At 42.4% G+C, this 71,354-nt stretch overlaps 4 protein-coding genes, 1 long non-coding RNA gene and 1 other non-coding gene across 13 annotated transcripts; 2 read left to right on the forward strand and 4 right to left on the reverse strand.

Moving 5' to 3' along the window:
* Positions 1-14,827: 14,827 nt before the first annotated feature.
* LOC9270049 (protein DETOXIFICATION 48) lies at positions 14,828-17,769 on the reverse strand. The gene is made up of 2 exons (XM_015773121.3): positions 17,283-17,769; positions 14,828-16,950 (listed from the first exon to the last, which is right to left on the reverse strand). Exons 1-2 carry the CDS (start codon positions 17,421-17,423, stop codon positions 15,157-15,159), a joined length of 1,935 nt encoding a protein of 644 aa, XP_015628607.1. The 5' UTR covers positions 17,424-17,769; the 3' UTR covers positions 14,828-15,156.
* Positions 17,770-18,994: 1,225 nt separating this feature from the next.
* Positions 18,995-32,234, reverse strand: LOC136355770 (uncharacterized). Of its 4 annotated transcripts, XR_010740129.1 has the most exons (6): positions 32,099-32,234; positions 26,424-26,524; positions 26,004-26,135; positions 24,803-25,058; positions 24,266-24,339; positions 18,995-19,578 (listed from the first exon to the last, which is right to left on the reverse strand). It is a non-coding gene; the product is annotated as an uncharacterized lncRNA (long non-coding RNA). The 4 variants fall into 4 exon arrangements; XR_010740130.1 differs by lacking the exon at positions 18,995-19,578 and having other exon boundaries at positions 24,052-24,339; positions 26,004-26,090; XR_010740127.1 differs by lacking the exon at positions 18,995-19,578 and having other exon boundaries at positions 24,052-24,339.
* Positions 32,235-32,860: 626 nt separating this feature from the next.
* On the reverse strand, positions 32,861-36,437 carry LOC9270576 (uncharacterized). The gene is made up of 9 exons (XM_015772424.2): positions 36,322-36,437; positions 36,163-36,234; positions 35,967-36,041; positions 35,190-35,282; positions 34,334-34,403; positions 34,149-34,240; positions 33,480-33,521; positions 33,270-33,350; positions 32,861-33,168 (listed from the first exon to the last, which is right to left on the reverse strand). Exons 1-9 carry the CDS (start codon positions 36,343-36,345, stop codon positions 33,088-33,090), a joined length of 630 nt encoding a protein of 209 aa, XP_015627910.1. The 5' UTR covers positions 36,346-36,437; the 3' UTR covers positions 32,861-33,087.
* Positions 36,438-46,286: 9,849 nt separating this feature from the next.
* On the reverse strand, positions 46,287-46,360 carry TRNAT-AGU (transfer RNA threonine (anticodon AGU)). The gene has a single exon. It is a non-coding gene; the product is annotated as a tRNA-Thr (tRNA).
* A 9,854-nt stretch (positions 46,361-56,214) lies between these two features.
* LOC4332145 (probable inactive poly [ADP-ribose] polymerase SRO2) lies at positions 56,215-59,400 on the forward strand. Its single transcript, XM_015772591.3, has 4 exons — positions 56,215-57,208; positions 57,539-57,786; positions 57,868-58,010; positions 58,948-59,400. The coding sequence occupies exons 1-4, from the start codon at positions 56,307-56,309 to the stop codon at positions 59,044-59,046; spliced, it is 1,392 nt and encodes a 463-aa protein (XP_015628077.1). The 5' UTR covers positions 56,215-56,306; the 3' UTR covers positions 59,047-59,400.
* Positions 59,401-63,146: 3,746 nt separating this feature from the next.
* LOC4332146 (inositol-tetrakisphosphate 1-kinase 2-like) lies at positions 63,147-68,446 on the forward strand. Of its 5 annotated transcripts, XR_001544795.3 has the most exons (11): positions 63,147-63,584; positions 64,999-65,080; positions 65,267-65,299; positions 65,599-65,719; positions 66,490-66,582; positions 66,869-66,988; positions 67,088-67,264; positions 67,549-67,604; positions 67,677-67,761; positions 67,844-67,946; positions 68,058-68,433. XR_001544795.3 is itself a non-coding variant. In XM_015777279.3 (10 exons), the coding sequence occupies exons 4-10, from the start codon at positions 65,677-65,679 to the stop codon at positions 68,150-68,152; spliced, it is 669 nt and encodes a 222-aa protein (XP_015632765.1). In that variant the 5' UTR covers positions 63,147-63,584; positions 64,999-65,080; positions 65,267-65,310; positions 65,599-65,676; the 3' UTR covers positions 68,153-68,433. The 5 variants fall into 5 exon arrangements, 3 of the variants coding, with proteins under 3 accessions (XP_015632765.1, XP_015632764.1, NP_001404366.1); XR_010739767.1 differs by having other exon boundaries at positions 67,677-67,946; XM_015777279.3 differs by lacking the exon at positions 67,844-67,946 and having other exon boundaries at positions 65,267-65,310.
* The last annotated feature ends 2,908 nt before the right edge of the window (positions 68,447-71,354 follow it).

A 71,354-nucleotide genomic window follows, 5' to 3' on the forward strand; every position in this document is an offset into this window, starting at 1 on the left:
TATATTTTTGTTTGATATATCTAAAAAACTCAATTACTTTTTTATATTGATTCTATTTGAATATATGTACGCACAATATTTAGCACAATGTAAACCGTACGTACAAACGTGCTTGGGCCGGTAATTTATCTGCTGAAGAAATGTATTCCTGACACACTTACCATGTGCGTTGAAATATGAAAGGAAATTAATGTGTAGAAGCATTCAAGAGTTTTAGCAGAAGTTAAGGTTGAGTTAAAAAAAATATTGTGATGGGTCAAGATGAGTGATTAGGTGGAGAAATTGAATATGACTATGATTGATTGAGATGAGAAATTAGATAAAAAATGTTAATATTATCATATAGATTTTTGAATATGCTAATATTTTAAATGGATTAATATATATTATCGTATCCGCTGCAATAATGAAAAAAAAATCAACTGCAATAATGCGAAATGGAGCCCAAAGTGTGTTCTATTTGATAGTGCCCCTTGCAATTTACCTTTTGTAAATTCCCAGTCTTTGTTAAGCCCCTTGCTCTACTTAACCTTAGAACCAGCTTTGACAAAAATCCAACTGTCAACATGACACGAAAAGTACAATCCATCATCATTATAGAGATAATGGCAGTTGTGCGTTAATTAAACTACGTCCATAACTACTCATTAATTAGTCCTTCATGCTAAGCTAAGAGCAAGTTTAATACTAGTATAGCCAACTATTAGCTTCAAATACTATATAGCTATTTTAATAGTTCATCCATACAATAGTTACTTATAAATATATACTACATAATTAATATATGATCCTACCTCTTATAAACACGCAATGTTTTGGAGTCCATGCTACAGCTAACTACAAATCTATAGCCCTCTGTTATTCTCTCTTCTTTTATCTTCTCCACATGTGCATATATATATAGCTGACTTATAACGTGCTATTGTATTCGCTCTATACAGCAACCATATGTATAGTGGGGGATAGCCTGCTGAATTGGATGGCAGTACTACCACTAGTGGTGCATGCACATGCCACCCTAACTAACGATGCCATTAAGTGCAAATACATTATATATGCAATATTAATGGTACTTAGTATAAGATCCAGCTGCTGCTGCTAGCTAGTGCCCCGTACGTCCTATATATTTCCATTATTCCACATCCATAAAGTCGGTGCTATAAGATAAAACTTAATGCCAAACTACAAATTAATTAAAGGAGTATATTTCTGTATGGTTAGTTTTGCCTTATCTCTCTGGTTTATCCTCCCAAGCTTGACTTGTCAGTCTCATGCTTTTCTGCACGTACGATCGTCTTTTTTCTAGGCTACATCTACCTAGTCTCTTGAGTCTTGATGCTACACACACAGAGATGAGAGATCACACACATATATACCCCCCCCTCTCTCTCTCTCTCTCTCTCTCTCTCTCTCTCTATATATATATATATATATATATATATATATATATATATATATATATATATATATATATATATATATATATATATATATATATATATATATATATATATATATATATATATATATATATATATATATATATATAACACATTTACAACGAGTCAACCGAACGACTATTTACTTTTCAATGAGAATGTGCATCTGACGCCAAACTCACTATCTCAACTTTATTACTACCGTAACATTCTCTTGATGGCTTCAGATGCACGACAGCTTTAGTTTGTGCATATGTTTCAGCAAGTGTAAATTCTACATTACGATAAGCTCTTAATTACCTTGTGCACGGAATCGGATCCATGCAAAAGTGGAGAGCTATCTAGCTACTGTTACGTGAACTAAGAGCCTGCGAGAGATTCAGTGAATTCAGCAGTTATAAATTACTCCTCCGTTTCAAAATATTTGACACCATTGACTTTTAGCACATATTTGACCGTTCGTCTTATTCAAAAAAATTTGTGAAATATGTAAAACTATACGTGTACATGAAAGTATATTTAACAATGAATCAAATGATATGAAAAGAATAAATAATTACTTAAACTTTTTAAATAAGACGAATAGTCAAATACGCACTAAAAAGTCAACGCTGTCAAATATTTTTGAAACGGAGGGAGTAGTAATTACTAGCCAGTCTGCTGTGGCAGTAGTAGCATGCTTAATTCTTCTTCTCCATTTTCCTTTTTTCCCTTTGTCTCGTCGTCATCGTCGTGATCAGTGATCGATTTCAACTTGCCGTATACCGAACATTTTATTCTTGATTAGCACCAACTTGCTGATGGTGAATTCTTGCATGATCAGAATTCGGGTGCTGCTCCTATATATATTATTCTTTCTGGATTGAGAGAACAGATTGACGGGCCGATCGAGGTGACGGCGAGGAGGAGACATGTCGACGTAGTACAATTAATTAGGCTTTTGGTCAATCCATTTTGTAAATTCTGGCACACCTGCAATTCATTCTCAGGTATAGCATCTGGATTGAAAATTATTTTTTAAAAAAATTTAAAGAGAGATGGAGAGAGATGTTTCAGGCAGCGGATGCTCCTTGTTTTTGTGATGGGAGAATCTCTGGCGCAGGCATAATTCCAACGGCATAAACAAGTTGGCAGGAGGGAAATATATATCAGGAGAATATATATTTTTTTTCTTCCTCCTTTGCATTTGGATGGTGCACATTGTGTCAACTTGAGAGGAAAAGTGATGGCCTGACAAAAAGATACTATATGCTCTTCATTTGCTTCCTTTTCTCAGACAGAAAGCTTTTGCAAATTTGCATGGTGGGAGGTCAAGACATATTCCCTATTTTATTTTATTTTTGTGGCGGAATTCCTCGGTACATGCTTGAAAATGAAAGGGCATGCAAAAAGGAATAAATTAAAGGGTACGCATGCATCCCCTGGCCGGCCAGATAAGCATTTAGAGCTTTTTCAAATGAAAATCATTTTCATTAGATTTTTATTTCATGGCTTCTAGATGTACTCTTTGCATCTGATACTTACTTAGGTCTACGGTTCAAAATTTACCTTCTTGTTCCGTATGTGTTTTCCCAAGCTTTAATTTCGTTTTGGCCTAACACGTAAAGTGGTGGAAACGTAAAGGACCGTTTTAACATCTTAATCACAAGGTTTGGCCGTGATTATGATAATAACCCAGCTATATCTATCTACGCAGTCTAACACTAGTATATTAGCTTTGTAGCCTGTGATGGCTCATGCGACAATGAACGGTAGTCTAACCACTACAGTATGTATAGTTTTTATATACGATCCATGCATGTGACGTACATACCTTTAGTATATCATTTGACCTTCAGTTCATCTCAAGCCATCCGTTCGATAACAAAAGCTTTTACTCCATGATGCGCCTCTATCTTTTTCCCCTCGAGTAGTGAAAGAGAGAGATTTTTCTATTGAGTTTTTCTTTATCTCGTTATCCTGCTAAAAAGATCAAGCTAGCTTGTGATGTGATGACAAGTCAGTTCACAACAACTTGTTAATAATGCTTTATCTTGAGGGAAAAAAATATGGGGGCATAGTATCAAACATAAGAGTAACCATTTTTTTTCTATTACATGAAAGATCAGCTCACACTCGATTGCTTGCACGCGCTTCCTTAATATCAGGGAATTACTAAGATTTTATTTTCACGAAACCCTAAAAGTATCTCACGTCAAATAAAAAAATACTGGAGTAATAGGTTACACACCGTAAAAGTGGGAGCCATCGCATCGACGAATATTATAGAGCAATACATAAACCAACTCTTACATAGAAGTGAACGTCCATGGAAGAAACAAAGGAGAAATAACACAAACCTTAAATTCTAGCTGCTATCCTCCCAGAAAAGTCCATTGGGACCAGGGTTTTTCAAAGTGTACCACCAAACCGTTATAATTAATATGATTATTTTTAGAAAATATAGTTAAATTTTTTTTCTAATATTTTTCCCACATGCTTGGCCCAAGTTGTCTAACATATGGGCAACATGGCAATATAACATTGACTAAACCATTCCGTGCCAAAATCCAGATGTCAACAGTTTTCTCAGTTTTCGTGGAAACCACTTGAAAACCATTTACTCCCAATAAAATATTGTCAAATGTTATAAAAAATTTAAAATCTAGTTTCTTTAGAACTTGACCAAAAAGCCTGGCAATTTGTATTCTTGAGCTTGTCCAAATAGTCCAGCTTTCATGAAAACCAACCAGTTTTTATCGGTTTTGTTAACCCTAGCTAGTATGTACTCGATCTTAACAAACGAAGCATGGATAAATTTAATAAATCTCACAACTTTTCTTTATTGAAGTAGACCGATTTGTACGTGTGAATGCCAGGTTTAAATCATAGAGCGTCAAATTGTTACCGGAGCTAGCCTAACTTGTCAACAAATAGAAATTTTACGGTACTGAAAAAAGTACATGTAGATATCAAAATTTTACATTGCTGATGCCTCAAGATACCTAGTAGCTAAAGACACAAGTTTTACACTACAAATTAAAATATGATACCTGGTACCTCTTAGTATATTTTCTAGAATGGTAAAACTACCTGTCAACCAAATATCTCTGTTGTGCATCCTCCTAGCTCACATCTTGCGACAAATTGATAAGCAATTTGCATTGAGGGGACTTCCTCTCGAAGGAAAAAAAAAACACCTCTCTCTGCTTCGAGAACTCCTGATCATCGATTGCACATTTACGCTAGAACACGTCTTTTGCCGGTTCTGTAATCCTTACCCTGCAGCGAAGCATGTACACACGTTTAATTCTACTTATCAGCATATCACGAATCAATCTGATCACACAAGAGCAAGTGTACAAGACAATGTCGACATTAAGCTAAACGTGCAGGGGCAACAAGTAACAGCCGGTTAGTCAAGTACTACACTTACTTTATTAGCTAGGTTTCTGCTTTAATTTGCCGAAGATAACACGTCAGTAAAACTGGCTCTCCGCGCATGGATCCGAGCCGATTTGCCAATCAATTTCGGTTCGGTCCAAATCAATTTTACAGGTCCGATACGTCGTGTGCTAGTTTGGGGATTTTCTTGATTTCTCATCGACTGGTTCGACATTGATCGATCAGCAAGCAGCGTAGTCTCGATCACGAGAGATCGATCGAGCGTTGGATCATGCACGTAACTACACCACGTATCGACCGACCGGCTGGCCGATCGATATAAGCCCTGCAATATTGGTTTCGTAGCTATCCGAATTATATTTCAACTATTCAACTAGCGTAATGCACGTGCCTTGCAACGGGTTCTAAATAACATTCACCGACGATATACATTAAAATCTTAAACCATATGTTACAACGGGACATAAATGACGAAGGAAATATAATCATAGAAATAAGCATGAAACTATAAATAACTTTGGCCGGAAGGATAATTCAATATAGTGCTAAAGTCCTCATTTTTTCATTTAGCTATAAATAATTCAATATGAAGGAAAATTGTAAGTTTCAACAATTTTTTAGTGGATCAAATAGTAAAACTAATAGTGTAAATGAAAAAACAATTGAAAATTAGCTAGATATTTTTTAAAAAAAAGAAAACTTATTTTAGCCCATAAATAAAATTAGATCCATTAGTTCTGGACGGGTACCCATTTCTTCAACATATATTAAAATTTTTCAATTCACCAAACGACGACAAGGCTGGTGGCTAGATGTGCCATATGATGTGACTCATCCATAGATGACGACGGTTGGCAACGAAGAAAACCAGAACAACGAAAATGTGGCCAACAACGATGTGGACCCAATAGAGAGAGAAACGGCAAAAGCTAGCTCTAGTGGTGAACACGACCGGGTGAGTGCGTCCAAACACGTTCCCGGATGAGGGGGTTCCGTTTTACTTGAACACGCTACGGTTGGCAATGATGAAAACCAAAACAACAGGAACGCGGACGACAACGACGTGGTCTCGGCAGAGAAATGGTAACGACGAGCTCTGGTGGTGAACACGGACCGGTGAGTGTGTCAAAACCCGTTCCCTGATGAGGGGGGTCCATTTTCCTTGAACATGCTGCGTTTGGCAACAAAGAAAACTAGAACAACAAGAGCACCGAGCACGGATGGCAATGACATGGCTCTGACTGAGAGACAAACAACAACATGTTCTGATGGTGAAAACGGTCAGGTGATTGTGTCAAAACGCATTCCCCAATGAGTGGGTTCCATTTTTCTTAATGCGCAGGAGGAACGAAAGACGGAGAAAAATCAACTAACACTATTCATCGTCTTCCCTAACGGTGAAGCCGACGTGCTTCACGAGGATGCACCGGGGAGAAGGGAGGAGAGTCAGGGATAAGAGTGGCGTTGGAAGGAGAGGGCTGCTAGAGAGGAGGTAGGGGAGGAAAGGGGCACTGGGAGGGAAGGCGCAAGGGAGAAGGCCACGGGAGGGGGAGGGAGCGCGGGATCGGATCGGATCGGACACGTACTCATGACATATGGAAATATTTTACGGACAAACTAATTTCTTTTGTTGGAAGCATATTTTATTTTTTTAAGTAAGTAAAGATAAAGATAAAGATGAGAAATTAAGTCTCAAAGTCTAGTTTTAAAGACTTTATAAAATTAAATTAAAGATTATAATAAACAAAGTTGCACCGTTCTATCATGAGTTTGTGATGGGCCCAGATTACAAAGAGGTATATTTTTTAATTATGTACGAACTACGGTAGTATTTATAAAAATAGAAGCAAGGTTGTGTATCAAATTCAATTATATATTTAATAATGTCTATCACTGCAGAAAATTATGCTGGAAAATTCAGTGTATACTATAAACATCTTATAAGATTATATTGAACTCTTGTGTTCAAAAATCAATCTTCAGCACTATAGCCTATACCCTTCGTCTTAAAATAAATCAACTCCTGGTTACAAAGCTGGATATAGTGTTATTTAGATTGGTAGATTCCTTTTGAGACGAAGGTAGTATAGTTTAGATGAAAAAAAGATAGTATGACATGGTATATTCTATACTCTGCTCCTATCGATTGACTAAGAGAATTACTACTAGAATTTTCTTCTTGCACAGAGGATGTACTTCTGTGTTATTGCCTATTGGGGGCTGGCGCATCTAGCATACCTACCTACCTAAAAATGATGCAACAAAAAGTTTTCTTGAGGGTACCTATTGCAAAGTAAATGCAGCCAATTGTGCAACTGCAGTGCCACGGCCGGAGAAGCACTCTCGCTAAATTGCAGTATGTAGAACAAAAGGGGGTGAAAATGTGTATATCATGACAAAGCTAGCATTGTGCTGAGAGGAAAGGGTGAACTGCTGAAGCGATATAGGAGGAGGCAGGCCGGGTAGGGCCACGGATGGGGATGATCGGTAGGGGAATGGCGTAGTGCAAAACTGCAAAGGGTGAATGGCCAAAATTTTGTGGGGGTTGCTGCTGCTGATAGTGGGCAAGTACTAACTTTTTGTTAATTTTCGTCGTCCAGCTACTGCTCAATGCCTCTGCTGTTTGCCATCTGAGAAGTAGACAGCTGAGTCGTCAATAATGGCAGGATATCAATCCCTTCATCATTTGATTAATGTAGTGCTCCCTCCTGTAAAAAGAAAGAAATACTACCTTTTGTGATTCATATAGCTGTACTATTTTCTTGGGTAAATATGAATAATGTTTTGGATGTTGCATATAGTGAAACCTAATTAATTAGCTAGGTTTTGTGATGTATATATGTAATCAAACATGTACTTAGCCGTTGATATGTACCATGAGTATGTAGATTATTGTACATATATATAAATGATTGTACGGTTGCACAACCTGGTTGATAAAAAACCAAAAATAATATTTTTATTATCGAAAATATAAAAATATTTTTGAGAAAATTGGTGAAGGAGAGTGCTAATAAAAAAAATATTTAGAGTTAGTGTATTAGTCTGGTCAATTTGGTATTATCAAAATGATAAAGTTTTTAAAAATATAAAAAATTGTCTTATCCTATACTTCCTCCGTCCCAAAAAAAAAGGAATCTAGTACTAGATGTGACATATTCTAGTACAATGAATCTAGACAGAGGTATGTCTGAATTCGTAGTACTTGTATGTGTCACATCGGTACTAGGTTGGTTTTTTTATAGTACGGTGGGAATACAAGGTTATCTTTATGTTTGATAGCTTGCTTCACGGGAGCAGGCTAAACTATAAAATTGGTAGTACTAGCTAAGAGTCTTTTGCTCCGTATTGAATGGCATAGTACATCTAGAATTAATTGCCAATCTTTGTGATTTTTGTTAGCTGAATTAATTCAGCTGGCCACTTTTTAGTGAAGGAGCTAGGGATTGATTTGTCCCACGTCCACTGGTGGAGAAATGATCTTTGCTGGGTCGACCCAAAACCACAATAATCCCGGTTCCAAAAAGAACCGGGACTAAAAATGATCTTTAGTCCCGGTTGAAAACCTCAGAGCCATTCTATGATCTTTAGTCCCGGTTGTTATCAACCGGGACTAAAAATCATCTTTAGTCCCGGTTCATCCCCTGTCAAATTAATGTCAGGGGCCGAGGATCTTTAGTCCACCGGAACTAAAGATCACCACTTTAGTTCCGGTTGGTGTTCCCAACCGGGACTAAAAATCAAATGATCAAAGATCACCACTTTAATTCCGGTTGGTGTTCCCAACCGGGACTAAAAATCAAATGATCTTTAATCCCGGTTGGGAACACCAACCGGAACTAAAATTCCAAGCGTAGTATATAATCCCTATCCCTTATCCTCTCCTCCACATATCGGACTTCCTCCTCCCCTTCCTACAGTTCAGATCAGATCAATCCTTCCTCATCCCCGAACCATCCCCTCTACCTCCTCCCCTTCCTCATCCCCTCCCCTCTCCTCCACCTCCTCTCCCCTTCCTCAAACCAGGACTACTGGGGGATTACGAACCGGGAGTAAAAATCACTTCTTCACCGGTGGTCGTTTGGAGATGAAAGTGAGTTTGTTTCTTTCGTTTTCCGCACGCACGCTTCCCGAACTACTAAACGATGTGTTTTTTTTAAAAAAAATATGAAATTTGTTTTAGAAAATCATATTAATCTATTTCTGAAGTTTAAAATAATTAATACTTAATTAATCATATACTAATAGCTCACCTCATTTTGCGTATTTTCTCTATTTCTTTAAAACAGAACTTTGTGGTCGTATCCTTGTTGCCAACGTCTAGCTATGTGTAACATTTTCATTGTAAAGAAAATGTTAAAATGGTTTAAGTAAATTAGTCTCAGAAATATTTTTTATGATACTAAAATTTTGCTAGGTTATGTAAGAAGGAGAATATAAGAAATAAAGGCTTCTTTGGAACAAAGGAAAAAAATGGAGGAATCATGAAGGATTGAAATAAATGACCTTCAAAAAAATCCTTTGGAATTCCTATAGAATAGCTCATTTCATATAAATTTTAGAGGAAAGTTAGCCAGAGACAAGATTTCATGTTTTCTCTTATTGTATCTCAAAATTCATATGTTTTTTCTGTAGTGCTACTGAATAACACTTTTTTTTACAAATTCATGAGGATTCACTTCCTGTAGGGTTTAATAAGCCATAATATCTGACCTATTGATGCGTTAATGACAGGACATTGACATTACTTCATGTGTTTCAAAGGAGGCCTAGATCGGTCGTGTCAATGTCGTGTTTGTGTGAAAGCGTCAAATTAATTACGTAGTATTCACTTATCTGTGAGACTGTGACCCGAGTGAGTATATTGTTACAAACACCCATTTGTCTTCCTCCTTCCTGTATGATATATAAAGCAAACAGTTAATTTGATGACTCGTATTCCCCAGCAATTTTTTTAGAATAATGTGGACCTTTAATTTTTCACTATGGTCGGAAAACATAAATAATGAACATAGTATCACTAAAGCGTTGACACCATGACATGATCCTATAAATGCATTAGACACTAGTCCAATCTGCAAGACACCAAGTCATATGTCCTATCGGCAAGATACTATTAAATAACACTTTAGTCAACTTAGGCTATCTACTTACGAAAAAATAAAAGAAGGAAAAGATATATAGTGATGTGCAAAGTGCACATTTATTTTTTTTCTCTACAATATGCAGATGAATATATGTGTTAGGACTTGTCTTGTGGACCCATATTGCCTTTGGGCCATGCTCGGTGAGTGGTGACATAAATAAACTTGGCCAGTTCGCCACCTATCTAGTGGGTTGGGTTTGATAATACTACCATGCAAAGCGAAAGATAACCAAAGAAATCTAAGAAGATCAGGGTGCTTTATCTGACAATTCTAGTACACAAGTTTCATCGTATTCCTGTTTGATTAGCACACTATTACGAAAGCACTACCAGTCTACCATTGTATACAGGTGACTAATTTTGGTTTGTACAGGTGGGCGGTTGGGTGACTCGCTCGCCTCTGATAAATTACCTGCCTCATAGACAGTAGTCTTTACTTGCAAATATATTTGTAAAAAAAAATATGAAAACTACATCGAATCGCAGTTCTACATAGGTCATGATCAAATTTCCCAAGTCCCTCTTCATAATCCCTTTGCAAAAGTGGTAGCAACAGCCGAGACGACGTCCTTACTACGGTCATCATCATGATGTTATTGTCGAGTCTTAGACCCTGTTGCGGTCATCATTGCTGTAACTGAAATGAAGCCATATTGAGGATCACCACCGCTATATCTAGTGGTCCCGAGGCCGACGCCGCTAAATTTGGCAGCCCCAAGACTCGCTGCCATCGATCCACTGCTACTTAGATCTATCGATGTCGAATCCACTCTTCTTGGCCCTGCCACCATCGATATGCGCTCCCGAGCCCCACAGTTATCGTCGATCCGCCACTCCCGGATGGTAGAAAGGAGGACGATAAGCATGAAGGCTAGGAGGGAATTGCGGGAAGGGAGGGAGGACTTACCCGCTTATTCGGCCCATCATATTTTAATGTAGTCAAACAATTTTCATAGCCATCCATTATAAGGAACCATTTGTGAAAATATATGTTCCCTTAGGGGTTTGTGTGAGAATAGTGACTTCTATAGACGATTTCTAAAGAGATCCCTATAAAATAACTCTATTTTAATAGATGATCCTTTTAAAACAATTTTCACAGATGGTCCTAAATATTTACCCATGATTTTTTATGAGCATGATTTCTTATCGATTGTTTGTACATATAATCGAAAATGTTTTTCAATGGTGACACAAGCTAAATTTAATTGTAAAAATAACCGAATTTTCACAATCAGCTGGTGCAACTCTGTGACATAAGGCCATTCACAATGCGCGGACGTGTCGTTCGGCCCGAGCGTGAGGAACAGAATATTTGCCGCCACATCATCTACCAGCGTTGTCCCGTGAAGAACGCGGAGCCAAAACTGGTCACCCGTTCTTCGGCCTGACCAAGGGCGCGCGGCGCGGGAGAGGGGCGCAGCTCCGTGTTGTGGAGGTCAGGGCCTCGCCGCTCGTGGCTTCGACAAGCGGCCGCGCTCCTTTTCCCCTCCCGCGCTCTCCTTTCTCTCGTGCAAGAGCAGCGGAAAGGAGAACGAGAGCAGCAACACAAGATGGCGTCGGAAGCGAGAACAAGCACCGGGGGAGAAGAGGAGGCTACCAGGGCCTGCCTACCGCCGCCCGCTCGCCGCTGAGGCCACTCAACCACACCGTTGGTGAGCCGCTAGATCCGGTGCCGATTTCTTAGCCATTGACGAGGCGTTCGATCCGCGCCGCCGAGCTCAGAGGGTGCCGACCAGGGGAGAAGATGATGAGCGCCGGCCGTGGGAAGAGACAGGGTCGCCGGCCGCCTGCCCCTCGCCGACCACACCACCCAAAGCTTGTCGTGTCAGTTGGAGCTCGCCAGCCACCTGTCCCTCGCCGACCATGCCCGGACCGGCGTCGACGTCAGCGGAGAGAGGAGGGGAGGGGGAGAGGGGCGCCGGCTATGGGAGGAGACAGGGTCACCGGCCGCTTGCCCCTCGCCGAGCACGCCACCCGGAGCCCGCTCTGTCGGTCGGAGCTCGCCGACCACGTAGCTTGGAGCTCGCCGGCTGCTTGCCCCTTGCCAACCACGCTCGGACCGGCGTCGACGTCGGTGGAGAGAGGAGGGGAGGGGGAGAGGGGCACCGGCGGCGGGGTAGCCGAAGGAGGATGCCAAACTGCCATAGTAGGGAGAGAGGAGGAGAGAGAGGGGTGAGGAGGGGTTTATTTTTTTTTCTAGATTCTAGGGTGTTCAGTGTAAATTTTGGACATCCACACAAATTATGAAAAATATTAGAACTGAAACAAAAATATTAGAACTAAAGCCATTTGCACTGTGAAGAATTAAGATTTTAGACCCATAACCTTAGTCTACGTGATACTCTGATGCACCTCGAATGAGGAGAACGGACTGTAAATGGTCTAATGGATCGGCGCAAGCATATGCATGACAAAATTGACATGCATGGTGGTCGCGCTTGTGATCGGCTGTCTCTCCATGCCGTGCCCGAAGCGTCTCGTCGCAACTGATCTGATCGGCGTGGCGATTGGGCAGCCTCTGATTCGTCTTTTGGCAACGCCTTGTCAAGTAGGAGTAATCTATTTTCTCTCTGCAGACTCTGCTTCTCTGCCCTGCACTCCTGCCTGCCTCCTGGCCTGTCCGTGGATTGACTGCTGCTGCTACTGAAATCCATGGTACTCTCAAACACGGTAGTATTCCAATTGTTTTTTTTTTTGTTTTAAGGCCTATTTAGATCCCTCCTAAAAAGTTTACACCATGTCACATCGAACGTCTGAACACCTGTATAAAGTATTAAATATAAGCTAAAAAGATAACTAATTACACATATTACAACTAATTTACGAGACAAATCTTTTAAATCTAATTGCTCCATGATTTCGCAATGTGGTGCTACATTAAATATTTACTAATGATAGATTAATTAGGCTTAATAAATTCATCTCGCAATTTATTAATGGATTATATAATTAGTTTTTTTATTACCCGAACACCCCATGCGACACATATATAATATCCGACGTGACACGCTAAACCACCCCTGTATCTAAACACCCCAAGTCTTCTCGGATAAAAACTGTAGGCAGGAGTCTCATCAGGGGACTTTTGTTTTCTTTTCTTTTTTTGAAAAAGGGAATTCTGGTCAGCAGGTGCAAATGAGGGAGATGAATGTGCAAATGGTGCTTTTGCAGGTATCCTTGGACGGCAAACTTTACTGCTATGTGTGATTTTTAGTCCAGCAAGGGTCTTATACTAGTATATGAGTACAAAATTAGTGAATAGTTTCCTTAACGCTCCTATGTGGCCATTCCCTTTGTTATTGAAAAAAAAATCAACTTTTATATACGAACCTAGACATATATATGTCCACTAACTTCTAAAACTCAACATGCAAGTGTATCACATTATCACCACTAGCAATTATTATCTAGAGTTTTAAATATGATGCAAACATGACATATCATTCACGATTTTGCTATATTTTTATAACTCAATATGCAAATAATGTCAAATCATTATCTTCACATTATTTTTTACATTCTTTAAATATATATATCTATTATTTCTATAATGTATAACATGCATTTATCCACATATCTCATAGCAAAGTGTGGGTATCAACTAGTTAAATATAGATAAGAAAACACTAAAGGATAAAAGATATGTTGGACCACGTACGCTTATAGTCTTAAGAAAAATGCGATCTAATATTCGCACCGTTCTTCTTGAACGTCATATTAGTTTCGGGCATATGAAGCGGTCGTCAATCAAATCATATTATTTTGACAAATTTACCACTTTCAAACTAATATTGTTAACTGCAATTAATAGCCCCACACGCCCACTAGTTCTATTACAAGTCTCGAGTCTCGACAACTTATAAGAGGGCCTATATATCTAGGGAAAAATATTCCTCAAATGACATCTATTTGTGAACAAAAGTATGTTTTTGAACCACTCATAGAAAGAGCGGGCCGAGGAATAAACACCTTAACAATAATTGTTTTATGATAGAGCAGGGCTGGAACACATTTAGATGTCCCCAACAGTTGCATGCTAGTCGCAATCCGGGGCTCACCAAATTAAGAGCTTGCCATACGATTTGTTTAAGTTCAAGAATTTCTAGCACTCTAGGTTTCTCTCTCTCTCTCTCTCTCTCTCTCTCTCTCTCTCTCTCTCTCTCTCTCTCTCTCTCTCTCTCTCTCTCTCTCATCTTATAAGCTACGGACACTAAGGCAAGCATCATCAAATTTTGGTTATGATATAGATCCTTTCTTCCCACATAAGGGTTATATTCCACATTTCTACATCTGCACAGAAAGTATAAATTCATGCTAGCTAGTGTGATCCTTTTACCCTCGAGAGAGCACTTCTTGTGTGGTGAGCAATGGCAAATTAATATTTGTGGCAAGAGCCTTTTGATCAAAAGGTTTATCTCAATATAGAAGACATGAGAAACTGAGTCACACGCACCATCTTTCCTTTGCACGAGGAGCCAGAAATAAATAAAAAGGTGCATATGCAGTAGTAATATTTAAAAATCGCAAAACACCAAGGGTGCCTTTTTTTCGCCCAAGTGCTTGTAGATATCAAATGGTTGCGACTTTATCAAAAGGAAGAAAGGTAGCTAGCTAGGTAGCTGTGCTAGCCATCTCGGAGAAAACTTAAAGGAGGGCCAATGCGAGTTTTTTCTCTTAGCGATGTTGGAACAGTTGGGAAATGGCCGAAATGGGGCACCACCATTGGTTGTCACGTATGTAACCACTAGGGGAACAGCGATATATACAGGTCCCAAAGCCACACACACCCCCACTCTCAACACAACAAACAGTACTGCCACATCATGCCAAACAGCAACATGCATGCACTTGTCAATTCTTAATTAATCACCATCAATTGATTTAATTATAATTTACACCCAAACTAATTAGTATTTGTACATAGAAGTATAATTAATTAAGAAAAATAAGGGAAGAATATATATGTTTTTTTCTCCCTCTTTTTTTTTCCTGAATACTCTCATTAATTAGCTGCTCAGCTTGGTTATACAGACAAAACTAAACCTCACCCCCAAATCAAGATGGAGAGAAAGATGAAATGGAGACCGGCCGATCAGTGTCAAACATAGCCTACGTACGTACGATCAAAACCTCTCCAGAATTAATCGATGGATGGATCGACCACGCTGGTTGATTAGCAGCTAGCTAGACGTGGCCACCTCCACCGCCGTCGCCGTCGTTCTCCTCCCCGGCCTCCTCGTCGTCCCCCACACTGATCAGCGGGGCCCTCTCCGACGACGCCGAGCCCCTCCTCTGCCCCGCATTTCCCTCCGCCGTACCGGCACCACCGTTGCTGCACTGCTGCTTGTCCCCAGCCTTCGTGTCGACGCCTAACGCGTCGCCGCAGCCGCAGCAGCCGCCACTCGTGGCCACCATGAGCCCTTCCTCCAGCTTCTCCAGGTCGTCGCTGCCGTCGTTGTGGCCGCTCTCGCTGATGGGCACGTAACCGCGGTTGTCGCTGCTGCCGCCGCCACCGGCATTGATGTTATTGGCGGCGGGAGACGTTGTCGTTTTGGTGTTAGCCTTTGCGTTGGCGGTGTTGGTGTTGCTGTTGTTGCACTCGTGCTGGTGGTTGGTGCCGCTGCCTGTAGTGGACGCCTTGGTCAGCTCCTTGGCACGCGCCACCTCGACGTCCCAGTCGGTGGCGGCCACGGCGCGCGCCATCCACACCGCGCAGGCAGCCTGCGCGGCAAGGAGGCCCAGCCACAGCCCGGCGAAGCCTAGGCGGGCGCCGAATGCCAGCGCCACGCCGACCGGCATGCCGACCAGGTAGAAGGAGGCGAGGTTGATGCGCGCGCCGCTGGCCGGGCGGGCGCTGCCGCGGAGGACGCCGCACCCGGCCGTCTGCGGGCAGTTGCCGAGCTCGCAGAGCCCCGCGATGGGGAGCGCCACGGCCGTGAGGCGGAGGATCTCGCCGTCCGACGTGAACATGCGGCCCCAGTGGCTGCGGACCGACACCATGAAGGTGGCGGCCGCCGCGCCGACGACGAGGCCGATGGAGAGGGCGGCGCCGGCCGCGCGGCGCGCCCCCGCGGGCCTGCCCGCGCCGAGCTGGTGGCTGACGCGCGTGGACGCGCCCTGGCCGAGGGAGGACGGGAACACGTAGACGAGCGACGTGGCCTGGATGAGGATGCCCATGGACGCCACGGTGGCGCGCGGGTTGGCCAGGAGGCCCGACAGCACGATCATGAGCTCGTACCACCACCACTCGAGGCACACCGCGGTGGCGGTCGGCACGGCGAGGCGGAGCAGCGCCGGCCACCCGCGGAGGCAGTCGGAGGTGGGCCCCACCCACGAGTCCCTGTGGGCCCCGGAGATGGCGAGGAAGCAGAGGAGCGCGAGGAGCAGGTTAAGGTCGGTGAGCGCGACGGCGAGCGCGACGCCGGCGACGCCCATGCGGAGGCGCACGACGAGGAGGTAGTTGATGGGCCCGTGCAGCAGCACGGAGAAGAGCGAGCAGGCGGTGATGGGCAGCGTCAGGTTCTGCGACCGGAGGTAGACGCGGAGCGGGTGCAGCACGGCGAGCACCGCCAGGTCGGCCGACGCGTACGCCGCGAACGTCTGCGCCGCGTCCGCCACGCCCTCGTCCTGGCCGAGCTGCTTCAGTATGTACCCCGTGGACGTCACCCACAGGAGGGAGATGGGCAGCGCGACGGCGAGCAGCAGCAGCACGGTGCGGTGGAGCGCCAGCGCCAGCAGCTTCCCGCGGCGCGCGCCGAACGCCTGGCCGCAGATGGGCTCCATCCCGAGCGCCAGCCCGGAGAGCACCGAGTAGCCGGTGATGTTGGCGAAGCCGAGCGCCAGCGACCCTCCGGCGAGGGCCAGCTCGCCGAGCCGGCCAAGGAACAGCATCGAGATGAGCGCCCGCGAGTACATGACGAGCCCCGTCACCGCCATCGGCACCGACACCCGCCCGATCGCCTGCGCCTCGCCGGCCACCTGGGAGACACGCACTCACGCATGTTAGAAACCAACAAGCAAAGCAACGTCGTCGTCGTCTCGATCAGCTGTTCGTGTGCATGGACGTATTGATCAGCTCTGCCATTTCCCAACAGCTGGAGCTTTCCTTTTCTTTCTCGTTACTGTTACTGCCAGTGATGCCTAGCTACTAGTAAATAAGCATTAAACAACCAGCCAGCCAGCCAGCTATGTCGCTATGCGTGCTTCTTGCATTAGCTCTTTGATATAATGGCCTACATGTTCTGTTCACGCCATCAAAATTACCAAGCCGCGGGTAAGTATTACTACAGCATATGTACCGCGTGTTTTACCTTGGAGAGCAGCAGCGCATGGCCGTCGTCGGCGTCATCGTCCACGAGGCGGAGGAGGTGGGAGGAGTGCTTGAACGAGGTGAGCGGCGGCGGCGGCGGCGCAGGCGCCGACGGCGAGGAGCTGGTGCCGGAGTTGCACATGGTGACGACGACGACGGCTGTCAACTCTCGGGGAGTACACAAAAAGCGCGCGCTGTTTGGAGGAGAAGAAACAAAGCTTGAAGGAAGCAGCTCGCTCGCTGTCCTCTGGAGATTGGTCGCCGGGCTGTGCGAGAGAGCGCTACAAGTACATTTGACTGGCTATCTCCCGCTGGCTCTAGCGCTCTGGGCTCTGGCTCAGCTGTGTTGGTTGGTGCTCGTGTTTCTCTTTGGCCTTTTGGTCTCCTTCCAGAGAGGTGAGCACTGAGCACAGAGAAAGAGAGAGAGTGTGTGTGTGTGATCAGGTTCAGGTCAGGTCGCAGTGGTGTGTGTAGTGTAGTGGTGTTGGTGATTTGGGTTGCCCTGGAGGGTGTGGCCTCCTCTGCCTATATATATATATACACGCGCGCGCGCGCACGAGTGGGTGCGTGGGGGAGGGAGACGAGAGCGTGTCTGCCGGGGGGTGGAACGGAATATATCTCGCCCGATCGATCGATCGATCGCCTCTCGCCAGCCCAAGCGGGGGATATATGCGGCTGTCTGAAAATTCCCCTATCTCTTCGCCCCCCGCGGAATGGCATATTTTTCGCCACTGTCGGAACCAACGGGTCCAGCGGCTAGCTACTATCCCGCTCCAGTGGAGTTAAACCTTACCTCTATCGCCAACATTCACCACCACTAGTACGCCTGATTTAACTGCACCACCACCATCCGGCGAACTTGATGCGATTGCCGGATTAGAATGGATGGACGAATGGACGGACGGAAAGATCAATCTGAGGTCGGGACATGGCGAGTAGTGCTACTATTACGATCGAGTATAATTTGTGTGAACTGTTGTTTTCACTTTTACTTTTGATTGCTTGTGGGGGTGACTACTGCTAGGTGTAGGACGGGCTACTACATACGTGCATGGGCTAAGCTGTCGACGTTGGATGGACGTCAGTGAGGGGGGCTAATCTAGGCAAGCATTTACATGATATGCACAGCAGCCAGGGGCACCCAGAAATGATGGCTGTACTGGTGAAGTGTACTGCATTGAGTTCACGCACAGAATGACAGGAGCGAGGCTAGGATAAGCATCGTTACTCGTTAGTTCGTCCGTTCGTCAGGGCCCTGCGCCTGTGCGAGCTTAATTGATGCATCGATCGGTTGATCCTACATTCAATACCAAAACAGCACTGAGAGAGGAGAGAATTAAGTTCAGCTTCAGCTTCAGCTCAGCTCAAATGCTCGATGACAATGGCGAGCTGATCATATACGCCCAGTAGTATCAGTGCTAGCTCACTCCTCGCTGCTGCCTATAGCTTTGTCTCTCGCTCCATTGTTCACTGCTACTCGAGCACAGCAGCTGATGGTGGTCCCTGTGAAAGAAATGAGGAGAATAACTTTTCCTCCCCCTCTTTTCAGAGTGGCAGCTAGCATTGATCCTTAGTTCTGAATTCTGATGGCCAGTACAGGATTTTGCGATCTAGCTAGAGCTGATTTATTTGTTCTAATTAAACACCATGCGCATCCTGCGACCCTGTGCCCCTGATCTGTGCAGAAAAATGCATGCATGTACTCTTATTTACTCTTTGCCCTGTCGTCCTTACCTGCAAGCCTGCAGGAATTTGGTTACTAGTACTATTTTTCTTAAGAAGAAATTCTCTGCCATTTTAATCTGAAGATGGCAATGGTACAGTTGAGGTAGCTGATTGATTTTCCCGTCCTTACAAGTACAATCCACCAACCTTTCACCTTGTTGCTCCCCATCTAACTTCGTTGTACCTTTTTCATTCTCTTGCATTCTGGAGCAAAGCTTTTCAGTAGTTGTAGTAGTAGTATCTGTTCCTTCTACAGTTCTGCTGCAAACGCCCAAAGCATCCTCAACAGTTTTGGGGTGGACTTTGCATTTGCTTCCCTGGCCGTAAGATTGCCCGATATATGCAGCTGCATACTGAATTTGTTCCTTGCTCAACTTGACTGAGTCACCTCCATTGCCCTTTTTTATCCAGGTGGCCTTCTTTGCGGCGTTCAGGAGGAATCCTCCAGCTAAAGAGTATCAGGTCTAACGTGTAGCATTTCAGTGCCTCCCACTTAAGCTGCAGCAGCTTATTGTGTAATGCTAGCTAGTATCTCTCTGTGCTGAAATAGCTAGCTGTCGTTCCAAAAATATCTGCGCAATTAATTAAATTTTCTCATAACTAAGACAAAATCTCCATGTCAAAGAAAACCAATATAATTAATATTAAATTATACAGTAGTCAAATTATGCACAACAAAAATGTTTCACCTGTCTCAAGTAATACAATCTCAGGGATGAATTGGAATGCTAGCTGGAGTACCAATTACCCTTTTTTTTTTCTTTAAACCAGAGTTGAGATTCTATCAAATTGTTCCCTCTCTAGTCACAGTAAGTTTTGGATACCAACATGATCTCCAGGTACAACTTTGGTCATTAAATTTTATTTTTAACTAGCCAAAATTCCAGCACAATCTTGTACTGAGATAAATTAAAGTTTATCTAAAAGTATCTTTGTATTTGATATACAATTATAGCTCCTGTTTATATAAATACAATGATTTTGTACACATTATATATATAAGAGTAAATTTCACAAAACAACAGATATTTTGATCAAACTAATACAAAATTACATATTTAAGATGATGTATTACAACACTACAGCTTAAACACCAAATTTATCCCGGAACTACATATTTAAGCTAGGATATCGCACAACTACAAATTTAAGACTTGTTTGATACAACTCCGAATCCAAGATATTTGTAGAGCTGGATATTTCTAGCTCCACAAACCCATGGATCGACCTGGATCTGCGATTACGTTAATAGTGTTCTGATGAATTGTTTTGTTCACATTTGAGAAGAAATTTTAAATTTTAAATTAATGTAATTTAACATAGAAACTTCAAATTTAGCATGGATCTGGAATATGGAGCATTGCCAAACAAAGCATTAGTACTAAAAAATATCATGAAAATATAGGTCTAGTGTCAATTTAATCATAAAACTTGGATGCTATAATTCAAACATAACATTATTTGTAGGGATTTAAATCCTAAAATACTTAGTTTTGCGATTCTTACCCTTAAATCTATTTTTTTGATAAATTTGATGTTAAATCTGTAGTATTGTAATACACCACCTTAAATATGTATTTTTGCAATATTTTGACCAGAATATATGTAGTTTTGTGATCTCTATATATAAATGCAATAATTTCATATACATCATACTTATCCATCTGCATGGTTATAATCTAGACCCACTACGATCAACATCATAGATCTTATTTCTCTTTCTCCGATACCGCGATGATTTCTAGGCCTTCAACGTGGACAAAGTGGCTCCATTTACCCTTCTCTTATAACTTGATAGATGCGTTGCTAGACCTAATAAAATTATGCAAATTCTGACAACTCGCATGGTTGGATTGACAATGCCCACGATGAGACACCTTCCAAGCCTTTGTGCCATCTTAGCTCGAAAGAAAGTGATAATCCAAAATGTCCTATAGATCATGGAATTGGATCCTTCACATCTAGATGACTGATGAGGCAGTGTCTACTCAACACTAAAGATGTACTACAGCCTGTGAGAGAGTACAAATTGTGTAGCTCACAGCTACATAGCATTTGAACAAGATTGTGTGAGCTGATGCCTCAAGGTGAATGTACTTCTACAGCCTTTGAGAGAGAGTATGTACAAATTGTGTGGCTCACAAGTCACAACTACATATACATTTGGTCAAGATTGTGTGGAAGCTGATGCCTCAAGGCGAAATGGTGAATACATCTCCACCTTTGGTACCAATGCACAATTCTTTATATTGAAAACTACCAATTTGAATAAGCCAATCAGGCCCAAATGTGTCCCACCACTCAAGTGCAATTCTTCGCCTTGCGATCCACAATATAGGTCGTGAATTGTAGGGACAATTTCCTGCTCCTCCGATTCACTCTAGGAGCAAGCAATTGCTTCTTCCCCTACTTCAAATACTCACAGCAGGGTGTGGAACGCGGTTGGAGGAATCACGACACACTCTCACGAAATGGACATCACATCTATCAAAGAATTGGCCGTGTACATCCTGTTTGGATGCGGATGCTAGGTTTTATTTCATTTTCTAAAAAAATATATATATCTATCAAAGAATACTGTAGCAACCACAGTAGAGGCATCTTAACAAAAGAACGTACGTTCCGCAATCAACCTCGTCATGTGGGAGATTTGGAAGAGATGAAAGTGCGAGAATCTTGACTCTTGAGGTCAATACAAAGACTAGGCGTGCTACTCCTCCCGGTATAATTAAGCTTCTCGACATACATGTACAAGCATTGGGTACATATAGCAATGCTTGCACATGGATAAAGCTTAGTTTACCTGAGGTAAACAATAATGGTAGCTAGACAAGGTGGCCTACATGTACGTGTACGTACTGGCCGGGATCATGCATATATAAAATGTAGGCGAATCAGAGTAGTCTACAAGGCACTGTGCAAGTACGCATATGTCGATGGCATGCACGCATCTCAAGGACACGAGGGGGGAGAGGGTGGGGAAGAGACAAGAAGAATTCAATCAAGTGGACACAAAGTGCATGTGCAATGACTCGCCCGGGGGACCTGAGTACTTTCCCCATTTAACTGCCTGCCCTCTTCCCCCCCTGTACCACGTCATGATCATCATCGATCGACCATGGCCTCCTCTCCCTCCTATACCACTACTCCTACAACTACTGCCAGCCCCAGAGAGATAAGAGGAGATGAATACTGGTGATAAAGAGAGAGAGATGGATGGATGAATGCGATGCAATGCAAGTGGTTGTTTGCATGCGGTGTGTGTGTGTGGGGATGGTAAATGGTTAGCAGGCAGGGAGCAGTTGGCTGTAGGGGAGCACCGCTAGCTACGCACATGCATATGCGCCCACCCCACCCTGCAGCTGCATGCCGCGGCTAATTACACACCGCGCGCGCGCGCGCAAACCACCGCCATCTCGCGTCCATTGATAGCCTCTGGAACTCGCATGCACGGCGCCCGGCCGCGCGCGATGGAAAAGCCGTGCGCGCGTGGCGGGCGTACGTACGCACACTTCCCCCCCTTTGCTGACCGGTACGCGCGCGCGGACAGTGCGTGCAGCGGCGGAGCGCGCCCGGGCGGGACGCGGCATATCGCTATGGTGGTACACACTACTGCTAGGATTCGTCACGGAAATACTAGCTGGCAACCACTAGAAGCTCCCCCGTACGTACGCGTTGTCCAACAGGGGTTCGCTAGCTGCTGCAGGCTCACCCAACCCAAACTGTGGTGCCTGTGCATGCGCGCGCGCGCGTACGTACGCGCGCCCCATGTGACATGATCTACGGATATGTGTGCCCACCATGTTGATTGACTGTTTGTTGATCGATCGAGTCGGAGTCAAGTGTATATGTATATGGTGGACGGACGCGACGGAGAGACGGTGCAATTCAACCTGGTCGACGTACGCGCAATGCTGCTGCTGCTGCTGGCTGGCGAGCGATATGATCATCGATCGGATTATTTGTGTATACTACGTGAGGTGGCTGGTGGTGCCAATTATAGTCAGGCAGGGCGTCCGGCCAGGGATCATGTCGCTTGTTACCCCGTACGTAACACCATCGCCATGTCTCTCGCGCGCGGCTGCAGGCATGGAGCTCTGCCATGCCCTGCCCTCGTGTTCACGCCACCGTGCGTGCCACCTACATTTACACGGGCGCGCTTGTTCTCGCGTCGACGCGCCTGGTGAATGGTGATCATAGCCGTTTGGGAGGTTGAGACGTTTGGCCCATCTACTATACTATGCAGCTAAAGCTTACAGCGTGTCAGCTTGGGCTTAAGCATTTGGGCGAAGAGTAATAGTGATAACGCTGACAGAGAGTGCCAAGTTGGGCATGGCACACATGACACATCACATGCCTGTTGCCATCCACCAGCTAGGAGATGTGACGGAGAGAGACGAGGAGGAAGCAGCGGCAGCAGCTGCAGGGCACAGCGTGCGTGTTGCTACAAATTAGCCACCTACTAAGCCTTCTGTGCCATTCCTCTAAACAAATTAGCCACCTATTCTTCTCTTCCCTTCCCGTCCTAAAATATAAGTACTTAAAAAATTCCATCCCAAAATACAAGTACTTCTACATTTTTTCAAAAAACAAAAGAATAGGTGTGAATTAAATAAGAGATGTGATTGGTTAAGATATAAAATCAATTTTGCTTTGAATGAGAAATAGTTATAATTAGTTAAAATAATGAAGTAGATGGAGATGTTGCTATATTTTAGTAGGATAGATAAGAGTAGCTGCTAATAATACTGCTGCTGCTGTTATCATCTCCAGCTTTTGCTTCCGGCACGGTGAGTAAAGGGAAAGATGTGACCGGGGTAGCTTGTTGGTTCCATGCCGACACGGGGGCATTCCTTATCGTCGTTCAATAGGCGACACGCTGGCTGGCTAGCTAGAATAGCCCCTGGCTGGGACGCGAGACAGGACGCAGCACGATGATCTGACGGGAAAATGACTCGCGGGCGTGTACTTCCACCAATAAGAAGCATGTGATGTGCAGTATTTGTGGTAATTTGTAAAGCAGCAAAGGGAGTTGGACATGGGCGTTACTCTGGTGAAGGCCAACATAGCCCGTAGGCCATAGCTTTGCACGCATAACGACTAGCAATGTCAGACAAGAAGATTAACAAGCGAGAGGGGAAAAAAAGAAGAAAAGATTGGAGAAATGCAATAGCATCTACTCCTACTAGTTTGTCACCTAGCGAAGCAAACAGAGAAAGAAGCCGCGCAGATAATATTAGAGGAGGTAAAGAGACGTACGGAGTACTACTGCTGCTGTTGTGGGCACCCTGATTATCCTCCTGGCCGGCTTTTACTGTCGACGCCCTGTGCAACTGTTACAAAAAAAGAAGCACATTTCAGTCACTTCCTGTGCACAATTCTACATGTTTGTTAGGTTGCAATTCATATCTGGTGAGCAATTGGGCCATCACAATTACGCAGCAGCCTAAAACCAAAACCAAATCTGAGGACCATCTCCGCAGACCAGACCACCATGGCCCACCCTCAAAGCCTACATTGGTCCATTTCTGCAGACGAAAACATGGTTTTCCATTCTAAATGTTCAATTAATCTTAGGTCCAGCATCAGATGTTCAATCATTATTTTTTTTCACAAGTAACGACAAGAATTTTTTTTACCAATGTGTAAAGTCAGCTAAAGGTGAAAAATAAGAACTGCTTTGGGGCCACAAACTGAACTTGGGACCTGATTCAGATCAAACAGCTGCAGTCTTCATGTGACATATCGATTATGACATGGGCACGTCTAGCCTCAAACAGAACTACAGCAACTTACCACGCCCCACAGGAGCCCCTCCGGATTGGAAATGTCTTTTGTGAAGCTTGGTTCTTGAGCATATAGAAAGCATTGCTTTTGAACGGATAAAGTGACAAATTGCGAACATTTTGGAGGGAGCATAATCCTTTAAATCTCGTCGCTGCAGTATGAGAGAGGATCAGATGCACGTTATGACAAACACACTTTAACCCTACTTCCAGATGAGGTTTATCTTCCGTAGACCTCCAAGGGATGACCTTATCATTTTTTGCATCTGTGTTCATGATACAGTAATGGCCAATTAGATCACATGCAATCGCCAACAGTTCAATACATGAATAAATACTACTTCATGGCTTGAAAAATACATTGACAACCTCTACAAGATACTAACATCAGAAACAGGTTGTTGTGGGTACACCAGAATCAGTTCAATTTGCAAATATCTTGCAGAATCAATAACTCTTTAAAAAAGGACAAGGCATGAACAGAATATGTTCCAATGGTGAATGCATCTGCTGGGACTTATATGGCAATTCTGCCTGGTGAGAGTATATGTGTGTAATGCTCCTCTCACCATTGCCCCCACTACCAGCTGGGCTTGGTGCTCCTAAAATCTGGTTAAGTGTGACCACCATTGCCCCTATCATTTGATCATATAGCTGGCATTTTGTGCCAATGGGCACAAGGGGTCTCACATCCTATCCCTTCGATATCAGTCAAGGCTACATAATTTTGAACAATGATATGTGAAGAAATTATACAGTGACCGCTGAATAACTGAAGTAACAAACCATCAACCCAAGTTACAGTACCACTCTTCCCTTTCTCTGGAATTTCTCAAAATGTTTGTACCACCAAAGGCCTGTGCAAAAACTACACTTTTGTACCACCAAAGGCCTGTGCAAAAACTACATTTTTCTTTACAGGTAGCATGTTGGTCATATTCTTTTGATTGTATTGGTGCCATTACAGAAGTTATTGCATATCCAATGTGACACATGCTCAAGATGACAATAGTAAATACCACCGCCGTACAGATCTTGGCTTTCTAACATTTTCAGAACATTTAAGTCACTGTGGCATTGCATTGAAAGCAATCAGGTGTCTTCAGAACCTTATGCTGGCGCCAAATGCAGGAATTTATTCGGGATAATGATGGACGGGCATTTAAAAGGAAAATGCCAAAATTTAAAGTCCGCAGAAACAGAAGCACAACCTGTCTCTATCGGTGATGACAATCAGCATATCACCATATCCTCATCTTGGTTGTCAGCAACTTGGGTAGGAAATCCAGACACCACCACTAGGAACAATCCTTAAGAATTAGCACATCACACCAAACCACATCCTGGAAACACATCCAAGATGTGGTTTCATTGTGCTATAGCTCATTTTTGCAGTTTATGTACATATACAGTACTTCCTCCGTTTCATAATACAAGTCTTTCTAGCATTGCCCACATTCATATAGATGTTAATGAATCTAGACACACATATGTCTAGATTCATTAACATCTAGATGAATATAAGCAATGCTAGAAAGTCTTACATTATGAAACGGAGGGAGTATAAAATAACTCAGTTCAAGCCCTGTTATTCACAAGTTTAGGTTGGAGCGTAAGTAAAGCAACAGTACCTTCTAGAAACATCCCCTCATATTTTCTTCAGATATCATCCCTTGCACCTTGGGGACATCAATGATGGACTAAAGCACGCATGCATCCAAAGATTGAAACCCTAAGAAGTTGGAAAGAAAGGATCAATTACAAGGTTTCAGCAAACATTTACATAGAAGACCCCACAAACACCTCAGCAGAACTGTATGCCCAACGAAACTGTGTGTCCAAAACTAGTTTCAAATGTGATGGCAAGCATAAAAGGCAACAACAGGGAACTCTTTTGTGATGTGCTACAAGGACTCAGTCACTCGGCAGATAACTGTAGCTACCTAGGCAAACAGCTAAGGACATGTAGAAGACATGGACCACAGAGAACAACAGTTTTACACTAATTGGCAAAGCATTTAAAATTTCACCGAATATCAGCTTTCAACAGCCGTCGTCACTCGGCAGCATGCAAATGGCAAGCACAGAAGCACTAGCAGCAATATTAATACAATCTTTCAGTACTTTTGACCCCCTACTAGCACCATAGGAGTTAGTGACTCTGATTATTGCTACCAGGCACACTGAAAAAGCTGCACATCTGCTACTGCAGAAAAGGCTGGCAAATTGCCACATTCATATAATTGATCACAGTAAATCTCCCAGAGAGATAGAACACCTGGTCTAGTACGGCTTATACATTGGCCACAGTAAAAACATGACAAACACTTAATTGATGATATGACTTGGATATATTCTCATATTTACATATGGTAAATGGGAAAAAAAAAACTGCACTCATGGCACACATGAATCACACTATAGGCAAATTATGCTTCAACTAAGTTGTACCCAACTTGACAAGGAATAGGTACTTTGAATATGAATATGAAAGAGTTCAAGATAACCCTTTGTAAGTCTCAATTTGTCATCTTAGTAGCTGATGAAAAAAGTTTGTTCAGCTTGTGTATATTTCAGTTAGTATGAAACCATCTATTTTGGTGTCATCTATACTCCTTTAAAAAGATTACAGTGGTGGTGGCAGTGAATCTGCCACCCCACCTACTCCTACTGTAGTTTTTACACATTATCCCTTAAACTTCTTAATATTATACACAACTAGATATATTTAGCCACATATAAAATTAAATTGAGGTGAGTATTCGTTGTAGCAAAAAGGTGGGTAACATAATCATCACAAACATGCTTTTATTTATTTAACGCAATATTATGATTTTTTCCTTTTATCCGTAGCAAAGCAATGGAATTTAGCTAGTAATTGAAAATCTTATTAGCATTACCAAGGATGCCTGTAAAGAACTAGATTTCCACAATGCAAAACAACGCAGCACAACAATAGCAAACTCTCAGAGTTAGATAAGAATGCAGTAAGATGGCCCAGCCAGTAACAGGATACTAGCTACTAAGAGAAACCATCAAGATAATACATCAGTAGATTTGGTGCCACCATTGTTTCCCTGAGGAGGACAAAGCATGTTAATGATCATTATGATCAGTTTGCAAAATGATTGATTCTACTGTGAGCTAGAAAGTTGCAACAAAGTACACATCATTGGTGCCCTGGAAAACAGGGTGATGAAATTTGAATAACTCACAGCATTCTGCTGGGTAGTACCAAGCAAAAGATAAAAAAGGTAGTTCAAAATGAATAGGTAACAGGCAAGCACAAAGAACAAATAGAAACTCCTAGACTAGCTCTGCAGTATTTCCAACTAGCAGAAACTGGTACAGCTCAAGTTTCATATTAATTTTTATCAAGTCTGGTGCAGTGATTGATGCCCCACTGGAGTGCTTACAGCCTAGCCCAGCTAAAAATTCCAGCAATAATCGTGGTGGTTGGTTCAGCCATAACCACACAGCCCATGATAGATACTGGAGTCCAATAGCTCAAAGTAAGAACACTACATCAACTACTCCCTCCTCCATATAAAATTGTAAAAGCTTTTGTAAAAGAATGTAGGGAGCACACATATATCAAAGCACTTCACCCTTAATATCTAGAATAGTACTATGATAATTATGGGTAATTTAGTAAAAAGAAAAAAAAAAGGTTTCCTTGCCGCCCTTGGTACAAGAGCCTGCAAACTATACGAAGCGAGTATATTGAAGGCTTGTTGGAACTTTTGCCAAGCTTAAGATTCTTTTATAATCCACTTTGTATAGATTCTGACGGTCTGGCCTAAATGACCAATAGGTAATAAACAGACTCTGAAAATTAAGACATAAATAATGTTGTATAAATAAAAAATTTGTAAGATAAAAGAACTCGACAGCATTATTGATAGCATACTCTCTAGCTCTAGCTTATCTTTATAAGCTAGTAAAACCCCTAAGTCCTAACAGATATTACATTTGACCATAACTTAAGCTTATTGAGGGCAAAGCTCAAGCTTATAGGCTGAGCCCTAGCAGATTCCAAAATTTGATCATGCAAAAACAGTGATTGCAACGTCTGACATTAGTATTTTTCATGAAAAAATGAATCTAATGTAGTGTGTTGGTTTCTAGTGCATGTGCTGATGTGTTCTGTGGTATAATAGCCTAAATTATATGCAAACGCCTTATTTCCTTGAAGTGTGGTAAAATAATAGTCTAAAAAGCCTATATGCAACAGACTCTTGTCTTGAAGTGCTTCAACGTAAGAGAATGTTGCATATCACTAGTATAACACTAAAACAAGGGGAAAGATCCTTCACTGCATAAAATGCAAAGTTCATGCACATTTAACAGAGTTTCACTTTCTTTCTAGAGCCTTCTATCTCAAAGAGAATTCAACTGGTTGACACGGTATCAGATTCATAGCACTCAACTAGTCATCCCTTGACCATTTCAAGTTCAACCACATACTTCTAGTCCTCTAGCCATGTATGAGCTATGAGGCACCAAATGCAAGGAGAGTGAACAAACAATAGCACTAATGTTTAACTTGTTAAACATACAAATTCGTAGCTTATGCAGCTAACTTACAGATTATATCCACGTGCATCTCAATTTTTAGATATAGGAACAGCACCCATGGAGTCAAACGAGGTACTATAACAAGGCTAGAACTCATAGGCCACTTCCTTTTCTCTTGCCAAGGATGTCGGTGTCCTTACATCAATGTTAGACAATGGACATCTAAAAGAAGCAGAAGATGTCACAGATACATTATTAAGTATGACTGGGGAACCATCCAGTATGCTCTGAGGTGGGGCAAATAAAATCAGTAACAGTTTGATACAAATTTACAGACAAGAAAGTACCACTACTGGTTGGAAATTTTAGCCTGAACAGGAAGGGAAACATAACCGCCCAAAGTTCACTAAATTGTCAAGTCTGGGTTGAGCAGATTGCTCGCCAGAAGGATTGCATAAAGTATAATCCCTGCAATAAAATTCTTAAATCCCAAAATCAACGAAAGGCACGTTATCAAAAAGAGATTTCATGGGTGAAAAGGATATTTTTAGTAATGCAAACTTGTTCTTAGTGAAAACTCTGACCTAAGGAAAATTGATCACAGATAATTTGTTCATGTATAACTCTTAAGCATGGTAATATAAGAAAGAACCAAACAACCAGCTATATACAAAGTTGACTGGGATTAAGTGGAACCAATTGGAATTTCAATGTGGGTTTCAACAGGTGTATGTAACATTAGCTCAATAGAGAAAATTAGATAAGTACAAAGTCAAGAAACAAAGCTGGTGCTACAGAAAAGTGGTCCACAGCAACAGCCTACATGCAGCACATTTGTCAACGATATGTAACTTATACAAATTTATATGGTCCCAACTCCCAAGTACCTCCATTAGTTTTACCTTTGTCTTGTGTACTCGCCATTATACATCCATGACCTCACAACACACCAACAACAAAGATCAAAATAATTCAAGCTTTTAACTGGAAATTATGTAGATAAAGGACAAACATAAATTATCTCTTTTAAGGTGCATTTGAAATTTCTGAGGGCTATTTCTTTGGGACATTTTGGGATTTAGTTCAGATTTAAACTAATTACTAAGGATGTGGATCCAAATCAATAATTCATATTACTTTTTCCAATGAAAAAGGCCTTGTGAGGCATGGTAGACCAAATCAATGATCATTTACATTTCTTTCATGGGCATAGCAAGGAAAAAGAATTATCTTGTTATGGTCATTTTCCCATGTGGTGTTTTCCCTATTTTCAAAGAATACCCAGTTTCGAACAGGTTAAGCTATAAAAAACATGCTTTATTTTTGTGATTTGCAGAAATAATATGTTCCAGTGTTCTGTTTGAGCACATTGAGGATCTCAAAGATATATGACTGGTTGGATTGTTGAAACTTTACTTGGTATATGCTCCAAATATCAAAGACTTCACACAAAAATGTTTTGTAGTAGGACATGCAAAATCAGTAGGTGCTTGTTGGTCTAGGATCCGTCCTTTGGGCTTTGTTGCCTGTCAAAATAAGATGGTAGTTGAAGATAGATTTGGTTATGTAAAAATTTGAGTTAAACGCAGCAAAAGAAAGTCTATGTTGAGCAAGAAGGAAAAGACCCCGGTGATGGCTGTCTGAAGTACTGTAGGCTAGACTCTTGTGTCGATGTGGCATAGAATAATTGTGAATTGAAAATTCAAGCTGGGGTTATCGTTGTTGCTGAGAGCAGTGTCTTTTGATGTAACCATGGTTAAATCTGGATAGCCTGTTGTGCTTAGTGCTTATATGGTTACAAAGTTTTTATTGCGTTGTGAGCAGCTATTTCCCTTGCTGTATAAACTCTGTTATATGTTTTCACTAAAAAAAAAAGAATTGACCCCCTTTCTCTAAAAATATAACTGCATCCTTCATAGAAATACAATTGCAGTAGTCAAACAATAGGATTACAGAAGATACTATGTGGGTTCAGGACACAAACTGCAATTATAGAACATACAAGCATGATATATTACCATGTATATTAACTACTAAAGCATTTGGCGCCATCAAGTCAAAGGCCAATACACAAGTAACCCCATCCACCAGTCATTAATGACACACAAAAATATCAGTGTGCGCACATACATGCGTGCCTAAATTCACTAACATTAATACTTAGCGGCCTCCGATAGTAGTAAAAGGAGAATAGTTATTAAAAGCTAGCATCCTTTGAGTTAAAGATGTCTACCATTTTTGTGTTGCTTACAAATATCTAAAATTAAACTGCAGCGCATGAAGCTATGATATTACTTTCCATTATCATAAGTTCTATATCCCACCCACAAATATATCTCAAGTGCCCAACTATTGCTGTTGTACTAACCTGCCGAGAGGACAACTCTAGGTATGTGATTAAATTCAAAACTAAACAGCTCAATCTGAATAATATCACATAGGTATGCCAATAGAAAAGCGTATGAGTAAAACATTTTCCCAGAAGTTCAAAGGAGCCAGTGGCTGGCTATCCTATGAATCTAAACAGCAAACACACCGGCCATAAAAAAATAAGGTGCAGATAAATGAGGCATCAGTGTTTTCTCACACAGCAAGCTGAGCGCGTCAACAGCTAAGCAAAATGATTGTGCATACTATTCACAATTCACTCCAAAACAGAGTAGCGCGTGATTCACGAGTGCTAAATCGCGGGGGAAAAAAATAACCCAACATTATTAACCGCGGCAACCTCCTCCTTCCGTTAGGGCATACGAGGCACGGAAACCACGCGGAGAAAATATTAGCGCACCTGTTCTGGTCGGTCGAGAGCCCTCGCTCGTCGGCGGCCGCGCCGCGCCGCGATCCGGTGGCCGCGGTGGTTCGCGGTGCCGGCGATGTGGGGAGGAGAACGGGAGAAAGATTCGAGATTTTCGAGTGTTTCGTCCAGGGATGGATGGTAGCGTTCAGTCTCTGCTTTGTGGGCCCATGGCCATCCCTCTTACGGTGGACCCCACCTGTCATCGACCGTTCAAACCGGAACAAAGCCCCCATCGCTCGCTCAGAACTTCCCAAGTCCCAACGCACATTGAAGGCTCTATATTCCCTTCTCTCCCAGCTTCTACATCGTTTTTCACTCGGCATTTTCCTTTCCAAACTGATAAACAGTATATTTTTTCTAAGATTTTCTATAAAAAATTACTTTAAATGCTAATGAGCCGTTATGTTTTAAGTGCCTAGAGGATTAATCCCTCCACCCCATAAGGTTTTAAGTTTTCGTTTGCATTATTTGACCACTCGTCTTATTAAAAATGTATAAATATAAAAAGCGAAAGTTGTGCTTAAAGTACTTTAGATAATAAAGTAAGTCAAAAATAAATAAATAATAATTCCAAAATTTTTTGAAAAGACAAGTGGTTAAACAGTGCAAGTAAAAACTCAAGATCCCTTATAGGACGGAGGGAGTAGTTCTCAACCTCAAGTGCCAAACACATCCTAAAACCGCAGAGATTCGAATAGATGAACCGGGTTTGCATCCATCATGAGAGAGATGATCACGCACCAAGAGAGAAAATTTAATCCAAACAGATTAATCCACATAGTAAAGTCTCAGGTTTTACTACAATAATGCCAATCACGGCAAGTAGCTTAGCATAGTCAAGCTGACAACATCGGTAAGATGCATCTCCATCCTCCAATCCAAGCAGAGTGGATGACGAGTTGGTTGTGCAGCAGATGAGTGAAAAATTCTAGCATATGAACTTCAGCATGGGCAGTCAGTTGTCCCGGTAAAAAAAATAGCTATGGCTCCTCAAGGGACTCCTTGATCAGCTTCTCCGTGAGGGATTTCGGGAGTCCCATTACACTGTCGATGGTGCCAACCTTCATAAGAGTTTATCAAATGTCAGGCGAGTACCATGTGTAAAAAGGTTTCTATTTTCAGTGCTGAACCAAGAAGCAGGATATGCAAGAACTACACTCACAATAGCTTCCACAAGAGGTGAAGTCAGCGGGTGCTCTACCAGCAGGCCACCGGCAACATAGAAGACATCGCCCTCCTCAATCTGAAATATAAACAGGTGAAAAACATTGTTCAACTGAGTCAAAGTATCAAAGTAATCAAACTCCGGAATCAAAAATATAGTGCCAAAATAGCAAGAAATAACTTTTGCGACCAATGGCTACAAACTTACCAAACTCTCAACAACTTCATCGGGTATCTTATGGAAATAAACCTGTTCATAGACAATTATAGTGGAAAGTTATTATCAGGCCAAAAACCACCTCCAGAACTCATATCAATGGCAATATAGGGTCCTAACTGATTATGTTTAATCATTAGGATTAGTTTGAATTTTTTTTGTCTACAAACAATGATAGTGTGATCTGATTGTGCACCTAATTCTACATGAAGACCTAGAAAGCTAATACTTCTGAGCCAAATCAGGATGCAAAAAATTAGCGTTCTACAATTAGTTTAAACATTCACATCAGTCTCAATCTGGCCCATCACTTTACAAAGATCACAAGTGACTCAGAATCTGAATGTTTGATACAAGTTAGCCCACCAGATTTCAGAAGTGATAAGCACTAAACAACATTAGAATTTAGAGCTTGAGGCAATTTGCATAGTTCACTTAAATCAGATTAAAAGCTCGGCCAAGTTTGAAGTGGAAGCTATAATTACACACGCACCCAATCATATTAGAAGAATAACAAATTTGAACTATTCACAGTAGTTCAAGTTTCAGGTCTCTCCTTGAAATAGAGTTGGAGTTAAAAATGAAATCTAGTCTCTGAGGTTTTATGCACGACTTTGATGTCCTGTTCCGAAATAAAACATCAAGAAATTTAGGTATTACTTCAGCTTTGTCCCATCCTTCCTTTCTGGCTCCACTTTTCACATTAGTAACAAGAACAGATCCAATTGTCGCTGCATGGCTTTCGGAGTATCCTGTAAACGGAATATAGTTGAGCAGCAGCCAGCAAGCAATACAGGGAAAGGACTATCTGAACAAAACTTGAGCTTATACACAATAGCACAAACCTTTGATGAACTTTCGTGCCTCTTCTGGGGTGCTAGGTTTTTCTCTAATCACTCCATCATGAACCACAACCTCCATCAGAAAGTAAAAATGAGAAGGATAAAAAACAAATAAGAACCAAAATGTTCATCTAAATACATGTGAGTTGAGTGCCATTAATGATGCATTTTACTACAGAACCATCCCTAAGTATTTCGGTTAGACCAAGCATATGCTAAACATGATTACCCATGAAGCCATAAATCACTAATGTCATAATAATGTGCCCTACAAAAACTAGTTTGCCTCATGAGTCATGACAAACAGATGAAGGTAGTTAGCAATGGCTATGGAAGGTTCAGTTTCCAATTTTCCGTTACAAGTCATAGGGAAATCACAAACATAGGAATGCTTATGATTATCTATAAGTCAGTGCATAACTGATCAAACATGAGTAGACTACAGATCAAAATAACAATGGCAAGATGCCAAGCATATGAATATGAGTCAGGCAAACAAACAGGTTATGCCTCTGGAGATGGATCAATCAGTAATATTACACATACTCCTTCAGAACCCATCCTAGTATACCCTAATAACTATGAGACTGCCCTTATAATCAATAGGCATGTTTGATGGTCAATACTATTATCTTTTGAGCGGCATATAAGTTTAAAATCAAACAGAGAAAAAAAACACAAGCAGCTGAACCCAATTTTGAAATATGCAGCCACAAGAACGCTTTTAACAACAATTCAGCCTAGACTAGTGTTTGTTTAAATTGGCTGCAATATCTACACAAACTAGTTAAAATCATCTCACCACAACACATTACTGACTATTAAGCAGTTATCTCATAAGTAGATGTAAGCCACACACCTGGTCTGCAGTTATCAACAGTGTAGTCTCTTGAGAATCAAGAATTTCCTTCATCATCCCATTATCCCTCAGCTTCTCCATTATAGCATCTGCCTGCAAAATTAATAAACCATAGTAACATAGTACATAGTCAATGCCTAATTCAGAATGTGCTGCACAGTTGAACTGTAGTCTGCAGTTCTGCACTACAGCACTGAAAGAAAATTGTATCTAGAACCAGGAAAACATAAAACTTTTGAAGCAGATACAATAAATTAATGGAAGTTGATAAAAGGACAGACCTTTTCATGCCCAAACCTCCAAAATGTCCCCCTAAAATGTTTCTCTCGCAGTAAATAGTAAAACCTAGCCGAACGTCCTGCTGACCCACACAAGTGAAACTAATAGACTATCCCTCTGAAAATATATCTGCTATACAATTTTTATACCTATTGATAAAAGTATAATTACACTAATAGTCCAAATGTAACAATTCTAGTGTATATGCAACCAATCTACACTATCATAATCCAAACCCACCAAAATCATTTTTTCCTCTAACTAAAGCAGAATTTCTAGCCCTGTAGAGTGAACATGTAACATGTTACATTCTCTTTCTATCTCTTTAATAGTTGTAATAGACAAGTAGTCTACAACCAAACCAAAAATTGTCAGGCTAGGTCCAACTCCCCTCCCCCTCTTCTCTATCCTTCCTAAGAAAGTACTTCAGTACTTCTCCTTCCTAGCGAAGGAACTAGAATCCAAGTTCTTGAATAACAGGAGGAGGAAAGGAGTTACTTTTGCATGAGCCAGCGCGACCACAAGCTCCTCCGGCTTCTCCTTTCTGATCTCCTTTTCGTCAATATCCGCACTCTAAAAACCCCACGGGAGGGTAGAAGGGAAACAGTAAAAGTACGAACTAAATAAACCACAAGGAAAACAGACTAATAATAGAGTAAAAAAGCTCCAGAAAACATGGGGGCAAATCACCAACAAGAAGCGTGAAGCTGTATCCCATCTCGGCGAGAATCTGGCGGCGCGACGCCGACGAGGAGCCGAGGATTAGCTGCATCGTCAACCAACCACCAACACGAATTAGAGAACGAGATGTAACAAAGGAAAAAAGGAGGGATTTTGGGGGCGCCGTGATTACTCTGAGAGACGATGAGGCGGCCATTCTTCGCTCTTTCCTTCTCCGAGAGTAGTCGGCGGCGAGTCCACCAAGGAGGCAAGAGCCCAAGATAGCAGGAAAAGAAGGGGAAAAGAATCAAAGATACGTGGCTTAAAGTGTGTGTTTATCACTGATTAGATTTTCCTTTTTTTGCGGTGATATCGTTGATTAGAAAAAGGAAGCCCAGTATCGTTATTGGGCCAGAGCTAGGCAGGAGAGAGAGACGACGACGAGGAGCTAAGCCATTTTTCGTTAAGAAAAAAGTCTATTTGGACTCCCTTAAGGCTGTGTTCGCATCAAACGGATGGGAACTCATTCCCTCCACACAGAAAACGGAGCAGATCATTAGCGCGTGATTAATTAAATATTAGCTTTTTTTTTCAAAAATAGATTTATTTGATTTTTTAAAGCAACTTTCATATAGAAACTTTTTAAAAAAACATACCGTTTAGCAGTTTGAAAAGCGTGCACGTAAAAAACGAGGGAGAGGGGTTGGGAAAAGGGTGTGCCGAACACAGCCTAAGTATTGTACCCCTCAACCATAAATCCGGATAGGATGACTCCCCGAACTATTGAAACCAGAACATTTAACTCCCTCAAAGGTTTTACTGACATGACGTTGACGTAGCGGTGTTGACCTGGTCTTCGTCCCACATGGCTTATGTAGCAATAGAATTTAAAAAATATATCTGGAACCATCTGTCATTCACACAAAAATATATTGTGGGGCCCACTTGTCATCCTCTCTCTCTCCAGCCCTTCCTCCTCCCTGTCTCTCCCTTATCCCAGCGCGTGGGGGAGGATCTCGCGCGGGAAACCACGTGTGGGGAAGGAGCTCGCGAAACAAGCAGCGCAATTCCTCTCACTCTCCGCCACCGCCTCCTCACCGGTGGTTGTGGTCCTCCCGACGAAGTCATTCCCTCACCTCTCCTTCGTGCCCTTTCTGTTGCCCTTCCCCACCTCTGGCTCCGTCTCTATCCCTGGTAGCGTTGACGATGTCCCACGCCTGCGAGCAAGGGGGATAGCATTGAGGGAGACGGTAGCGCCACGCCGCGTTGTGCTCCTCCTTGCTGTTCATGGCCACCGGGAGGGAGAGGGGATCGGCGAGCAAGGGAGATGACATCGAGGGAGACGGTAGTGCCGCGCACGCACCGTTCTCCTCCTCATCGTCCATGGCTGCTGGGAGAAAGAGGAGGCCGACGAGCGAGGGAGATGGCAGCGCCATGCTGCGCCGTGCTCCTCCTCGCCGTCCATGGCCGCCAGGAGAGAGAGGGGGGCGATGAGCTTCCTCCACACCACCACTGTTGCCACCATCGCCACCTCGCCAGGTCTGCTTGCCTAGCCTCCGCACTACCTCCGGATCTCCGTGCCCAACCTCCACACTGCCGCCAGGAGAGAAAATGGGGAGGGCACTGCCGGATGAGGATAAGGGGAGATGGGAAGAAGGGTCATAGAGAGGAGATGACATGTGGGCCCCACATGTCAGTGGGTCCTACAATATATTTTTGCGTGTGATGACAAATAGGTCCCACTTATATTTTTGTAATTCTAAGAGCATCTCTAGCAGCTTCTCTAAATCGGACTCTCCAAACATCTATATGGCCAACTCTCCATCTGATTTAGCTAGTCAAACTAGATACTCACTCCAACAGACTCCCTGTTAATCCTCTCCAAAATAAAAACAGACCCACATGTAAGCCTCTGCCCCTCTTCTTTCTCTCTCTCCTCCCCACCTTCTTCCTTTCCTTTCCTTCTTTTCCCATTTCCTTCCTTCCCGTCAACCACGCTGATGACAACGGTGGCCGACGCATGGCGCGCGGTGGACGCGGGGAGGCGGAAGGCGGCGCGGCGGCGCGGGAGGCGGGAGGCGCTCGCCGGGATGGCGACGGCGGCGGCGGAGCTCGGGGCGGGGATGGCGACGGCGGCGGCTTGCCACGACGACCTCGACGACGACGACGGCGGCAGCTTGCGACGCCGACCTCGACGACGCCACCGTTCCTCGTCGATTCCCTCGTGCCGTCAGCGGGCGGGCGAGCGGATCTGACGGAGGTGGAGGTAGCGGCGGAAATCGGCGGCGGGGAAGAAGCCGAGTGATGACGGTGGCGGCGGCGGCAGCACCCGAGCGGCGACGGCGATGGCGTGCCCTCGCGCATTTGAGGCAGCGGCGAGTGCATGGCGCGGGAGGCCCTCCTCGGCGGCAGTCGACAATGGTGGATCCGTGCATGCGTGAGGCGTCCCCGACGACGAACGGCGTTGTCGGCCTCGTCCTCTTCGACGGCCGTGCATCGCGCCCCATCCCCCTCCCTCGATGCCACGTCCCTCCAAGTCCGTCGTCTCTGCGCCCTCTCTCACTCACGGTCGCCACGTCCCCCTCCGCCGCCCCATTGCATGCCTTCCTCCACCGTTGGTGCCGCCGCCGACCACCTTGCGCCACTTGCCGGCCATCTCGACCTCCGTGGGAGCTAGCCATCGGCGCCGTCGGTAGAGGGCATGAGAGCTGGCCGTCGGCTAAGAGAAGAGGGAAGCAAAGAAAGAGTTAGGTGGGACCCACAGTGGGGCCCACCGTTTGGCAACTGGGAGGAGGCTGGCCAAATTTGGCCAGTTGAGAAGCTCGTTTGGCCAGCCATATGGCTTGGCAATCCAAGTAGCTAGGCTGATGGAGGGAGTTTTTTTCATGTGTAGGCTAAAATTTAACTTGGAGAGTCACTTATGGAGATGCTCTAATGCCACATAAACACCACCTGGGATGAATATCAGGTCAACAGTGTCATGCCAGTAAAACCGCCACTTAAAACCACTGAGAGAGTCAAATTGCACTGATTTTAATAGTTTGAGGAGTAGTTCTATCCGGTTTTTTTGTTGAGAGGTACGAATTAAATTCAGCGTACTATTAAGGGAGTCGGTTAAAGTTGACCTTTTCCTTTCGTTAACCTTGTTACTGCTAGACTAGATGATGCTTCACTAATGTCAGGAGTACCTCTGAAAAAAAAAAAAGGAGAATTGAAGGGTGTGACATCGAGCCAGTTGAGGAAGTGTGACAGCGTGCATCTCTCTGTTGCATGTACAGTACATGTTTAAGCCCACAAAACGTGGTTGGTACAGTAGAAATCCTTGGAGGAATTTACGTTACATTGCCGCCGTATACTCTTGGATCCTTGCATTGTACTAGCAAACGCGTGTGTAGGCAGGTGCAAACGACGAGGCCTCTGGGCACGTTTCCAGCATCCCACGATGTCGCCAGGAGCCAGCCGAGCCATGGGTGCGCGCAGCGCGGGGCGAGCAAAGCACGAGGCCACGAGCGCCGTTAATTCGCGAGGTCCACGCTCCTGCGCGTGGGCGTGGCACATTGCCACACGCCCACACGACACGGCTCAGCTCAGCGTCGCAGGCGGCGTCTCCTCCTCCATGGTCCACACGTACGTCGACGGACCGTCCCTCCATGCGCCGATCGAGACACGACTCCACTACTCCAGTCCAGGTATTACATGCTCTACAGACTCTACTACACTCTGGAGTAGTACAGGCCACAGTCCGTCAGTCCCTACGTCGTGTACTGCAATTGGCGGGCGCGGGGTCAGATTAGACACTACTCCGTGCAAAGGCAGCGATAGCGAGCGCGGCTTTGGCGAGCCTGAAGCCATCGGCCTCGTCGGGCAGCTCTAGGACGGACGAGGGCGCCGCGCGCTCTGCCCGAGAGCTGCTTGCGTGTGCATGGCTTCGCGTGAGATTGGGCTGGACCGCTCCGCTAGCTGGAGGAATTCTTCAGGTGGATTGAATCGGTGACGCGGCTGGGACCAGATGATAGCCTGCTGCCTGCACCGGCTGCACGGCGCTCGTCGCGTCACCACTGAGCGGCATTCATATTGCTCCGGGCATAGGGCCGACGGTACGAGTTACTCGTACTCCCTCCGTCCACAAATGCCAACCAGTACAAATTTCAATTCCAAATGCATAGGGTTCCAAATGGACCGATCCATTACATAAGAATTTCATAGTAATAGAAAAAGGATCATTTCTACACGCTAAAAATGGTAGGACAATTTTTGGGTAGCTTCTTCAGACCTAAGCATGGCAATCGTAAACTTGCCGACATCTCGTGATATGATAAACACAATTTTCTTCTCTGATTAACATACAGATTTTATCCGTATTTCGTACATAAACTTTCTATATAAAAGTTGCTTTAAAAATATTAAATCAATTATTTTTAAGTTTGTAATAACTAAAACTAACCTAATTTTACAATAATGACTTTCTTGTTTTTATATGTCCTAATTTTATATTCATCTTCATTAAAAAAACACCACATTTGATATCCTTCCTACCTAACAAACATGCATGTTACTAAAGAAAAGTTTTTCCTCTGTCTCAAAATATAGAGGATTTTAAATGAATTTAACACAACCAGGTTGTACTACGAATTTGGACGTTGTGTTACATTAATCTAAAATCTCTTATATTTTAGGACAGGTGAATTAGCCATATAAAACAGTAGTAGCATACTAGCACTGTTGTTTCCTCCTCGACGCCACATACAGTAGAGGTGGAAGGAAAGGGACGGTAAGAGGTGAGGAGCGTTGTGGGCTTTACATTTGGGAGGTTTGGGGTTAAAGCGATGAAAACGAAAGACAGGGAGGAATGTCCTGTGTTGGGCCCCACCAACAGAAAACTGAAAGAGGCCTCCATAGGCCCATAGCCCATCTCCCCATTCAACCTACCAAGGACCCACACGCTCTATCTCCGTGTGGGCCCATCACTGGCGGAACCATGCCCACTAGGCCCATCCTCTCTCTAGACCTGGTCCATGGATTTGCTTCTCCCCTTCTTGCATATAAATGGCATATGGGTCTATACACTAAGTCTACAAACAACGTACCCATGTACAGTGTTCCACACTGATCAGCATTGCCTCCGGAAAGGCCTCTTCTTCTAGTCGTCTCCCTCCCTGCTCCTCCTTCCATTGCCTCCGGCCTCTCCAATGGCGAACCCGGCGGCCGCACCCACGAATGACTAGCCCTGTCATTGCCTAGTCTCGGCCAATGTAGGTGTAAGAGGGTGCGGCCGCCGCCGCCGCCGCCACCAAAGGCAGACAGGATGGAGCCAGGCGTTACTTGTAGTTGTACTACTGTCTACTACCAACGATGAGAGGATGCGAAGGGAGATCGAGAAGAAGGCTACGTGCGTGTGTGCGTTCGTACCGTATATACAAGGCGTATAGGTACGGCCGGAGGCGGCGGAGTATTGTACGGATCTAAAAGGTTCTTTGCTTGCCACCGCTCTCCGGGTCATTGGTGATGTTTTCAGTTAATTTTCCTTTTCAGTAGTTTATATATTGTTGGGTGGAGGATATCTTTGAGCAAAGTCCTCTGAATTTTGAACCATTTTGCTAGTATTATTTTTGTTCCTTCTTCGAGTTTTGGTTTTACGGAGAGATTTTTATGCCCCTGACTCTTCTCGTGTAAGTTTGCGAGCAGCGCTTGACTGCTGTTGTGGCTCGAGTAGTTTTAAGTCTATATATTGGGTTCTCCATGCTAAGCTTGAACTGCATCAAAAGGTTTATGCAATTATGCTAAACTTCTAGCATATGCTAATTAATTCTTTCCATTTTTGTGTGATATTGTGGATGGAATAAGTTGATGTGGTTATGTTCTAGCGCTGTTCCTCTGCGTATCCTGCTAAATGTCAGTTTGTGATGCATCATGCATATGAGATCTTTTGCTCATTTCTCTAATCATTCATTGCTCATCACTCGATGTTTGTGTAGTAAGAAAAAACATTATCCATTGGTGCATTGAATGCCTGAAGTTGATGCTATGCATCCCTTTCTTGATCACTATGGAAGATGTAAGTTCAGGGCTGAGCACTTGTTTAGTACTCCTTCCGTTACATATTACTCTATATGACGTTGTTTTTTTTTCTAACTTAAAATTCTTTAAGTTTTAGTGATGTGCAAAGTTTTTGCACGTTCACGAAAAACATTTAGTTTGATTAAGTTTGTAAAAACATAGCAACATTTATAACACAAATAAACATATTATACAGGTATATTCAATATGTTAGATTTAATCAAACTAATTTGGTTAAAGTTATATAAGTTTGAAAAAAAGAATCAAAATGTCAAATTTATTAGTTGGCGATGATTAGTAGTCAGTTGACATTTGAACTTTAAATGGCTGTCAGTTCAGCACAGTTGGTCAGTTGGGTTTATGCCGGGTTTAGTTCCAAACTTTTTTTTTCAAACTTTCAACTTTTTCATCACATCAAAATTTTCCTACACATAAACTTTCAATTTTTCTATCACATTATTCCAATTTCAACCAAATTTCTAATTTTAACGTGAACTAAACACACCCTTATTAATGAGACATTTTTTTGAGTCCCAAATTTTCTACTCTATGGGTCTCTTTAGATCCCGGCAAAATTTTACACTCTATCACATCAAATGTTTGGACACATGTATGGAGTATTAAATATAAAAAAAATAACTAATTATACAGATTACGTGTAAATAACGAGACGAATCTTTTAAGCCTAATTGCACCATGATTTGACAATGTGGTGCTACAGTAAATATTTGCTAATGACGGATTAATTAAGCTTAATAAATTCGTCTCGTGGTTTATAGGCGGATTATATAATTTGTCTTGTTATTAGACTACGTTCAATTCTTCAAATGTGTATCCATATATTCGATGTGACACGCCAAAACTTTACACCCTATATCTAAACACCGCCTATATTCATTTTCATCAACTCCTACATTCAGAAAGCCAAGTTTTATTGGATCATTGCATGTTTGTATCAGTGCATACTCAAATTGGCTTGGGCCGATTTTAGTTCCAAAATTTTTCTTCAAACTTCAAACTTTTCTATTACATTAAAACTTTCCTACACATACAAACTTCTAACTTTTCCGTCACATCGTTCCAATTTTAATCAAACTTTCAATTTTAACGTGAACTAAACACACTTAGTAGGATGGTAGCTTCAGAGCTATTGCAGAGTTGTATTTTAGTGTCCATACTGTTCTGTTTTCCCTAGGTCCATGAGTATATGCACTCACACAAAACTTCCAATTTTTCCATCACATCAAAACTTTTCTACACACAAAATTCCAATTTTTCCGTCACATCGTTCCAATTTCAACCAAACTTTCAATTTTAGCGTGAACTAAACACACCCATAGCTACTACTATGATACTTCTGGAGTATATGATTTGGTATGAATTCATATAGGGTAGTTCCTAGTGTTTGTCCACGCATTCTGCACCTTGTAGTTCTGACGAAGCTGAGAACATGATCGCCTGTTCCCATCAGCAAACTTCTGGGGCAAGAAGGGCCATTTTGGATTGATGCCAAAATGTGCCCTACCAATTTATTGATACCTTGAATAGTAAGGGGTGTTTTGGTTTGATACCAAAATATTGCCATACCAAATTTTTGGTGGTTTAAATAGTAAATGTGATGATTTGGTTTGAAGCCAAATCTTTGGTAATGCCAATACTCAATTTGGCATAATTCTAGAATATTCTTCACCACAATTTAAAATTTGGCTTTCAATTGGCATAAATCTAAATACACTCATTTACAATTCTACCCTACCAAAATATTGGTAGTGCCAAAACTTGCCTAGAGTTTGGCACTACCAACATATTGGTAGGGTACTAAACCAAACAAGCCCTAATAGTGTGGGTTTGGATTGAAGCCAAATTGTTGGTAATGCCAATGATCAATTTGTTACTAATCTATAACATTCTTCTCTATATGATCAATATTTGACATCATATTGGTAGTTATCCAAACATGTATAATAAATCTCTACCCTACTAAAAAATTGATAATACCAAACATGTCAAGAATTTGGTACTACCAATGACTTGATAAGGGAGAGAACCAGACAGCCCCGAAATATGCAGAGCCGCAGAGGAGATTCATAATGCTTCTAGAAGTAGTAGTACCGAGTTGGTTGCAAACTTGTAATGATTGATTCTCAGCCCTGCATGATCTTTTGTTTCTTGAGACTCTCATCATTCATCAAGATGTTGCCAACAATTTTTGACACAGATAATCAAGAATGTGCTTGGGCAAGTGGTACTAGTAGTCTGCTCAATTCTACCAGTACATTTTCAGCTCAACGAGACACGAGGCTGTCACACCATCGAATTTTCAGTGATTGTGGGTGCACATACTTGTGTCGCGCTCGCAATCATCACTGTGCTCGGAGTCGCACACTTTCAGCATTTTCAGGGAATCACACACTTACCAGCATTTCAGGTCCTTACATTCTGCCAGTGCAGGATCCAATATCTCCTGCAAATTGTTCCCGAGAAATCGAGATCGGCTCATTTGTGCGTCTGTCGATGAATGATGGTATTGCGCGCATTGGTGCCTGCAGATCTGGCTCCGATGAGCGCCCGGGTATTCCCCCCGACTTTCCGGCATTCCATCATTGCATAATGCAAAAGTTCCACGGCAGCTGGTTGAGATTTTGCTGGTGTATCGATCACCTGGACCCTGTTTTTGTCGTTCTAGTACTGTTGCTAACTTCTTGTTATTGCCACTCACTCTGTAGTTACAAGACATTCAGACACAGTTTTAAACAGTTATACTAGCTGCTAGCCTGCTACTTCCGTCACAAAATATACTAGTAACTTTTGTCTACGGGCTTGTTTGGTTTGGAGCTAATTTTTATCCTACAAAAATCTTGGTAGTGCCAAAACATTGGTAAATTTTGGCAATACCAAATTGATTAGTATTCAATTTGAACAATTGTGGGTAGAATTTGATAGCAAACCAAACATACACTTGCTACTGTTGAAGTTACCAAAATTTTGGTAGGGTAATAAATTGGAACCAAACCAAACAGGCCCTACGTATGTAAATATACCCTTATCCACCTAGAAATTTTAGAAATTTAGTATATTTTAGGACGGATGTAGTAGCGAATTATTATATAATGTATGTTTATTCCAAACCACTAAAAGGTATATTTTTAAAAAAGACTTTACTGAAATTTAAATAAATATATTTTTAAGTTTATAATAGTTAGCACCTAATTAATCATACACTGATATATTTTCCGAAAAGACAAGGCTTAATAAGCCAAATGGCTGAAATGAACGTAGCCTTTAATAGAAAAGGTGTTAGGAGTATCTTTTAGTTGGATAATCCTGCTACCAAATACAAACATTTATAATATTCAAATTTTGTATACAATATATATTTTTGGGGAACACTTATTCCAATGAATGGGATTCAACCAGACAATTAGGTGCTGAGAAGAGAATACAACCAATTTAAAAATTAACCAATGTGATAACTTAGTAAAAGGAAATATTTCCTGTAATCCTTATTTCTTTAACAAATATTTCTCTTTATCTGTAATATTTGCTAAGCAATTTAGAAATGCTTATAATTACAAACTGAGATAGAGTATATCATAAGACGATGAAATATTTTCGTTCATGCTTTCGATAAACATGTGCTAAGAAGATTTGTCCTGAAAGAAAAAAGTATGAACGATTTCATCCTCGGAAATAAAAAGAAATGTTTGTTCCCAGGAAAGAAGATCCCTCTTCATGAAAAAAAAAATGAATGATTTCATCTTCAGAAAAAATATGAACGATTTAATCTTAAACAACAACAACAACAACAACAATAATATGTTTGCTTCCATCAAAGAATATTCATATTCATGAAATGGAAATTTTTCAGCAAAAATGAAAAAATGATTTTAAGAATTATGAATGAGTCCATCTTCAGCAAAAATTTAAAAATTATTGTTTTCTTCCAGCAAAGAAGATTCATCTTCAAGAAAAAAAAATATGAATGATTTCATCTTGATAGTCATGGGAAAAAAATCATGAATGATTTTATTCGACAACAACAAAAAAAAAGTTACGAATGATTTTATTCTCCAGCAAATAAAAATATGATTTGAAATGAATTGCTTTCGTTGAGAGTCGAACTCAAGACCTCCCGCTTACTAAACGGGTGCTCTAACCAACTGAGCTACGAAAGCTGTTGGTCCTATTTTTTTCAGTAACCTTTTTTTTGAAGTAGGTAATTCTATTTAACCAGAGCCAAAACAGTGCCTCTCAAAAAAATCTCCCTAGGTGATATCAAAATTTAATTAATGAAGAAGCACCTTTAATTTCAAAATTCGAAATCCCATTATTGTAAATTTGAAATTGTAGGTGCTTCTTCGTTAAGTAAATCCTTTGTCCTCAATATTGTTTTTTGCATCATGATTCATGAACCAAGCAAAGGAAAGGATATACTCAGGAATTAGCATATACATGGGCAACCGTGCAGTTCAGAAGTAGTATTTGGGTTATACTTATAATTCACAGTTTTTATTCTTCTCTTTATACTCTGTGGGCCCCTCAGAAATGGTTCCTTGATTCCTTTCTTTGGGGCTAATGCTCCATGAAGATATAGATTCCGTTTCTTTTTTTCTTCTCTCTCTAGCATTTTAGAACCTAAAGAAATGTAAAAGACAAGAGAAAAAAAAAGAAGTAAGGTGATGAAGATGCACTAGCCAAGTGTCAAATTCTTGTTCAAAGAAAAATTCCGGTCTAGTGCCAATTCATGCATGCTGGTCGAAGAATTATAGCCCCAAGTGGAAAGTTAGAGAATTAGATCCTTCTGCTATATAGGCCCGTGGTTAGGAACTTTCATGCAAATGAATCATTAAACTAAATAAGTTGATCAATAAAGCTGTAACTGTTCAGGCTTATTAGCCAGTTTATAAGCTAAAAAGTTTAAACCTAAACAAACGAGTAGCCTTTTTGTTTGGCTAGCTTTTCTAAAACCAAAAGCCACTATCACATGTTAAGCCAAAAGTTAGGTTGGAGAAACTAGCTTTTTAGCTTATTTCAACTGAGGGTATAACTTCACCATTAAACTTAATGCTTTAGGCCCTTTTTTAAATTTATAAACCAATTTACGAGCCGAAAAGTCTAAGCCAAAATAAACATTCTTCGTTTTTTTTTCTTATGTGGGATGGAGACTTTGACTCCACCATTAAACCATAACTTTAAATCCACCAGCTTATAAAATATATAAGAAAAAAAAGCTGCCATAGTGTCATCGGCTTATAAAACATATCAACGGAAACATTAGCTTAAAAACCAAACCAATAAACCTAAACTCAAACAAAGAGGCATTTTAGCCTCTCATCACCCGCTTGTTGGCTTATTAGCCCTGTACAAAATTTGACTTAAACTAAAGTTTGCTTAAGGCTTTATTTTTTCGTTGTAGTCTCTCTATATATTCTAGCATGGGCTTTTAGAAACAAATTAACAATATATAGATATGAAAGTTTACATGCAATTTATTTTTATTGCTTCGTTAATTAATATTTCGATGGTTATCGGCCGTACGTAACTCAACCAATCAGAGCCTATTGCTCTAATATAGGTATCATAAGTTCATCAAATGATTGATACTTCTTAAAAAAAGAACAATGTATAGGTATTTCTTATCTATCAACTTGCTGTAACTTAAAAAAAGAACAATGTATATTATTTTGTCCTTTTGGCTTTGTTAAAAGCCGAGTATTATAATGCCTTTTATAAAAACAAAGTGCCAATGTGAAAATAAAATGCATATTATAGAGTATCATGGTTACGAGTAAGGCATACCTCATAACCTATGACTTACGGAATATACGGATACGATATACCTTCATATATACGATGTGTTTCCATATGCGTAAGGAAATCTACAAGACATTATGGAAAATATCCTCACGGGCAAGTGGTTATCAGAGTCCTACTCAGAGAGGATTGGGTTTATTCTATATCGTGCAAGGTTCATTGTCTCCGGGTTCTACTTGGAGACTAAGGTGACTTATGGTGTAAAAGGCAACACCCTCTGAGGGGTTCAGATCATCGAATCATAGCGCCAACACACCCGCCAAAGTCTACGAGCCGGAGGACGCGAAACCTACTCGCCCAGGGATCTCATCGAATCATCTCGACAAGGATCTAGCCGGTAACGCCGGATTCATCTGTTCTCATTGTATTATGTGGTTTTCCATATCAATCTCATATAAACTGGATTAGATCTATTATCTTACGAGGGGTCTGAACCAGTATAATCTTTGTCTCCTTGTTTGCTTGATGTCGTATCGTGTAGATCCTCGTACCAACGTACCATAATACCCTATTTATCCGGACTACGGGTATCCCATCGATATAGACAATCTTAAAAACACAGTATAGGTATAAGCCGAGAGATGTATTAAACAAATTAAGTAAACCAACACATATTTAATTTTATGCAAATTTAGAATGTCCTCTGGACAAGTTTAGATGTGTACTACTCTTTCTAGTCTAAATACATAACTTTTCTACGCTAATTAATGACCAGAGTAAGAAAATTTTAGATAACGGATCTATAAACAGAGAAACTACATATATCAATGTTCAATCCTCAGTTTGCTAATAAGCGGATGATTCATTGCGCAGTTTAGCGCGCATGGTCATGCTCCATCATGTGTTAAGCACATAATGCATCAATGTAATATTAATCCTGTTACTTACTCCCAATCAATAAAGCTCTCTTTCCATAAAAAAATGTTGATATATATATAATTATATATAGTGACCTCTCTCCCTCACCCTCACCCTCTCAGCAGAAGGGATCAGTGAGTGAGTGCAATACTAAACTATGCTTTGACGCCCATGCAAGTGTATGCATGCATGCTACTGAAAACCTTAACTACGTATGCCGGCCGTTTGGTTAAGTGCTTTAATTTGCTTAGTGCATATAATAGACAATCAGGAGTAAGGCACGTAGGAGTAATATCGTAAAGAACCGGAAAGGGGATGCGTCAAAAGGGTCAACTAGGTGGAATTCTGACCTTGCGAACTGCCCTTCCATAACAGAAAACCAAAAGAAGAAAGAAGCTATTTTTCTCCCGTCTTTAATCTTGCTCCTTTGAATCTGCCTTTTCCATGCACTTTACAGGACAAACCCGGCTGCTTGCCAATATTATGGTTTATGGACAGCACTCTGCCACTTGTAAGAAGAAAAAAAAAAGACCCCAAATCATATATTCCCTCCGTTTAGTATTATAAGTCATTTGATTTTTTTTCTTACTCAAACTTCTTTAAATTTGATCAAGCTTGTAGAAAAATATACTAATATTTTTAATTAAAAACATATTATCAAAATATATATTTAATATTAAATTTAATGAAACTAATTTGGTGTTGTAGAAATTGCTGACATTTTTAATAAATTTGATCAAAACTAAAAAATTTTGACTAATAAAAATGTTAAACAACTTATGATATGAAACCGAGAGAGTGCGGTCTTCGTCCCAAAGTAATAAAGTTTAAACTCTGTCTTAAAAAGTATATCAAATCCTACCTTCTTATCTACTCTCGATCCATGAAATAAGAAGTTTTATTCTTTAATGTCCCTTACTTACCACCTGCTAATGGTCAATACTACGACTTTCCTGTTTAATGAGAATCATTGTTTTCTTTTTTACTTTCATGACTAAAATTGTCTCGTGATGTGAGGGTTTGATTTTCTTTGCACATAGAGATGTGGAAAAAAAAATCGAAAGGAGTGTTTTCTTTTTTTGTCCAAAGGCTCTTCTAGTTCTGGGATAGATTAATCCACATGTATTTTACATATGAAATCCTATTACGGGCAAATATAAACCACAGAAAATCATATGCTACCAAGTTGCTGTTTTCTTGCTTTTGCACGCATAATCGGAAGTTTCGTAGCCAGAAACACAATATAGGCTGTGTTCGCTTGAGCTTGATGAGAACTCATTCTCTCCGCACGGAAAACGGAACGGTCCATTAGCGTATAATTAATTAAGTATTAGCTATTCTTTTTTCAAAAATAGATTAATTTGATTTTTTAAGCAACTTTCGTATAGAAACTTTTTACAAAAAAAATATACCGTTTAACAGTTTGAAAAACGTGTACACAGAAAACGAGAGATAGGGGCTAGGAACAAGGGGTTGCAAACACAGCCATACTCCATTTCCAAGAGTGACTCTACGGTGGTGTTTTTTCCCCTAGCTAGGATACATAAAAAAAGTAATTAACGTACAACAAATTAAGTTTTAATATTTTAAAGTAATGTATATATAGAAAGTTTTCATAAGCAGCTTGAAAAATATGCTAATAAAAGTCGAGATAAACTATGTATTTTAATAAAAAGAGAAACACCACTACACTGAAAAATAGCAGGCCTGATACTGAAAGACTATGCATGCCATGAAGGTTCCCTAAAGCGAATACCATGACAACACACGCCATATCAAGGTCGACATGGCAGTCGGATGATATAAAAAAGACCAAAATAAAAACGTTTTGAGATATGGCAGTATAAGGGCCCCACAAGGATTTGCCTGAACGTGAGGGTCCTCTATGCAAAGTGGCCGCAAGGCTCGTCTCTTTCGCATCTGTTCGTTCCTTTGCCCCAAAGCAAAGGCGAAACTAAATTTTAAGCAAGTGATCTCACGAACCCAAACCGAACCAGTGCATGCATATGCTCCCCTGTGGCGGCGCACGTACTCACGTAGGAACAATTAATTAAACGAGACTAATTAATCTAATTAAATCGCAACCTTTCGATCGAGCTCGCAGATCGTATATATATGCGATACATCCTAATATTATAAAGCTAGATAAAAAAATTATCTAAATTCATAGCATTATAATATGTCACATATATTCAATCTAAATCTTTTATATTATAAGACGGAGAAAGTCGTAGTTAATATCCCGCGCTTTGCTGTGAAATATATGGATCAATGAACGCATGCTATATATTATATAAATGATAGATGTATATGTTTAATTAATATGAAAATGATATGGAGATAATGACTTACATTATTTGAATGTTAAGTTCTTAAAAATATAATAAAATTGTAAATAATATGTCATATTTGTATGATATGTAATATAATATAGATAATTAAGGTACATTTGCATATGATTCTGGCGAAAAAAAGGTAGCGGTTCGCAATGAATCGTAAAGCCGCTGCCCCCGTGCTATATATTTAGCTCGATGATCGCTAGCGAGCTCGCAACGTCGCCATCAAAAAGTTCGCTTGGATCGCGTTATCTTTTTTTTTTTTTGGTTCTACTTTTTTGTATGATCCGACGCAAAATATCGACCAGCGCGGCCGGCTGCTGGACTACTGCGAGTTGGTTTGTTAGCTTAGGCGCTAAGTATCTGCAGCCTAGCTAATTGGCAGCATCGAAAGCCACGGAAGCAGTAGACCCGAGTTCAAGATTAGTTTAGTTAATCCGTTAATATCCTACGTGTGAATGGATTAAGTAGTTGGTCGGTTGGTTTTGTGGGGCATGTTATTTGTTTTGAGATGTACTTAGTACTTTGACAGTGTATTGGTAAGGGGTGTGTGATTTTAATTTTAAGGTACATTATTTAAATTGTAACATGCTCATAATTTCTTCTTCAAAAAATTGAAGGACGTCTCTCCCTTGTCATTTTCTTCAACACGCTTCTACAGCTGCTAAATGATTAATATAATTTTCATAAAATTTATTTGTTTAAATATTATTTGATTTTATAATAGTTTGTTTGTATCCGTGAATATATTAAAATCATTCAGTTATTCGGTCACTGAATTATATATACATAAAAATACCTATCTATAAGCTAGCCTACAATATGTATACATATGCGTGTCATTTTATATAGTACGAGTACATCACAACTACGGTAAATCTCTCATTTACACTAAATTCCTACTCCCTCCATTTTACATTACAGATCTTTTAATTTTTTAAGTTAAACATGTTTAAGTTCGCGAAAAAATATAACAACATTTCAAACATAAATCAAACGTATTATCAAAATTCATGTAATGCTACATGTAATGAAATTATTTTGGTGGTGTAGATGTTATTAATTTTTTTTATAAACTTGATTAAACCTAAAAAGTTTAACTTAAAAAAATCAAGTACTAATAACGACTCATGAATAATATTTGAGGACACCGGGTTAAATCATCCCACCTTTAGGCCCCGTTTGGTAGGGCTCCAAACTCCAACTCCTAACTCTAAACTCCCACTCCAGTGAGAGCTAGCTCCTGTGGGAGTAGATACCCATTGAAAAAGTGTTTGGCTGACTTTTTAGCTCCAGATCTGAAATTGCCTTAAAAAAAATAAAAATCCCCAATCCCTCCCCGCGCGCGCCGCCCTTCCCCTGCCATGCGCCGCCCTTTGCCGGCCACGCTCCGCCACCCGCCGTCGGCGGCCCTATCCCCGCCCTTGCGTCTCCCACGCGCTGCCGCCCTGTCCCCGCCCGTGCGCCATCCTCGCCAGTCGCCGCCCTTGTGTCGCCGCGGTGGCGGACGAGCGAGCTCTGCCCTTTCGCCGCCTGCGCGCCGTCCCCGCCAGTCGCCATCCGCTCGTCGTCCTGTCTCTCGCCACCTGTGCGCCCGTGCGCTGTCCTGCCCACGCGTCGCCGACCCGCCGCCGCCCGCGCACCTGCTGTCGTCGCCGCCACCCGCTGCCACCGACGCCCGCTGCCCGCCGCTACCGACGCCGACGCCAATGCCGAACGCCGGTGTGAAGGGAGAAAGATTGGGAGGAGAGAGAACGGGAGATGGGGTAGATAGGGTAGTTCAATGGTATTTTGGTGTAAATATCCTTAAAAAATTAAAGGGTAGTGGGTCTTTTAGGGTGGAGTGGAGCTGTGGAGCAGCAAAACCCAGCTCCACCCCCATAGTACAAATTTGTAGAGCAGCTCTGCTAACTCCGCTCCAGAAAATAGAGAATCTGTACCGTTTGGCACAGCTCCAGCTCTAGGTAAGTTGGAGTTGGGAGCTGGAGCTGTGCCAAACGGGGCCTTAATGTCTTCTCAACCAGTTGCTGACTTCAATTCAAGGATTTCAGCCATTGAAGGTCGCCTCCTGACGATCGTTATACGCCTAATATAATGCACGCAAAATTCCACTGCTTGATTTTTTTTTCCATCTTACACGTGTTCTCTTGGTTCGGACCAATGTGTACGTCGTGCCAAACTAGGTCAACGTAGCGATGCTTGGCTAGCAGCAGCTGGTCAACCAGCCTCGTTAATTTAGCCAGTGGCAAAACAATTGTCATGCGTTGCGTCACGGGGAGCTCAATCCCAAAACGGCTGATGAATTGCATGAAGGGATGAACAAGTTCACGAAAAATCCCGATCAACCGATGCTCGTTTCTGATTTCTATCGATCGACTGATCAATATGAAATTTATAGTCATCGTGAACGAACTGCTTCATCCGTTCCACAATGTAAGCCATTCTAATATTTCTCATATTTATATCTAGATTTATTAACATCAATACGAATGTGAGAAATGCTAAAAAGACTTATATTGTGAAACGGGAGAGCAATAAAACTTATATAAATGAAAACGGAAATTGTTTTGGTGTTGTATCGTCCATTTATTTCGTATTCCACCTTATTTTTATAATATGGTAAGTACAATATTATTAAACCCCCTTTATCTACATAATATATACTCTCTCCGTTTCATCATTTATATAATGTGAAAAATGTTAAAATGACTTAGATTCTATTTGATCCATAGTTTAGAGGCACATTAACTCTTCAACCAAATTCTTTAACTTGAGTGCATATAGTAATGTAGAGAATATTTTTTATCAGTCTGCAATCGACGTCGATATGTTTATGTTCATTTTTTTCATAATTTTTTTAAACTGTTTTTTTTCTTGTTTTGCTGTTTTTATTATGTTTAGAGTGTCCGACCACTTCTTTTCTCGGGGCATTGCCAATTCAAGATCAAAATATCTTCCGCACATGTTGAAAACATCTCTGCTCGTATTATTGGGTTCAGTGCATTTTCTGGCAAGTCAGGTGCTTCACGCATGCGTGGCTGGCGTGCATATCTCTCTATACCTGCACACAGGAATATCAACATACTCACGCGGCACACATGTGCGTGTCTCACGCCAAAGCCATCCATTGGTATTCTCGCGAATTAGACGTGACACTGATAATCTGATCTCCAGTAACAAAACGTACGTTGATCGGACACTACACAGTACACACACGTCGACCGACTGATTTTGTAGGCATTTCGAGAGTCGGTTTCCGATCCCGGGACTTCTTTTGGTTTGGATTAGTTCTACACAAATCTGACGACATCCGATCCGATCCCCACAATGTTTGGATTAGAGCCACCATTTTCTAATGTGTAGTTCTTACGACTAATTCAGCCGAACTGCCCAAACGGGTACGTACGTACTTCACCCCCAAGTCTTCATATGTTTCTGCGGTTTCTTCTTGATGAAGACCACACGACGCTAATTTCAAACGGTTTCCCCCAAAATTTGCGATGCCTTTTTTCACTAGCGAAATGATGATGCGTGCAAGCGATCCACGTACAACCTGTCACGAGGAGGCGAGCAGAGCAGAAAAAGAGAAAGCGAACTGCTACTCCAGCAAAGCCGATCACGTGAGGTGTTACAAGTGGGTGGTCTCTGTATTTCCGGAACTGACTTGACCGTCACGAAGCACATCAATCCGTGGAGGAGTACAAACAAAAGTTGCCGAATGCCAAGTCGAACACAGGTCGAGCACGGCGCACACAAACACACGAACTTCCGTCCGTACTAAAATATAAATATTTTTATACTTTAACATGATCTCAGAGATACTAATTTAATTAATAATATATATAAAAGTAAGATGTTTTAAATAAAAAAAGAGTTACACATTATGATAGATTGTTTAATAATAAATCTAATAACATCAATTTTATATAATTAATTTTTTATTAATAGTTAAAATTGAAAACGTTTAACTCGCCATTATACTATCCAGACGAAAACTCAAAAACTCCCGTAACCGTAGGATGATCAGATGGTCAACGGCGATGGCAAAGGTCAGCGTTTGGTTTACCACGCCTTCGTCCGGCGGTGGGCCGGTGGGGCCCACCTGGAAGTCTAATTATTACTAGACCGAGAAATAAACAACTTGCTTCACAAGAACATCGTGGGTGGGAACGAGCGAAAGCAATCTTAAGCGCCAAGAAAAATACGCACAAGAGAGAAGAGTAGGCGCGGTTTTGTGGCCGGAGAGAAAGCCACGCGCCGGTTTCGTGCCGGAGTATCATTTTCGTTTTCTTTTTTTCTCCCTTTCTTTTTTTCGCATTAACGGACGTTTCGTACTAAGCTGGTATACAACAAGGAGACCGGCTGGGCGCCTGGGCCTGTCCAGGTGAAGTAAAGGGCAAAGTCGGTACTAATCGGTATAGTCAGCGTGCTTCACATGCGACAACTCTGACCCAAGGTGAAGTAAAGAGCCAAGTCTTTATGTACGACAGTACGAGCAAGGACTAGTACTAGTAGAAGTGCTATGCTGAATTTTGCTATTGTTAGGAAACAATTTTTTGGTTTATATAATTAACCAAACTCATACAATCAAATGTGTATGCATGAAATTGAAATGTAACCGTTTTTTAGACCAATTTTCTTATATTAATTAATTTATTATAGAGGAGAAATATTTTTTTCTTTTTTTAAGGGAAGGAGCACTATTCTTTCCGTTCAAGTAAGTAGTAGTCCAGACCAAAAAAGAAATAAAAAAACAACTGGCGCAAGTAAAACAGGTTCGGGGGCAAACTAGACATTTCTAGACTTCTCTACCAAGGCATCTCCTTCTGTCCTTCATCAGGGGCAAAACCGCCATTACCATTACCAACAAACGCAAAGAAGACTCGGGCGGGCGCCGCCCCAGAACACAAGTGAGAAAAAAAAAAAACCGACCTCCTCGCCGACGTGCTCTTCAAGAGACCGACCCCCCGCCGCGGCCTCAACCTATATATTCATCCCCACCTCCTCCGTCTTCCGCTCCCACTTGATCCCGATCGCCATTTCTCCACCTGCACATCTGCGCGCGCGCGCGGGAGAGCAGAGGCGGCGAGAGAGATCCGGGTCGGGAGGGGTGATGGACTTCTCCGGCGACGTCAAGCCGGCGATCCACCGGCCCTCTGTCGCGGCGGCACGCGGGGGAGGGAACGGTGGGGCGATCCCGCTCCTGCGTGGGTGGCAGGCGTTCCGGAGGAGCGGCGCGCCGGCGAGGCTCCTCTGCTTCGAGGGCGGCGCGTGGGCGGACGTCGCGGGCGAGGTGGTGGGGCTGCTGCGGCGGGCGTTCATGGAGGGGAAGGCCGTTTGCGAGGCCGCCTGCGGTGGGAGGGTGTTCCTGTTCGACTTCATGCGGATGGTTCGGATCGATGAGGCCACCGCCGAGGAGGCCGCGCTGGGGTGGATCGACGACCGCGGCGCGTGCTTCTTCCCGGCTCCCGAGGGCGGGAGGAAGAGGAAGAGGGAGAGGGACGAGGCGGGGTCGGAGGTGAAGGGGGAGGATCGGCGGCGGCGGCAGCCGGCGGCGGAGGAGGAGGACGGGGACGAGGCGTCGTCCGGCGTGGAGGAGCGGTCCGGGGAGAGCCGCCCCGAGGCGGATGAGCCCGACAGGAAGAAGGCGCGCGGGACGTTGTGGGGGAAGGCGGTGAGGCTGGACGAGGCGGACAAGTTCTACAAGGTGGTGGAGAAGCTCTTCGTCAGCCGGATGGCTCCCGTGGCGGCGGCCCGCGGCGTGGCGATCACGGCGGTGCACAAGGTCGCGCAGGGGCCCCGGGCAAGAGCCTTCCATCTGCAGGGACAGCTCCTTGCCGCTGCTCGCGGCGTCGGCGATGGCAGCAACGCCAAGTTCGCGTGGTACGGCGCGCCGGCGGCGGATGTGGCCGCGGCGGTGGAGCACGGCTTCGGGAGGACGAACGGGCAGTTTCTCGGCGGGCGCGCACACGGCGACGGCGTTCACCTTTCGCCGCCGCAGTACCCTCACGCTAGGTGAGTTTCCCAAATGCTTTCAACTCTTTCCATCTGCAAATGCTTTGAACTATTGGGGAGAACATTTTTAGTAATTTCTGAAAATTCACCAAGTGCCTCATATATTTCATCTTTCGATATTACCATACGAATCTTGAGTAAAATTATTTTCTGCCTGCCATCTTGGTGCTAAACAATGAAACTACCAATCGTTGTTTTGCATCTAAGTTTGAATTTAGAGCAAATTAGACAGTATGGTACAGTAGCTACCTAAATTGTTATAAATTGGGATGAAATTTGTGAGTCAATGTTCAACTAAGTTAACGAGTTAATTAACTTGTCTTCGAGCAGTGCGATGCTGACCAAGCCAGACGAGAATGGCGAGGCACACATCGTGCTGTGCCGCGTCCTGATGGGCCGTCCAGAGGCCGTCCCTGCCAGCTCACCCCAATTCCACCCCAGCAGCGACGAATACGACAGCGCCGTCGACAACCTTGAGAATCCGCGGTGGTACGTTGTATGGAGCACAGACATGAACACCAGGATCCTCCCAGAGTACGTGGTCAGCTTCAGGTGGCCCAACCTGCCGCAGATGGAAGGTTGGTCTCTCGTGTCTGAAATTTGCTGGATGGAACTGTTCCCATTTGGCACTGCCATAACAGTGAAACTGTGGTTTTCAGGATCATCGGGGTTGGGATCGAAGCTGAAGAAGCCATCACCAGCAGCTACTCGCGACATGTTCCCTATGCTTCTGACGGAGATCCAGCGGTTCGTTCCATCCCCGAAGCTGCAGACTTTGCAGAGGACGTACAACTGCTTCAAGGTAAACTGGTACTTCTTGCTGAGCATTTCATTTCTAGATAGATGATTGATTAGAATCTTGCGCTAGCTTACACAAAACAACCCCTTCGCGCTTATGATCATGCCTGTAAGTCAAAATTTAATATAAGAGTTGATTTTGTGGTTTTTTTAGTTGTTTATTTTACCGCATGAACACGTATAAAAAAGGTTTTACTATACCTTTTTTTGGTTAATAAATTGTTTGGATAAGTAAAAGCGAAACAATGGGCTGAAACACAACTGCTGATCTGCTAGGTGAATTTAGGCCCTGTTTAATTCAGCTTAGGATTATTATAATCTGGATTATTAGGATTAAGCTGAAACAAATAAGTAGATTATTATGTTAGATTATTATAATTTATAAGCCAGATTACTATAATATAATAATCTCCTCTAGAGGAGCTTAGATTACTATAATCTAATAATCTCCTCTAGAGAAGCTTTTTCTAGATTATTGAGTAGCTAAAGACCCACTACCCTTAGATGCCTCTAATAATCCAGAGAAACAAACAACTCGTAGCTTATTTTATGTTAGCTTATTATAATTCAGCTTAGAGTAATCTGATTTAATAATTTAGATTACAATAATCTTAAGCTGAAACAAACGGGGCCTTAGTCTTACATATAGTTGAACAATTTTGCTCTGCCTGGTTTGTGTTGTATTCAGGTCTAACTCTTCACTATACGCAATAATTAGCACGTAAAAATGTTGATTTGTACCGCACTGCTATGGTTTTAATATGATCATGCCGACTTTATTCTGTAGTAATATGCTGCCGACTTTATTCTGTAGTAGAACAGAATCATCTACCTGTCAATATTCTGTGCAAAGCGAATTCAGCTCAGCATAACGGCGTTATAACTTTAAGCGAAGCTGAAGTCCTGAAAATCCAATGACATAAATTTTCTTTTTGTTTCAGAGAGGACAGATGAAGAAGGACCAGTTCATCCGGTTCTTGCGCTCCCACATCGGCGACAATGTGTTGACCACCGTGGCCAAGAAACTCCGAGGGTACTAGTGCAAGGTGCAAATTTGTCTCCACTCCGTGGCTGAATTCGACTAACTCCGTAGAATCGAACAGTGCGTGTCGTGTACCAATCCTGACAGGGTTTATTCTCTTCTGATGCTGCTTTAGTTTTTCCGGTGCTCAAATGTTTATTGTCATGAACATAGAGGGGGTTTACTGTGATCTTCCAATTAACCAACACAAAAGGGTATATGTGATATGATGCAAATTATGCAATTCTTGAGTTCGGTCATAGTTTTACTTATTTTCAGCAACTTGTAATTTGTACAGACTCGATTCTGTTGAGCTTTTGATTCAGGAAACAATCAATTCAGTTTCGGGAGTTTACGGAGCTTTGATGTAAAATTGTATTGTTGTCTTTTCCCCGTTTTTTCGACTCGGGAATCGGGATCATGTGGTTAGTTTAGCGCACGATCTGCGTACGTGCTCTCCTTGGTAGTCTCGTAGATCGCGGTCATAGTGTGAAACGCCTCCGTGATCCCCGCACAGATTAGCCATAATGGCTGCGTTCTTTCAGGGGAGATATGGGAGATTGTCTCTTGTTTTTCGTACGCACATTTTTCAAACTACTAAACGGTGCGTCTTTCGTAAAAATTTTCTATAGAAAAATTACTTTAAAAAACCATATTAATCCATTTTTTAAAGTTTAAAATAGTTAATACTCAATTAATCATGCGCTAATGATTCACCTCATTTTACGTATCTTTCCAATCTTCTTTATTTCCTTCTCCTCAAACAAATGGTCTGCAGATTGAGCGTACACTGTTATCTCACACGTGTCCTGCCACGCGGCATACGGATCGTGTTTGGTCGGTAAGCGGCATCCTCGGCGGCCGCGTGAATCAATGATATGTTTTTAAGCGTTGGAATCTTCTAAAAATGAAAATGAAATAAAGATTACTAAATATTTTATATAAAACGAGATGGTTATAACTGTAATTAATTAAGTTTTAATTATTAGAAATTTAAAAAATAGATTAATCTTATATTCCCTCCGTCTCTAAATATTTAACGACGTTAACTTTTTTAAACATGTTTGACCATTCGTCTTATTCAAAAAATTTAATAATTATTAATTATTTTCATATCATTTGGTTTATTGTTAAATATATTTGTATATATATATATAGTTTTACATATTTCATAAAAAAAATTTAAATAAGACGAACGATTAAACATGTTTTAAAAAGTCAACGGCGTCAATATTTCGGGACGGAGGGAGTATTTTGGGCCGTTTTGGATTGAAGACAAAACATGACCCTTTATCCACGCTCAATTTGGATTGAAGACAAACAATTCGTAGTGCCCACGCTCAATTTAGCTACATTCTAGAATCTTTTTTACTCTCATACTAAATTTTGACTTTATATTGGTATTAAACCAAACATAAACTAGCTAACTTTGTCCTACCAAAAAATTGATAGTGCCAAAATTTGCCTAGATTTTGGCACTACCAATTAATTGGTAGGGTAGAGAACCAAATAGGCCCTTTATAATAACTTTCATATAGAAAGTTTTCGCACGAAACGTATCGTTTAGCAGTTTGAAAAGCGTGCCACTTTCAACTAATACCTCTATTTTAGTTTATAAGATTTTCTAGCATTGCCCATGTTAGATTCATTAAATCTATATAAACGTGGGTAATGCTAGAAAGTTTTATAACCTGAAACGGAGGAAGTAAAACTTTATCCACTTTTCGTTGAAGAAAATAACAGGCACAATGAACTCTGCCTGCAGCAAACCGATGACAATGACAAACGTCGTGTGCATGCTTCGTTCGCGTGGTTGTCTACTTTGAGTCCATCTACCTGTCCCGCTGTCCATGGCAACCAAGCAAGGAAGGATTAATTTCGTCGATCTGACGGTGCCACAGCCCACAGAACAAAAGAGAGAACGATGCAACGCCGGCGGCATCCGTGAACTCTTGGAGCAGATGTACTGTGTACAACGGCGATCGCAGCGTCTCCTCCAGCGGCGGCAGTCGGCCTCCGGCCATCAGCACCCGCTCACCAGTCACCATAGCGTAGGAGAGGTAACCACCGCCGCGCCCCGTTAGTTTTACCTTCTCTGCCCACCGCCGCCTAAATCTTCTTCGCTCGAGGGGGCAAGGGGATCCATCGTCCAACGAATCCATCCGCGAGGCCGGCCGGAGAAGCGGAAACCTGTCAGCGAGAGGACAGCTCAACAGCCGGCCATCTACATCTACCATTCTAATTTTGAGAAAACATTTTTCAGGGCTTGATCCGAAACACTGGGGATCTAAGTGCATTTTTCAGGGCTTGATCCGAAACACTGGGGATCTAAGTGCAAAGCTATACTCCCTCCGTCCCAAAATAAATACAGTTGTGGGTTTCATGTCCAACATTTGACACATCCATCTTATTTGAAAAAAAATATGATTAGTACTTTTATTAGTGTTATATGATAAAACATGAATAATACTTTATGTGTGACTATTTTATTTTAATTTTTCATAAATTTTTTAAATAAGACGGACGGTTAAACGTTGAACCCGGAAACCCACAAGTTCATTTATTTTGAGACGGATGTAGTGTAATATATGGGGATCTAATGGCAACAATGCTACACGTCAGGCGCCGGTTGCTTTCAAAAATATCGAACGGTCACATACTCGGTACACAATATATGCTTCTTTCCCTCTTTGTGCATGCACGTAGGAGTAAGTATAACGCGAGCTTTAAAATTATTTTTTTCATAAAACTATTTATCTGATCTATGATTTGATTATATTTTTGTGTTCTTTATAATAACATCGCACATGATTATATTCTGATAAACTCTTAATTTGATGTTTGGTGCATTAGAGTAAATGTTTCAATTGGTAATTGAATTTGTTGCACATATTTAAGTTTTTACGTTGCATTAGAGTAAATCTTTCGCCGCCGCAGTACCCTTATGCTAAACCAATGCGAACAACTAAACACCTACACATGTATCCTCTTGTCTAGACTAAACAGTCTTTGTGCATCCAACCAAACAAAATCTTCATATAGTATCTTTTGTGAAATTAATCAAACAAAATCTTATAGTAGCTAGGCTAAACCAATACGAACAACCAAATGCATGCACGTGTATCCAGCGGCGGAGATAGCTCCCGGGCAGGTCGGGCGGTCTCCTGGGCTCCACCGCTGCCGTTTCAATTGCCGTAGCAGTCGGTCACTAACAAACGTTACTAATCGCCTAGGCTTTACGGCGGTGTTGGCTCCGTCACTGCGTGTATCTTTTGTCCGGTCTAAACCCAACCTAGATGAGAGAAATGGGCTAGACTAGAAGGATATAAGCAACCAAACACATTCTAAATCGGTGCGAAGTACTGGTAATACTGTAGTAGGGACCATAGTGCAAATATGATCCTATTTAGATGGGCCGCATACTGCACTGACACTGGATAACAAGTGTGGGCTTTTACATGGTCCACAATTCGCCAGGACGTACGGGATTTACTGCAGCGCTCTGCACCCTCACCCCGTCTGTCCACGGACGACTAATCTGAGCGAGATCAAATCCTCTGCAGCTCAGTTAATTTATCTAACCACCACCCAAAACCGATCCACACAAAAGCAAAAAAACCCATGCTACTTGTCACGTTGCCGTCTCATCTCACCACCAGCATCAACACAAAAAATTACTCCTACTACTTCACCTGACCACCAACAGGGTCACTGTCGCGTTTGCTCGATACTAGCAATCCTCCCCCGTTGTCGCCGCCCCACCACCACTCACCTGAATCTATGGTCATGTGTGGCCTAACCCAAACCCGTCTCTTCCTGCAAGCAGCTACCGACAACGATGGCTTCAACGGCGACGCACTGAATCGAGACGGCCGTGCGTGTGCGCGCATAGTTTTTTTTTTTTTTTTTTTGTCGTTCCATCGGTTGGCGTCCGCAGAACACGTTTCCCAAATCTTGTACTACTACGTACTACTCCATCGACGCTCGCCAATGCGAAAAAAGATTGCAATTTGAGTAGCAGCACGGCTGTGGACAGCAGCGGATGTGAGGCGGGTAGGCACGGAGGAAAATGGCAGTCGACCTCGTCGCCTACAAATACCCGCTCGCTCTCTTCCTCCTCCCCTTCCTTCCACTCGTCTCGCCATTAACAAGAATTCTTTTTTTCCTTCCCCCAAATCCTTCTCGAGCAACAGCTAGGGGGGAGTGGTTCGCTTCGTAAGAAGCCGGCTACCTCTGCTCGATCCCGCCTTTGCCTGCGGATTCCCACCCTGATTTTCGCCGTTTGTTTGTTTAGTTTCTTGGGGCAAATTCGAGACGAGGGGAGGAGAGTTTTTTTGGGGGGGAGTTGTTGCGGCCTTGCGGGCGGGGTATGCGGCTGCACGGGGAGGTTTCCTTCGATGAGGACGAGGAGGAAGTGGTGATGGTTCCGGCGGCGGCGCTGTCGTCGTCGCCGCTCAACGGCGGGGCCGTTCCGGTGACGAGGCTCGTGGTGGGGTACGCCCTCACCAAGAAGAAGGTGAAGAGCTTCCTTCAGCCCAATCTGCTGTTGCTGGCGAGGTAAAAACCTGGATCAACGCTCAAAGAGATGAACCTGCTGATTCGTGGCCGTGGTGGAGGATTTTGGGAGACAATAGAGTATTTTTGTTGGATTTCTTGTTGATCGAGTGGCAACGAAATTTTTTTCACTAAAACCAGAATTTTTTGCTGTTGGAGGGAAATGGTAAATGATTTGAGGGGGGAATGCATGGTTTATGAGATACAGTTTTGCATTTTGAGTCTTTGATTAAATGCTGTAATTGGTTCTATTTCTGAAGCCCAGAGGATTTTTGCGAGAACAGGTAAAAAACTTGGTAGTTCCATAACAAAATGGGGGGTGGGAATGGAATGCAATTCTATTCCTTGTAGCACTAATCAAGTAGTGATCGAATCGAACCTCTACTGGAGTATAAAGTTAGCAGGGGCGGCTAGTGATAGTGGATTCTGGGCGAAGCTTGCTGCATTTGCGATATATTGTAAACTGAAGAATATGGCTAGTGTTTATTAGGAATTCTGGTAGCATTTGTAGATGCCCCCTTACGTGCGTCTCATGTTGACAGTTCCACTGCATGCGGGGGTCTCTATAGTCTATAATTGTATATTATCATGCCAACTTGTCAAAAATGGGTCTTAGCATGCAAATCTTTGCTACTTGGTGTCTGGGATTCTAGTTTGGAATATTCCCATAATCCCATGGATAAGCACATCACATGGATTACGACAGCTTTAGTGATGGCAATGCCTTTTCTGGGATCGTTTACAATTTAGTGACTGACTTGCTAGGTTTGATGGCAACATGGACCGCTGACAAACGATCTTTGTGATTGTCTTGTTAGCTCCCTGAATCAAGATCCAAGCTGACTAGCTGAGTCAATCATTTGCTAGTTGCTCGGTAGGCTGCAGACATAAGCAACACAAGCTGAAATATAGAAGGGAAATGAAATTAATATATGAAATACTTATGCAAAATCAAAATGTTTTTGCTTAAAACTATTTGTGTATTGCATGCCTAGTTTGTGCTTTTGTTTCGATAGATTTATTGTTTAGTTATTCCAAGAAAATAAAGGAAACAATATATATTTATGCAAAATCCAACTATATTCATTCAAACAACCTGCATATTCTCTAAACGCTTTTTTATATCCCTGTAGTAGTCTTATTTTCAAAGTATAATTGAGAAATACTCTGTTGCAAGGCAGTTTAACTTTTTTTTATCATTCTTATTTATACTATCGATAGAGTATAAATGTAGCCCAAACGACATGTTATACATGGAGAGATGATGATGTACTAAAAAAATTCTTGATTCTGTGAGGGCTTGGACTTGGTCAAGATGGCTATTGTACTTCCATATGGATGTTAGGATCCATTTCTGTTTCTTGCCATTCTTCTTGTATAACACTATTTCATGATGTTTCATTATGTACTGTGTCAGGAAGAAGGGAATTAATCTTGTAGCAATTGATGACACTCGCCCGCTTGCAGAACAAGGCCCATTTGATGTTATCTTGCACAAGGTTAGTCGTGACCTTTTTAAAGCTGGACTAAAATAGTGCTGCCCATTGGCCCTGTATGATGCATTTTGTTAAAGAATAACATCATCTATTTATGAGCTTTAGTTATAATTAATGTTTTCTGATAATTATGTCATTGTAATTTGGTAAAGTATATGCATATTTTATTGAAGAAATTTCTTTGTGCAGATTACTAGCAAGGAATGGCAACAGGTTCTGGAGGTAAGATCTGAGTACGTATGCAGAAATCTGATGATGCACAGTAAATGACCATACCATCGTTGCCTTTTTTCTACTTGTTCACTGCCTCATCATGGGGAAATATGTTATCAACTGAGGAAATGAGCAGTAGATGTTTGTCACTGTATGTAATGATTATATATCCAAACTATTTGATTGCAGTGCCCTATTGTAAAGCTCAACATAAATCCATAATTCTTGGAATTTGCTGTTGGCTTCTAATCTGTGTTGCCCATTTATTGAAACTCTCTGTTAACCTAACTCCTTTCACTTTCCTGAAGGATTATCATGAGGAACATCCAGAGGTTACTGTCCTTGACCCACCAAATGCCATCAATCATCTGAATAATCGGCAATCTATGCTTGCAGAAGTATCTGATTTGAACTTATCCAGTTTCTATGGTAATCATGAAGCTTAACATGTATATTTATATGCTATAAAATGGATTCGTTATTTTACTTTCCATTTCTAATGTTTATAATGTTAGTTAGTGTCTGTTTAATTATCGAATATATTCACATGTCAGGGAAGCACTGGTCATGTGGTGTAGTCGTAGGTACTCCACCTGCCAGGGTTCAAATCCTGATGCTCACGAATATTATGCACACCCAAGTGGGCTTTCACTAGAAACTTAGTGAGATCAGCGATTGTCGTTGGTTTCTGTCTCTTAGAGTGTGTGTTAGGGGCGCATCAGTTGAGTTAGTGTGGTGCGCGCGCGTGTGCGTCTGCCGTGTAGTCGCAAAAAAGAAAAATATATTCACATTTAAACTTCTGTCCTAGAATGGAAGAAACTTTTGCTTTCAAAAGCGATGTGCAGAATATTTATCCTTCTAAGATAAACAATATATATTTTCTATTCCTTGTGAACCTCAGGATTCAGGAATTTCCAATTAATGCTGCTATGTAATTCTTTCTTCAAACAAAAGAAATTTGTGTTAACTCTTAGAAATGCTGAAATTCCCAATAGAAACCCATAGATTTTTTTGCTTTGCAGAGATTTCAAGGACAAATGTTGCTTGATTGGGAAACATTATTTCTTTGCAGCTGGTTGTGAATACAATGTACCGAGATAGTAAAAGGCAGAATTCCAAAAGTGTATCATCAACTAAATCTATTGAGGGCATATCTATTCATACCAATATATGATTGTTTATGCATTGAACCATTGCAGGAGAAGTTTGCACTCCACGCCAACTGGTCATTATGAGAGATCCATCCTCTATACCAACCGCAGTTGCCATGGCTGGACTAACCTTGCCCTTGGGTAATTGGTCATAATCTACATCTTAAAACTATCCATTTCCTCTAGATAAGAAAACATTGCCAAATCATGCGAATGTTTAAATACAGCGGAAAAATATTCAACATTTTTATTCCGGCAATATTTTTTCACCTGGCCATTCTCAGTTCGTTTTTGAACATGCGGTCTGTTTTTCAGATAATATTTAAGCATGGTTCGTTGATAGTTAATTTTGGGAGATGTTCTCTTTTCATTCTTGGAACTATTGAGCTTAGAAATTGTTTGATGCGAAGTGCTTCTGTCTATACAGTTGCGAAGCCATTGGTTGTTGATGGAACATCTAAATCCCACGAACTATCTCTTGCATATGATGAGGCATCCTTATCAATGCTTGATCCTCCTCTGGTCCTCCAGGAATTTGTGAACCATGGTAAGTTCTGTTCCCCCCCTGTAACTGTAGTACTTTTGCATATCCTGAGACTTTTTCCTCCAACGGTAGAAGTTCGGACCTAAACTATTCCCTCTACAGGTGGGATCCTCTTTAAGGTGTACATCATTGGTGAAACTATACAAGTTGTACGGAGGTTTTCTCTTCCTGATGTTAACACTTATGACTTATTAAACAATGTTGGCGTCTATCGATTTCCAAGAGTTTCATGTGCTGCAGCTAGTGCAGACCATGCAGACCTCGATCCTCATATCTCAGGTGAGACATCTGCAGTATTGTAGTTAATCTTCATTTTGGTTATTATTGATCCATGCTTCATTAATGTAAGAGGGGGCACTAAATTCAAACACAAACTTTCTTTAGAACCTTAACGCAGTGTACATGGTAAAGAGTTTTTATGTTTCCTTACCATATATCAAGTCGAGGACAGCGTTTGTTCTATGACATCGATACTTCTTGATTTATTTTGCTTTTGATGAGTAGTCGACGGCACCAGATAAACTTTTGCTATATATTGATCAGAACTTTCTGTTACATGATAGAACTTCCTCCAAGACCACTCCTAGAGAAACTGGGAAAAGAGCTTCGTGGAAGACTGGTATGGCCATGTATTTATATTAACCAAGCTCTGTTTCATATGGTCGTCATCTGACAGGCTTAAAAATTTCAGGGTTTAAGATTGTTCAACATAGATATGATCAGAGAACTTGGAACCAAAGATCGGTACTATATAATTGACATCAACTACTTCCCAGGTGTGCAGTTATTTTCCCACTGCCTTCATAAATGGCATACTATCATTTGCGTTTCTTTTCTTCTCTTCATATGTTCGTGCAGAATTTGTTAGGCCTGATTTTATTCCAGCCTAAGGGGAAAGGAGGATACATCGCTACACATACCTGGACTTCTAGGCCAAATTAATACTGATCCAGTTTATCCAGTAGTACTTTGTCGTCTCGAATTTCTGTGTTCTTGTTATTTAACACAGCATGATCATTGTTCTGCAGCAGCATTTTCTTGAGTGTACGCTCACTCCCTCTTGCTTGCGCAGGGTTCGGGAAAATGCCAGGTTATGAGCACATATTCACCGATTTCTTGCTGAATCTTGCGCAAAGCAAGTACAAGAAGTGCTTAAGCGGCGGCTGAAGTGCAAAGAGTCCTGCTGAACATTAACAAAATGGAATGTAACGGTCTAGCAGTCAGTGTACATATCTCGGAGAAATAAGTTTAATCCCAAGGCTTTGAGGAAGAGAGATTTAGGGTGTCTTCCCAGAAAATGGTGGCACTTACCGGATTAGAGAAGAGATGAAAAAATGGATCGATTTTCTAATGCCGAGTGCTTGTATAAATCACTAACACTGAATGTTCCCAGCGTGCCTTCGTCAAGGCTTCTGTCTCAATAATTTCATTATCTTTTTCATGAGCAATCCTTTTAGAATGCTTGGTTCTCTCTGGAAACTGCAATGTGGTGCTGTCAACTGTGGCTTCTGTCTCCATAATTACAGTGCTTGTTTCTCCCTGGAAACTGCAATGTAGTGCTGATTCTCCGCTGAGTGCTGATTGCCTGATCATTAAATAGTCTGCGATGTATGGAGGATGTCATTATCAAACTGTTCTTGTGAAGATATTGAGATGATGGAACGAAGTAGACACTAGCATTCATACCGTCGTTTATTTGTTTAGCCGTTTCTAGTTATTTATATATTTATTTTCGCTAACGCTGTATTTTGTTTGGCATGTTTGCTAATAAACGCAGGCAGTGACAATACTTATTCCTCTTCCTGCAACCCTGTTTCCGGAGCCCATCGGAAACTTTCTTCTTGTATCTGATGTTAGCCCAGAAGACTAGAGACAATAGGAGCCCAAGAGAGCGTGAAGCCTCAACTAGCGTAAAACGGCGAGGATTCTGCGGAGGAATAAATCCACTTTGACTCTCTTAATTTAAGGTAAAATCTGATATGTATCCCTACCAGATATCTTAACCCCTTAATAACTATTAAAACTGTGAAATTTAACTTTGTCGACGGTTTTCGCTAACATGTCACATTGGCATAGTTCAATAGATTAAGTTAGCATGTGAGACCCACCTATCAGTGATTCTTCTCTTTCTCTTCCTTTCCTTACCTCTCCTCTCAAATGTAGTATTTTCTCTCGGCAGTAGGGTAGCAGCGAGACAATGGCGGGCAATCCTTCAGGCGCTCGGCTGTGAGCCTGTGACGAGCCCCCCACCACCTCGGCAGCTTGGACAGCGGAGCCATGCCACCGTAGCTATAGAGCTTGGTCCAGTGCAGAGGAGGAAGGGGTGATGGCGGGCGGTCCTTCAAGCGCTCGGCCACGGTGAGCCTCGGCATGGATGGCAGAGCAACAAGAAAGTTTGGCCTCGTTGGCTCGGTGTATAGGAGGGAGGGGAGACGGATGGCAATCCTCCAGGTGCTCATCAGGACAAGACCCCTGCCACCTCGGCGGCTTGGATGGTGGAGTCGCTCCGCCGTAGCGATGGAGCTCGGTCCCGTTGGCCCGACGCTGAGAAGGGAGGGACGATGGCGGTGATGGGGTGTTGGAGAGGCCTGGCACCGTTGCACTAGTTAAGGGGGTGGGGGTTTACAATAGGGGGCTAGAGATGGCAGGTGAAGAGAAGTGGCGGTGGCAGCGAGGAGACGAAGAAGTGGCGCATGCTGACTCCACAAACTCCTCAAGCTCCGCGACAGCGACATGATGAGTTGAATCGAGGACGACAACCATGACCACCCGTCTTCTAACATCGTTGAAGGACACCAATCCACAACGTGGACAAGGACGGCCACTGCTCCGCGCGTGGCAGCAGCGGGCCAGCGGCGGGGGGAGCACGGGGTGGGAGGGTGTCGCTGATGGCACTGCTGGAGCAGGCGAAACGGCAATGGGTGACGGTGGCCGGGGATGCCAATCGGAGGCACGTCGTGGAGGACCACGCGATAGCGGCGATGGCGGAGGAGGAATGGATGAACAAGGGCGTCCTCGCCGCCGATGAGGTGGCCGCAGCAGAGGCCGGGCCCGAGGATGTAGAGCAGAGGGAGGGCAGCTTGCACGGAGGATGTGGTAGCGTTGTGCCCGTGGTGGCGCGGCTGGGTGGACATGGAGGCGTGAAGAGGAAAGAGGAGAAGAAAGGAGAGGAAGAGGGACTCTGACATGTAGGTCTGTCTCAGTCAGTTGGACTAGTAACGAGCCACGTCAGCAAAAACTGGTCTAAAAACCATCAAGAGAGTTAAATTGTACGGTTTTAATAAGCTAGAGGGTGAAAATGTATGGTATTACGGTTGAGAGATACGAATCATATTAGACCTAAAATTGAGGGAGTCAGAGTAGACTTCTTTTGCGGAAAACCGGTGCCATTCGTCCCGCTAATCCGCCAAGGATCGCGCGGTGGAATCGCCGACGCCGCGCCGCTGTTTACGTACCAATCACCCGGTGCCGCTCAGAGCAGGTACAATAGCAGGCTATTAGCCAGCTATAAACATATTTTAATGGGATAAATGATAATAGAGAAGAGCAGCGGGCTACAAATCTGTAGCCAGCTGCAGTACAGACTCCAAAACACACTATGTGTATAATAGGTGGGACCATATATGAATAATATAGTAAGCAGCTATTATATAAATTGGCTATTAGATTAACTATAGATGAATTGGAGACTGTACTATTAGACTTGCTCTCACGCACCCGCGCCCCATGGCCCAAAGCCCCAAACACCGAAACACGGGCTCGTCGCGGTGTTGAACGCGTCCCCGCGCCGTGAGTTTGTGACCGCGTGCCGCCTTCTCTCCCGCCTGGGCCGGCACGCCCGATACGGTAGCACGCGGGCCCGGAAGCGTTTCTCCATCGGCTTCTCACTTCTGGCCCAGGCCGTGTTGCCGTGTTGGTTCATAGGTTCTACTCCTACTTCTGTCTAACTAATCCCCTTCATCAGCGACAGGCTCCGTCTCCACCCACCACACACATCAAGGCTGCTGCTGCTGCCTGCCGCTGCTGATGCATCCAACCACGCGCGATTTGACTCCCCAACCGAGCAGTGAAACAACCGGGGAGGGGAGGACATGTTCGGTCGATCGCCGTCACAGCCCATTAGCGACCAGTGTTTAGGTACGCATAGCCCAGTAGACAAGCACATATGCATGATGCATGCAACTTAACCCTTCTCTTCCTCTCCTCCTTACGTCTGATCTATCTATCTATCTATCATTAGTTGGTGCCTGCTCACGCATCTCACATCCTCCATCGATCGATTGTTTTCATCTTTTTTTTTCTTTGCCCCCATGTCCCTGTCTCCTAATCCTGTTCACCCAGCTCGGCCGACACGGCTTAAACAAAAACG

The sequence above is a fragment of the Oryza sativa genome, chromosome 3 (assembly GCF_034140825.1).
Source record: "Oryza sativa Japonica Group chromosome 3, ASM3414082v1".
NCBI classification, from domain to species: Eukaryota; Viridiplantae; Streptophyta; class Magnoliopsida; order Poales; family Poaceae; genus Oryza; species Oryza sativa.

Bases quoted from the DNA above. Each gene is read 5' to 3' on its own strand.
- LOC4332145 (XM_015772591.3), top strand. From the start codon at position 56,307: ATGGACTTCTCCGGCGACGTCAAGCCGGCGATCCACCGGCCCTCTGTC. The intron at 57,209-57,538 runs GTGAGTTTCCCA...GTCTTCGAGCAG, and splicing joins CCGCAGTACCCTCACGCTAG to TGCGATGCTGACCAAGCCAG. The intron at 58,011-58,947 runs GTAAACTGGTAC...TTTTTGTTTCAG, and splicing joins GGACGTACAACTGCTTCAAG to AGAGGACAGATGAAGAAGGA.
- LOC9270576 (XM_015772424.2), bottom strand. From the start codon at position 36,345: ATGGCCGCCTCATCGTCTCTCAGA. The intron at 36,235-36,321 runs GTAATCACGGCG...TTGACGATGCAG, and splicing joins CCGCCTCATCGTCTCTCAGA to CTAATCCTCGGCTCCTCGTC. The intron at 33,351-33,479 runs GTAAGTTTGTAG...TTTATATTTCAG, and splicing joins ATGAAGTTGTTGAGAGTTTG to ATTGAGGAGGGCGATGTCTT.
- LOC4332146 (NM_001417437.1), top strand. From the start codon at position 63,397: ATGCGGCTGCACGGGGAGGTTTCCTTCGATGAGGACGAGGAGGAAGTG. The intron at 65,720-66,489 runs GTAATCATGAAG...GAACCATTGCAG, and splicing joins GAACTTATCCAGTTTCTATG to GAGAAGTTTGCACTCCACGC. The intron at 66,583-66,868 runs GTAATTGGTCAT...CTGTCTATACAG, and splicing joins TGGACTAACCTTGCCCTTGG to TTGCGAAGCCATTGGTTGTT.
- LOC9270049 (XM_015773121.3), bottom strand. From the start codon at position 17,423: ATGTGCAACTCCGGCACCAGCTCCTCGCCGTCGGCGCCTGCGCCGCCG. The intron at 16,951-17,282 runs GTAAAACACGCG...CGTGTCTCCCAG, and splicing joins ATGCGCTGCTGCTCTCCAAG to GTGGCCGGCGAGGCGCAGGC.